The sequence below is a fragment of the Barbatula barbatula genome, assembly GCF_947034865.1.
Source record: "Barbatula barbatula genome assembly, chromosome: 1".
Lineage (NCBI taxonomy): Eukaryota > Metazoa > Chordata > Actinopteri > Cypriniformes > Nemacheilidae > Barbatula > Barbatula barbatula.
This window is the reverse complement of record NC_136766.1, coordinates 34,514,443-34,582,055: the sequence shown is the minus strand read 5'-3', so window position 1 is coordinate 34,582,055 and position 67,613 is coordinate 34,514,443. Positions and strand designations below refer to the sequence as shown.

Genomic DNA, 67,613 nt, shown 5'->3' with positions numbered 1-67,613 from the left:
CCTACAGCAGACACAGGTAATACTGCTTTCGATCAGAAGAGGTCGACAAAAATTTGATGATGCAATTGCTTATAGCTTTCATTTCTGTACCGGCGAAGTTTTTAACTGTGACATAACATTGGAAGATTCAGTTTTGCTCAGTTTGCCTTGGTCAGATTAGTCAAATAATTTGACTATAATATTGTATATTTTGATCTACACTGTAAAACATGATGTCATCAACAAGTCATGGCAGCTCATGTTTCATTCATCAAAATATGAAGTATTAAAGTAATAAGCAGGAATTCATCGCTAGTCAATTTGGTTATACTTGAAATGAAAAGTGCAGTAGCACGATTAATAAACTAAGATGGTTTGATAGGTTTGGTTATAGGGCTGAAATTGGGACATTTAGGTTTATAAATATATTCCTTTGCCTCTTTCAAACGCCTGCTTTTATTTTCATGAAATGCAACTGCAGTTTAAATCTCAATTTTTTAATGTGTGAGATCTCGAGGTTTATGTTTAAATGCTGAATGTGAGTTTAGTCTTCATCAGTCGCATCACAGGAAAGATGAAGAGTGTGTAAGGAGTTCTCAGTTTGTCTGTGTGTGTGTGTGTGTGTGTGTGTTTTACTGAGCATACTGGACGTGATGGTCAGTAAACTGCAGTAATTTAGTCATAATTAAGCACAGGCATGAGAGCACAGAGGACCTCTCAGTGTACCCACACACGTCTGCCCTGAATCAAGCGTCTGTGTGCAGTTCAGTGGACTTTTCACTGGATGAACAGGAATCCCTGTGCAAATACACAATCCAGGCAGAAATCCACTAACACTCTCTGTGTTCAGTAAAATATAAAGCCGCAGAGAAAATCGGAGACCACTTCAAAATCAGTTACATTTTTTTCCTATTTGACCATTTGTGGTGCTTATGATAAAGTGATAGTAAAGTTTTTGTTTGAACTACTAACAGTATTTGCAGAAAACTGGAGAAACAGGTGATAATAACAGAAAATATGCTCTGTATTTTTTCACAGCTCAAATACCTCACAGAAAATGCTTTCATATTCACCCTTAAGTCACATTTCATATATTTAGGGAAAGTCAAAAATATACATTGGATGACTTCATGTCATGTTTGATTTCCATAATGAACTACAAACTCATCATAGTCATTACTTGACTATTTCATATGCCAGTTTCTAGAACTCATTTAAAGCCGTTGAACTTCTTCACATCCTTTCTCTTTTGACGCACAATGAATCATCAAGAACTTATGGAAAAGCTCCAACACGAAGAAGAACTTTCTTGGAACCAAATTTTAACACTGGAAAAGAGTCGATCGGTTTACACTTCCCCGATTTATGGATTTAAGATCTGGTGGATGCTTTGTTACTGTTAAAGATACAAGGGTTCGGAGGAAAATGTTCAACTTAGTCTCATGTGTTTCTCCTAAAATTGCAGGAGATGAATGTTGTAGAAGTAAAATAATCTGGATTTGGTGAGAAGCGTTTGAGGTCATTTTGAGATCTTGACTTCTATTATTGACGCAACAAATCTGAGCTCAGTTTGAGACTTTGTGACATCTCTTCTGACACTCTAACAGACACATTTGTCTCCCTCAGGAGACGCAGATGAGACTTAAACAGAAGCTCAAAAATCAGTGCAATAGTTCAAGAAGCTGCTCAGTTGAGTAGGTCTTAGGTAACTTGGGGATGCAGAATCTCTCTCTCTCTTTCTCTCTCTCTCTCTCTCTCTCTCTCTCTCTCCTCTCCTCTCTCTCTCTCTCTCTCTCTCTCTCTCTCTCTCTCTCTTCCTGACAGGATGGGGGCTGTGATTTGGTGGTGAGCTGTATGAGACGGCGCTTGTATTCAGCGGGCCGGTAGAAAGGGAGGGTAGGCGGCAGTTACAAATGCTCCTCTTAGCTCTCTGACAGCCTCTGGCAGCACTCTAAGCGAGAGAGGCTGAGACGGATGGAGCAAGGAAAAAATCCTCCAAACACACAGGAGCGACTTGTTCAGCTGCGGACCTTTATCACGATGAACTGACCAGCGCCTTTTCCTTCTCGAATACTCTAGAAAGCAACCGCTTTACATCGAGACTGTCCCATAAGGAGCTCGCGGGCACTTCAGGAAGCCAACATGATCAGCTTTGGTGAGTGTTGTGTCTGATTCCTTCTCAATGGAATAGGAAACCATAACCTGAATTTAAACTGGTGTGCAGACTCCAAGCTTTAGGATACTTAACCACACAAAGTTTACAATGTCAGGTTCACTGGCATCAGACAAACCCAGAAAATTGCATGGCATGCAAACAAAACTGCAGCGTATCCAGGAGCTTGCGTACTTCGCACCAGACGCTGTTTGTCATTATTAGATCAGATGGAGACAGGAACATCTCTTATACATCTCTCATACAATCCTGTCAATGCATTAGTGGTGGATATCTGTGCTGATTCATACCGTGTCGTGTTGCACGTCTGTCTGGGGATAAGCTACAATTAATATCATCATTTTAGATGTTTTGCTTGTGAAAACGAACGCTTTGAAATGACCTAAAGTAATGTTTGTTGGGTTTGGTTCTAGTTATTGCGTAACATGGAAATATGTGATTAGAACAAACGGTTTTCATTAAAGGGAAAGTGTTTACACATTTATAAACAATGACTTGGTGATTATGGGATGCGTAATAAACAGAAAAAGGACAGAATAGAAACTGAAGAGGATACCAGCTCTTCAGTGATGTTGCACGCTTGTAAATCACGGACTAATAAACACAACATGAACATTTTATATTGCATTGTAAAAGAAAGTGTAAGTGGTGCATGCTAGTGCGACCCTATAGCAACCACCCTTTTAGTACCAAGAATCCACTTAGTAACACCCTAGCAACCAAATAGAAATATGTTAACGACCAGGGGAACACCCTAGCAACAAGATACATACACCGTTGTCATCAAAGACACATCACCTTAGCAACTAAGCATAGCTCCCTAGCAACCACAATTTGCTAATCCCTTGCAGAGATATAAATGTTTCTATATAATAGCATTAAATAATTTATAATAAATTCAACATTTATGTAGAATAATACATTTTAATAATATAATACATTCAAGAATACACGCTTTTCATATATTGAATAATATGAGCATTTGGTTCCAATATGTGGAAATCTATTATTTCATATATTGCATTATATTTTCCAGTATATTCCCATAAATCTTTGTTTTGTAAGGGCAAACTTTAGAAAAGGTAGATTACTATTGTTGTTAGGGATGAAACGTTTCACCTTGAGTCGGTTGAAAATCGATTATAAATACTATGTAGTAATTCAAGTTGGTTGAGACATTAAAATAATCGCAGTACCGTTGTTTTTCTGCAAACTTGGTAAACGTGGATATGCTGATATTTCTTAAAAAAGTAAAAGTCGGCAAAAGCACAGACAAAGTCTTAGCCTGTTTATATTAAAGCGGATGTAACACACACAGTTTCTGCCAATCTCACATTAATCTTGAGTACCTGTAGAGTAGTATTGCATACTTCTTATCTTCGAAGAGTCTTTAGTCTTCAGATACAGGTGTACGATTATATCCGAAAACAGACGACCCCCAGCACGCGTGCGGGGGTTTGGGGCGATCGAGTGGGAGAAACGCTCCGTCTTTCAGTTTTAGCAATCTCCAAATCCAGTTGATGCACGTCTGCGTGCTCTTTCATCTAGCTCTCGCTGGATGACGCGTGGGCGTGCTTTCTCTGAGAATTGTCCAATAAGGGACTAAGAAAAAATGTTACGAAACTAATTTTCATGTTTAAAAAAACTTTCTGAAATCTATACGAACGCTGGGGGAGTCATACATCATACTCGATTTTTGACAAGTTGACCATGTCAAGCATGAGAATACAACACATCCTACATGGTAAAGAAGTCAGAATGCATGAAACACTGTGGCACCCCAAGAGACGTTTGTATAATTTTTTATTTGATTTTGTTGTAAAACACCAATAGTTTTGTTATTCGTTAGTTTTGTTATTTTCATAAAAGATGCGCTACTTTTTTTCAATTTAAATGCGCAGCACATGAGAAATAATCAAAGTCGTGAATTAAATCGCATTGTGAGACCAGAATCCTGCATTGCATCGTCATCTGAGTGAATCCTTACATCCTTTTTATTGTTGTTTTTTGGCTGATTGATAACGATTTATACGAACTACAAATGTCATAGTTAAATGATGGTTATTGTACAGAGACAATAGTCAATTTGGGGTTTTGGTTTTACTATAGTAAAACTATGATTACTGTAGTTTAGTAGCATTAGTGAAAACCAACACATAATGTTTAATGCTTTTTAGTGCATCATTCACACACACAGGAAACATGAGGTTGTCAGAATGAACAGTATGACTGCTCTGTGCCATTACATCAATAACAGAGTCTACGCATTTCAATACCATACTGCTGCCTCTGAAATGACCACAAATTATGCTGACACGGCTGGAAAATCAATGACACAAAAATAGTTTGTGTACCAATAAAACAAAGAAACCTCTGTTAGTTTACTTCTGCCATCAATGAAACTTCAGTCAACCTCTTCGCCAATTTAAGTCAAGGAAGGTCTGTTTCAGTTCAAATCTGTTTTAACATGATATTAACCTGAACCCTTGACTTGGGTTTGAATGCCGATGTGTCTTTACATGGCCTCTTAAAGAGACAGTTCACCCCAAAACACCCACACGTCATTTTAAAGATGTATATCTGTGAAACATATGTGTGAAACATTAATGAAGATATTTTGACAAGGTTTTGTGTTCATACAACGGAAGTCAACGAGGGCCAATGTGGTTTGCTTAACAAACATCCTTGTAAATATCTTCTTTTGTGTTCTGAAGAAGAATGACAGGAGCAGGAGTAACAATTACTTTCAATAGCTTAACCAAAGATTCTCTTATTGGTCTTGCGATATACCCAATCAAGTCCTAAACACTTGAAGCAAAGAGCCAAAACATTGAGCCAGAGATATGAGCTAAGCGCTTGCAACAAATGTGGGCCGACAAGTTGCTTTAGCTTGTCTAAGAAGTGCAGGGCGGCGGTGATGTTTCATCATGAAGAACCTCACACATCTCAATAGTTTATTTTAGCTGATCCAGAAACCTTCAAACATACACTGTAGACTTTTATAGCTGCTAGTTTATGAGGTGACGGTGACGGATCCATATGAATTTGTACGAACTCATTTGGAACGATTCGCTTTTGCCCCGGTGTGGTTAGAGGTGGGGCTTCCTCATTGTTTTTAAAACGTTTTTGCACGATTCACATTAAGACCCCTTATAAAAGAGACACATTTCTTTGAGATCAGTATAGGCTACGCACCTGAAACAAGTCTTATCGTCCACTAAAAATAGGCTCTATAATGCTTTTTACAATTCGCATTGTATCAAATCAGGTTAAACAAACACACAATAAATGAATAAATACACAGAACAGGAAAATGCAAAACGCACAATTAATGGATAAAAGAGGCCATGTTTTATTTAAAATGAACCGTTTCTATCCTTGTGATATATATATGTGACATGTTTATGCATGTAATAACATGAACTTTCTTCTTGTTTTGTCTGCTATTTTGGATGTTTTTTTGAAGCTCTTCGCCATGCATTATGGGATTGACTTCTTGGCAAATCAACATGCTGTTGTGAATGTGACATATCATGCCAAAAGATGCATATAACATTTGAAACCATCTTATTGCCTTCAGTTCACTTGGTTTTGGTACAGAGTCTCTACTGTTCAACACCTTCAGTATGTTTGATGTGTACTGCTAACCAGACCGGGCAATGATCTCTCCATTGTCCTATCAGTAAGTGTTAAAACGCTTTCTGGACACTGGAGCCATTCATCAGGATTTGAGGTTTGGCCTTTTACAGCATCAGTGCCAGAACAAACACACGGGGATCTGGGTAATGCTGTGCTTAAGAGAGGGATCTGGGCCAATAAAGTTTTTCTTCGCGGAGGTCGTAATGTTTGCAGACTTTAAAAGTGAGAAACTCCCCCTTTAAATTCCCATGTGAACAATCTGAACGCGATTGAGTGTATCGGCCGTCCACATAAGAGATTCGTGTAAGGGGGCTCTGGATTGCATGTCAAATAAATCCTGGATATATGTGATGAGACAGATTGAGAAGGTCATGTGTCCCAGAACAGAACAAAAGTACATTTCACCCCAAAACCACAGCACTGTCAAATTGTAGAAAACATTTTATTAGGTTATTTATATAGGGTCCAGGTCAGACAAAAGAACCCTGAAAGTTTCTTCCAGGCGATAACACGAATGACTTCACTGTATACTTGAGAAGGTCAGACAACGCACATGATCAAACTCTTCATGGGTGCAGAAATGATCAATCTTGCCAGCAGCAGGTGACCATGACATCATTCTATTGAAACACTTTGTCCAGTAAGTACAGTGTGTTTTAGACACCAGCCGTCACAGTATATTCCCACATGTCATAGTGGATATGAGCTCATCTCGCATGTCTTCATTAATGTATGTGCAGATGCTCATTTATAATGCATGATCGCGAGATCCCTTCATGTCTGTGAGACAAAAAACACCATAAGGTTTATAATAAAGCTTGTAGTCCATCTATTAGCTTTTTACCTTTAAATGTTGACCAAATTGCAATAAAATTGGATCTTACAGTTTTATGAATGTAATCACATTTTTTCATTCGTGAACAATGATTCATTTCTGATCTGGAGTAATTTAATAGCGTTGTTTGTTGAACAGACATCAATTCAAGACATAATTATGACCACTAAAGCTTGTATGATTGATGTCCGGATTCAAGAACTCATGTTGATGTTATTGACCCATTCGACTTTGAAACTCAACTGGTTCTTGGATGTGTCGCAACTGAACATGATGTCCAAGCCATGATGGCTTCACTTTGCATAGTTTTAGGTCCCTTTAAGAAGCATTGTGAAGTTCCTCAAAAATTCTCCTATTCCGTAAAGAATGGCACACTTTTTGTTTGGGATGTACCTCTTTTAAGTATCCGCCATCTATTCCTGTTGTATATTTGTGCAATTCCCTGCCAAGTCATAGGGCATTGCTTTCCCTTTTTTCTCCCACCGTGGACCTCAGAAGAAGAGCGCTCTTATCTGCGCCTGCCGCGATTTCTGAGAACACTTAGGGCACAGGAGAACGGCAGGACCTAACTGAATTTTCTAATTGCTTTCTTCTGCAGAGCGGCCCCCTCCATTAGCAGTGATGCATCCTGGGAGAGAACCTCCCTCCGTGGCCATCATGCCTCTGAGAAACACCCACCACCAACAACTGCATCACAGGAGGAGAACCAAGAGGATGGAGAGGGGGAAACCTGGCTTACGCTCCAAGAAATTGGCCATACTGTCCCGATCGCTCATCATCTGCAGCTCCAGCACCAACGATGAGGCGTCCAGTCCGGAGGAGAGGAACCGAGAGGCATGGGATGAGGAGTACTACAGGGACCCGCCGGAAGGGTCGGTAAGAAACTCGGAAAAGTTCATCAGGAGGAGCGTCAGCGTGCAGACCCCCGTTCAAGCGTCTCAGAGGGGTCAAGAGGGCCCTAAAAGAGCAATGAGGAGGTCCTTCTCCATTAAGGTATGGGATGACATCACTGCTGCTGCAGGGTTCTCCTGTGTGTTGACATCTTTTCTTATTTTTCTTATTCTGTCTGCAAACAGTTTGTTTGCCAAATGAAGTGAGGGGCTTAAAACTAAAAAAACAATGTGATAACAAATCCTATTATATTGCACAATGTTCACATGTTCAATTATTCAACGTCACAAAGGTCCACCAAGTCCATTAGTCATTCCTTTATTTTTGCATTGGACGGCAAATCGTTTTTTACTCCGGTATATTGACTGCAGTTCAAAGTTCACATTTAAGTTGCTTCAAATGAAAAAATCTAAAAGTTAACTTTAAAGTGCGGTAGGAACATACAAAATAAAGAAATAAGTCTATGTACTGTCTAGAAAACATCTGGGCATACAAGTGTTAAAGGAATAGTTCACCTTCATGTCATTCCAGACCTGTATAAGATATTTTGAAGAAAGTGAATAACAAAACAACTCTGAACCCCATGACTTCTATTATATGAGCACAAAACCACGAAGACATTTCTCAAAAGATCTTCTGCTGTGTTTGTCTGAAGAAAGAGCCATATACATGTGAACAAATGATGAGAGAATTTATGCATAAACTATTCCTTTAAATAAAAGTTACCAAATAAAAAAAAACCATCGCATAAGCATTTAATATCAATTGCCATGCAACAAGTTGTGCTGTCTCTCACTACATAAGCCTGTGTACTGCATAAACAGTGTTGGGATGACAGATATGTATCTTCATGAATCATAATCACATGGCTGATGTGATGGGAGATTTTGTGGTCCTCCCAGCGCATTACATCAACACAAAAGAGGGCTTGTTATGATACAGAGACACAGAACAGACTCTCACACGAAAATCACACAGAACACTCGTCTAATGACATTTAGTCCCAAAGCACCACATTCTGAAAAAACACCCGGTGACCTTTACACAACATTTAAAAGGTGTTGTAACAATGTTTATTTTGAAATAGCCCTGCTCGGACAGGAATGAGATAAAGGCTTTCGGTTTGAATAGAATGCCAAAGCGCTGCAACCAGATATTTGCAGCTTAGTTTGACAAAGACAAGAAAATATCAACCTGATACTCAATCTGACTTCACAAGTTTTAAAAAATGTATGATTATTAGAAAAATCATAAACATAATAATGACAACAACACAAAAATCCCTAAACGTCTCTGTAATTGGAGGTCACCCGTTCATCCAACCACCAGAAGGTGCACTCTCCCGAGAATCATCCATAGACAATTCATTATCCACTTTCCAGTGTGAAAAGTTGCCGTCCTGCGTCCAATTACACAAATGTAAGCAAAAATAACGTAAAAAATAATGAATGAATGAATTATTTAATTGAAAGAAGAGCTGTATTTTGATGTGTGTGACAGTTATTGGCCACAATGTTGTCTAGGTAACAACGGCCACTTCCGCTTCTTGTATGTTCCAGTGTGTGCAATCTCTATTGCCATGCACTCAAAACTACCTTCTATTCCAACACACAAACTACTATTAGGGCAAGTATAAGTAGCCAAACTGGAACACAGGGTCAGTCTACTTGATGCACTAAGCAGTATTCCATTGCTGTTCCATGTTGTTTCCTTGACTGCTTGCTTGTTTGTGTGTGTGTGTGTGTGTGTTTGTTTTTTGTTTGTTTGCTTGCATGCTTGGATGTTTGTTTAATTGCTTGATTGTGTGTGTGTGTGTGTGTGTTTGCTTGCTTGCACGCTTGTTTGTTTGTTTGTTTGCTTGATTGTGTGTGTGTGTGTGTGTGTATGTTTGCTTGCTTGCACGCTTGTTTGTTTGTTTGCTTGATTTTGTGTGTGTGTGTTTGCTTGCTTGCTTGCACGCTTGTTTGTTTGTTTGCTTGCATGCTTGTTTTTTTTTTTTTGCTTGATTGTGTGTGTGTGTGTTTGTTTGTTTGCTTGCATGCTTGTTTTTTTTTTTTGCTTGATTGTGTGTGTGTGTGTGTGTGTTTGTTTGTTTGCTTGCATGCTTGTTTGTTTGTTTGTTTAATTGCTTGAATGTTTGATTTTTGCATGCCTGTTTGTTTGCTTGTGTGCTTGTTTTTGTATTTGCATGCTTGTTTGTTTGCTTGTGTGCTTGTTTGTTTGATTTTGTGTGTGTGTTTGCTTGCATGCTTGTTTGTTTGCTTGTGTGCTTGTTTGTTTGATTTTGTGTGTCTGTGTTTGCTTGCATGCTTGTTTGTTTGCTTGTGTACTTGTTTGTTTGATTTTGTGTGTGTGTTTGCTTGCATGCTTGTTTGTTTGCTTGTGTGCTTGTTTGTTTGATTTTGTGTGTCTGTGTTTGCTTGCATGCTTGTTTGTTTGCTTGTGTACTTGTTTGTTTGATTTTGTGTGTCTGTGTTTGCTTGCATGCTTGTTTGTTTGCTTGTGTACTTGTTTGTTTGATTTTGTGTGTCTGTGTTTGCTTGCATGCTTGTTTGTTTGCTTGTGTACTTGTTTGTTTGATTTTGTGTGTGTGTTTGCTTGCATGCTTGTTTGTTTAATTGCTTGCTTTCTTTTTTGCATTTTTGTTTTGTTTGTTAGCTTGCATGCTTGTTTGTTTAATTGCTTGCTTGCTTGTTTGTTTGTTTGTATTCACCCCTTTTTCCCCCTGCCTGCTTGTTTGTTTATTTAATTGCTTGAATGTTTGTTTTTTTGCATGCCTGTTTGTTTGCTTGTGTGCTTGTTTGTTTGATTGTGTCTTACTGTCACTCTCCATATAAATGCCTGCCTTTAAACGTTTATTAATAAATGTAATGAATAAAGTTTATTGTTTATTAGTCATTGTAGTCAAGCAGGCTAAAATAATGAATAATGGATGCGGATCATAGGGTGCGCGGCATCCAGATTCAGCTCCGGTCTAGATTATGGTCAAAACAAATGTAGTGCTGTTATTATGGTAACCTCTAACTGCACACATTAAGCGTGTAGCTTTGGGTTTTATCCAGTCCCGTCTCACTCGCAATACGACTACCAAATAAGTACAGTGGCAGCTCAAAGATGGCGGCGCCCACATTTACGCCAAAAATAAGGTGGATAAAAAGAGTCATTTTGCTTCCTGAACTCTTAATATAAATGAGCTCTTGTTATTGTATCCTCCCGGACTCTTGTAGATACTCATTTTGTCTTAACCAGCAGAACATTTAAGTTCTTTGTAGTGTGGTTCTTTATATAAGGTCACTAATGTGGTTCATGGTCTAATAAAACACAGTTATTATGAGCACATTGCCTGTCAAACCTTTAAGTTTGGATTTTGAAGTGTTCGTTTCTTAATGGGTCTTTTAAATGTGGGAATAGTGTTGCCCTTGTTTAACTCTTCTATTTTTTTAAACAGGACAGCAGTTTCTGGAGAATGTGTGTCGCTACTCGGGAGGAGGGGCTACACGTGGGCGAAAGCGACCTCCTGTCCGATGACAATGGCAGCACTGTTGGTGGAGATTTGCACAGGTAAAAATCACCCGGTTCTAATGAACGTCCTATTGGCGTGTTCCCATGAAAAATGCATGCTCTACATGTTACATTGTGAACGTAAGTGCCTTGTTTTCTGTCTCCAGGGACACTTATATCTACTTTGGAGACAGACTCGCCCCATTTAACGGACAGACTGTAAACGATCAAAGCAAACAGGAGCCTGATGTGGAGAAAAGGACTCTGTGTAGAACCACCAGTAGTGATGTAAGAAATGTAATGATTTCCTGAATACTGATCCAATAACGGGTTTATGGAGATTTCAAAATGAACACTTCTATGATCAAATTCTTTTAAATGTTTGACTTTTCTATTCACAAATGTTAAAGGAATTGTTCACTTTCAACATACATTTTCATGATAAATTATCCTGACCCTGTTGTCATCCAAGATGTTTATGTATTTCTTTTCTTTAGTCGAAGAGAAATTAAGGTTTTTGATGAAAACACAGGATTATTCTCCATGTAGTGGACTTCAATGGACTCCAAACGGTTGAAGATCAAAATTACAGTTTTGTATGCATGAACTTGCTAAATTAGTGTTCAAATATATTTCGCTCATTATATATTGAACTATTAAACTTATTCAAATTAAATTTACATTTAGTCATTTAGCAGACGCTGTTATCCAAAGCGAGTTCGGGGAGCAATAAGCGAAGAGCAATAGTACGATAGGTGCTAACAGAAAATAGATCAAAATTGAAATCTTTCATCTCCCATGGGTTATATTTCTTTAGCTCTATACTCTTACTGAACATTATGTTAACAATAGACTTACTTTAAAGGATTTTTGTAAACATATCTGAGACAGTAATGCAATGTTTTCCTCTAGGCATAGTTAGCACAGATGTCTATTCTTAGCGTACTTAAAATGTCAGACGGCCAAATAACTTATCTCCTACATTCTCTGCTATGCGTCTGACGTGGCTACAAAAACAGGCGCTGACAAAACATGTGTTGTTCTCATCAGATTGTGGTCCCGTCGAATGATTCTAATCAGCCTTGATACACAAACACTCGCTGTCAAACACACCGTAAAAATGACTTTACTTACAAGCAAATTCCTTAAAGTATGCAAGTCCAACTTACCTACTTTTTTATGTACTCTTTTATATTCTTATTCATTCATTTATTGTCTTTATATTAAAGGCTTGTCCTGTAAAGACAAATATTAGTGGACCTATGTCATGTCTGAGACTAACAATCAGGATAAGATCTGCAGTATCAGAACATTTATATTAAAACACATTTCAACTTCTTATGTAAATACGGTACATCATATTTATATGTGGAGTGTTTGGACGTTTTACTGGAAAACAAGACAAACGTGAATGGTTTTAGTCAAGAAAGTCACTGCGCAGATTTAGTAGAAACTAATCTGATCCAGGATGGAAAAAGGAACACAAAAGCGCACAATATGTCACAGCTTACAGTGTGATTCACTCACATTTTGGGGGAAATGATGTAAATGATTATAAAATAGATGATTTGTGTTAGTCAGTTGTTCTGTTGTGTTTTTGCTGCAGGATTTCTTTCCGAGTGAAAGCAGAAGTCTTTTCACAAAGGTCAATGAATCGGACAAGCTTGGCTACAGTAATGAAGAAACGGACACATTAGGAAACAACAATAATGTAAAGGTGAGAGTAATATCAGCTTTTTCCTTTTAGTTGGAAGTGTTTTTGAATATTGTATTTTTTTTATAAATGATTCAGGTCATTTGTTATTTAGTTGTCATCATATTCTTACATCCAATGACCCAATGAGTTCATCTCTAAATTTGAGTTGGATGATCAATGTTTGCAGTAAAGATGTGACTTTTTTGGGCACATGCAGTTTTTTCCATCACTTTTTTGTACCGTTAATCATTTCCAACCAATGATTCTACAACAAAGTTTGACATCACACAATGCACTCTCACGCCCACCAGCTTATTATTAAGATCATTTTCACATACTTAACACTTATTTGACCACCTGACAACAGATCAAGACTTTGTCTGTGTGTGTGTGTGTGTGTGTAGATGCCGGTAATAAAGGTGTCAGAAGACAACAGGAAGAGCTGTGAGGACGAGACGGATGATCTGAACTGTCAAGAGACGTCCTGCAAGAGATCTCGCTCCAACTCCACCAGTAAGACAAACTGACATGAACCACATGTGAACGAACAGGGGGCGGGGCAAGGGCGGATCATCAGGTTTTCACATTATAAGCCATTCTGTCAAGAACTTGTCCCAGTCATATTTTGACCTAAAATCAAACACAACAAAGGAAATTAAGATTTGTATTTTCATTGTGACACTTATTACATATGCCTTCCCATCAAAACTCTTTATTGCATGCAAAAATGTCATTGTAATAAAACATAGTATTCTAATAATTTATATGATAAATTCTGCCTCAAAACCTACGGAAAAGTAAAAAACTGTATTTTTCAATTAAGTTAAGTTGGGTATTTTTAAATAAAAAATTGCTTATTTTAATACTATTCTTGGTTAAAATGCCAAAACCCACAGACATGAAGGGTGACCAGGCGATAACAGAAAAAGTAAAAACAAAAATAATTTTCAATAAATTATATTTTTAAATTTTCTAAATAAATTATTTTTAAATAAATATTTTTTTAAATTTTGTTTATTATTTACAGCAAATGTATTAACTTAGCAGTAAATATTTATACATTTTAATGTATATACTGTATTATAAAAGTAGTTCTTAAATCTTAAATGACAGTGAATTAGTTTTATTTAAATATACAAATAAGACATATAAAGCATTGAAAATCTCACACATAATGCTACAAAATAATGAAAAATTCACTACAGGACACCAAGTCACCTCCCATAGTAGGCCTTGTTTTCTGTACACAAAATGAGTTTTTCTGGTGATGGTGAAATTTGACCCGGAGGTGGACACAGGTTTTGTATAGATCATCTGTACACACCATTTTTGTTACATAACTTCCTTAATTTCATTGAGAATATCTCCCCAGAAGAGGCAAACTTGTTTTTGTCCTCCTGAAAGTACACATATGGTGTTCACTTATGCTTCACGACAGTAAGCTGATTCATTCCCACACCGTCCAACTGCGCTCGCTGTCCAACATGTTGAGGACATTGTCTTACATAACTTCATAAGTCCACGTGGTTTTAGGCGTTCACCCGTACTGGATCGGAGACTTGGACACCATCATTATGAAGACGCCAGAACTGTTCCCGTGTCACGCCCACACCACCGCAGGCTTTTACGGCAACAGAAAGTCTCTCTCTCAACAGCTGGAGTTCCCTCATAGCATTCCACAGGTGAGGGAGACGGACCCGTACGTTTTCTAGACATTTCAGATTACAAAATGTGTCTAAACTGAAACTATTTTACGAGTAGCTTTTGAAAGGAGACACGTCATGGAAAAAAATATTATTTTGATTTCTCTTTTGAAATAAAGTGCTTCAATGTTGATATACTGTACATCACAAAGCTCACTTCACCATTTATTGAAATAAAAAATAGGCCAATCGGAAGTTGGGTCGGTCATGACATCACAATCAAAATGTCTGTCTGTCTACTTTTGCATATTAACATTACTTCAGAAGAAATTCAAGGTGTTATCCGATCATAGCAGAGATAATTTACAATACCTTCAGTGGTTCTTTTTACCATCTGACGTTGACGGCCAATCCAAATCTGTTTGAATTTAAAGGGCCGGAACATTTAAAATGCGAAACTGCAGTGCGCCTCAGAATAAATAACATTGTCGTCTATTGGTATGTGTGTGCTATAGTTGTGCTTATCTTTAGTTAAAGTTCTTGGTGTGAACAGGCCTTGACCTGGTTAATTGATAACCACAATAAACCTAATTACGACAAATTGGGCCCTATTTCACCGCGCAAGGTGCGTATCCGAGTCCACTTTTGCTAGTTTAAGGACGGAAAAATAGTTGTCGCACCAGGCCCATGGTCTAAAAGTGTTGTCCTTATTCCCTTAATGAGGCATGGGTGTGTTTTGGTCAAAACATGCAGTAAAGCAAGCATTCAGAGTCTCATCTCCCTTTAAGAGCCAGCTGTGCTCACGCCATGGCGGATCCGCTATATACACTGCAAAATTGGCAAGAGCAAAGACTGGATACTTCTCCAGAGAGGAAACGCATCTGCTTGTGCGGACGTGCAGACCATCAATTACAATCCATATTTTTAATCTTTATCTACACAATAATAATCTTTGAATTATTGCATTATTTTGTGCGGCTGTGCGGCCCTCTGTGTGTAATTAGCAGAATGTATGCGCGATGTGCACCCGCCTAAAGGCAAATTTTGCTAAATTGACCATTTATTTAGTTGGAGAATTAAGTAGAATACTCTTTAAATAAGTAAAAAAAGTATGCGTTTCAGTAAGTCAATGGCGTGGTCTATTTCAGTTGCCTCAAAATAGCAACGCACCAACAATGCACCTGAACACACCTCGTTCTCAGTCCTGCACGGCCATTGGCGCAAAGAAAAGGCCCAAATTAATTTGCTATATAAACAACGTGGTGCAGGACGGGAAAAGGAAAACTGCGTCAGGCTGAAACCAGCTAAATTCACCGTACTTGCTTCGCGCCTGGTGCTGCATCGCATCTGATGCTGCATTGCACGGAGTGTATGATAGGGCCCTAAAAGTGAATTCCACAGGGGAAAGTGCAAGTACTATTTAATGAATTCTGGCTCTTTGTCTTGTCTTGACTCTGGCCAGAATGGAACAAGTACCTTTCACGGTTGCAGATTGTATGAAAATGCCATAATTACATTGGTAATGAAATAAGTGCTCGTCCCAGTAAGTGCTCCAAGCATCTCTATTCCTCTAAAAGTGCGCGCTCCAAAGTGCTTTCCCGTTCTCATCAGCTAGTGGCCGTTTTAATAAATCTCATACTGCACAGAAAAAGAACCAGCATGTGTTCACATCCGCTGAATTCCATGAAAGGTAAACGTGTCATGTTGTCTTTGGTACTGAATGTTCCTATTAACCTGCTTAGCATAATATTTGGTTTGTGTTTATATTTGTTGTTTCTGTTTATGCAGGCTGTGGTCAGACCGTCTCGCTCTCTGAGCTCTGCACACTTGGTTCACTCCTGCAGCAGCGTACAAGCGTTCATAATTTCAAACATCGTCCTCATGAAGGGCCATGGCAAGGTAACAAAACATTTTTATACAGAAAAGTGAGATGTCTAAAGTTTCCAACGCAATGAAATATGTGATGCATTAAAACTCAGTAAGTTCTTTTACGGAAAAGTAGTACTTTATTTTCTTAAGCAAACTTCAAGTATACTTAATGTAAGTATTGATATCAAGTGTACTATTTCAATACTACTTGGGGCTAAATTGGTTCACTTTAAGTTTCGAGTGTAGCAGTAGTACACAACAAGTTTGAGAAAAACTTAATTGAATTTTGCACGTGTGTATTTCAGGGTCTGGGCTTCAGTATAGTCGGAGGCAGAGACAGCATGTACGGACCGATGGGGATTTATGTGAAGACCATCTTTCCCGGAGGGGCGGCCGCCGCTGATGGACGACTACAGGAAGGTGGACTTGTTACACACATCACACTGTAATTGATAACGGATGACTATTTCATGATCTATCCGGATAAGAAGCTCAAAATGATGCATTAGGCGGAAGCGGACGGGAATCTCATATTAGGTAACTGTATTAGTGTTTCTTCTTTACAGGAGATGAAATCCTGGAACTGAACGGTGAATCTCTGCACGGTTTGACCCACGAAGATGCCTTACACAAGTTCAAAGTGAGTCATTCTTTTTAATACAACATTTTAAATAAATGAACCGTGTCGATATTTACAGTACAAATGTTCAGACTAATAATCTGGTATCATCACAAACGTGTCACAGATGTTTACTCTCTATAAAATGTGTTTTGTGTGTGAAGCAAGTGAAGAAGGGTCTGTTAACTCTGGTGGTGAGGACCAGTCTGCGGGTGGGCGCTCTGCCGGGCAGTCACGGTCAGGTGTCTCAACTGTGTCGATCCAGATCTCTGAGCTCCAGTACAGGTATAAGCCTGGGAGAATATAACTGCCTCGGTAACCCTACAAAACTTCAGGACAGGGTCATGATGGAGATCACGCTACAGAAGGGTCAGTATCAAAGTCCAACAACGGGCTGAAAAGTTCAATAATGGAAAAATGCATTACAGAAGAGCCAGAATTCAAATTTATATATATATATATATCTTACTACATAGTGTATACTTGCAAATACACTTTAACTTTTCTAAAAGGGGACTCACCCTCAAGTTGTTCCAAACCTGTACAAATGTCTTTGTTCGGTTAAACAAAAACAAAGCTTTTTGGAAGGATGTTAGCAACTGAGATTTCCGGAGCACCATTGACTACCATAGTTTTTTGTTGTGTTGAACACAAAATGGGATATTTTGAAGAATTTAGGAACGCCTGACTACCATTTAAATGTTTCCTACTATGGTAGTCAATGATGTCAACATTTAATTAATATCTTTTTTGCGTTCAACTCGAGTGTGAGTAAATGAAGACAGAATTGTCATGTTTGGGTGGACTATCCCTTGAAGTTTACCCAAGAAAACAAATTTGAACTATATACAGTATATACTTTAAAGCTCATGTACAAAAATACCACATATTGTGATCATAAAGTAAATGTGTGTGTTTTGTATTTTCTCAGAGTTTGGTGTAGGTTTAGGAATTGGTCTGTGCTGCGTACCTTCAGCCGGTTGCTGTCCAGGAATCTACATTCATACGTTGTCGCCGGGTTCAGTGGCTCACATGGATGGACGTTTAAGGTATAGATCATCCAAACCCGATGTCATGTTCCTTTCAGCATGACATTGTTTCACACATTTGACCTTCTGTGTCCATATGTCTGTCAGATGTGGCGATGAGATCATGGAGATTAATGACACGGTGGTTTGTAGCATGTCACTGAATGACGTCTACACGGTTCTGAGTCAGTGCAGTCCGGGTCCGGTTCAGGTCATCATCAGTCGACACCCCGACCCGAAAGTAGGCCTTCATTCCTCTCGGTAGTGTAACAAGATTGTGTCGGAAGTCACGTGTTTTGCGTATCATGAATTGAGTTGTCGTGTGTGTTTGAAGGTTTCTGAACAGCAGTTAAATGAAGCCATCGCTCAGGCAGTGGAGCACAGTAAACTCAAGAGAGACAGGAGTCAGTGGAGTATGGACGGATGTAACAGCAGTACGTTATCCGACTTATGTAACTGATTTATTTTTCTGTCCTGAGCACAAATAAAAGTAGTTATCTTGATTCAGTCATGTCTGTATGTGATGTCAGGTCTGAGGAGATCCGACGGCTGTTCTCACAGCAGACAGAAGTGCGTCCGCTGTCTGGACCGGGGCTCGAATCAGTTGACCTGCAGACGAGCGCAGAAGCCCATGATCCGCTCCTGCAGCGAAGGAGCTTACAATCATCGCTGTATCCCAGAGAGCGTCAGCACTCAGTCCTTCCTACAGCCGGATCACGTCACCAGAGTACACAGCATGGACGTCTCCTTAACCACCAACAGCGACACATCCCTCAATAACAGACTGTCTCCATCCTCGTACACGGACGATGATTATAACATTCCCTATAAGTGTCCGGTGAATCTCATAAAACAGCAGCCGGTGGATGTGGCTGCAGGTGTGGGACCAGCCACCCGGCAACAGGGATGCTGCAGACGACAAGACGTTAGCGGACGGGAAACACTTTCAAGGGACTCCAGTCAAGGTTCACCAGTCGGAGAGAAAGATCTACTGGCATCACAAAGCAACTGTCAGGTAGGTCCTTTTGACAAAATACTGTATATATATATACACACAGTATTATGGCCATATAGTGTATGCATATGTTCATAAATGAATTGCACTTTTGGTTTTCTGAAGGAATCGTTTGCACCACACGTTTTCGAAATGTATCATCGGTGTGAAAATTTCCCATTTGTTAAGATTGAAATAACGGGAATTCCGAGTGTGAATCTTAGTGAGATTGTATTTTTAAAATGTGTTTTAAAGCTGCAATCCGTTACTGTTAGTCAGTTACTGAAAAATAAAGAATTGTGAAGAACTGTTGGCTTACCTTGGCTAATACACAACGGTAAGCTTATAATAATATGTTTTTTGTGGGGAACATTCGTTTGACGTCATTTGACTTCAACCCACGTAAAGACAAGTACGTGAAGTATTTGTTTCTTTGTATTTCATTTTTATAGTATTTATTGATGTGTTTGTTTTTCTTTTTATGTGTTTATTTCTAATGTCAGTTAAATGTTAAAACCTTGTATATGTAGTTCTTTATTCCTGGCTTTTGTTTCTTTTCTCTTTATTCTATTTGTTTTGTTTTTGTTATTTTTGTATTTATCGCTTGCATTGGTTGTATACACTGTAAAGCATGAAAGTAAACTGCAATTTTATGATTCAAACAAAGATGGCGCAAAAAAGGCAACAGTGACATATTGCAGCATTAAAAGATTTAAGGTTTTATTTCAATAAAATAAAATAAAAATATATATCTTAGATATTTACATATCAGATCACAAAATATGAATCCTGAACTAAAGAGCGTTTACATTTAATGCCAAGTAGGCGGATGTCGCTTTAAGGCCACTTCATTGCCCATAAATGGTAGTTGCGTAAGTCAGAGCGTGATTGGCTGAAGTGTGGTCCTTTGCTCTTTTATTGTCAGCCTCTTTGTGAGTTTTGCAACATCATTGATATCATCACAACACATCTACAGGAAACTACAAACAGTTTGACACACTTGGGCTGTGCAGTGAAATATTGACAATATAATATATGTTTTGCGTCATTCAAAGCGTTCATTGCCTCATGCACCTGTCTTTGGTCTCTCCACATGCATCTAGTTTTTCTGCAGTCTGTACAGGGCTTTGAGAAAGATATCAAGGGTTCTGTTTAAGAGTGTACGTAGAAATTCATACTTCCCCTTTCTGGACTGGTTTGTGTTAGTGTTTGAATATTTCTTATTATTCTATGTTTCTTATTCGTGCGCTTCTTGTTCAAATTTGATTTGCCACATTTTGTATTTTTTTGTCATTTCTTTTGGGTTGATTCTGGTGTTCGTGACGTGATATTTGAGAGTTTTGCATGGGGCATGACTCCTTGTCAGTGTTTGCAGTTCTGCATTGTGAAATAATGGCAGGTTTTTTGCACTTAAAATCATCAAGCAACGTTTTCCTGTTTTGGTGACAGGAAGTGGTTGAACGCTCAGAAGTCGGAACTAAAGTATCGGTCTGTATCTCTGAGTATAAACCTGCAGTGGCAAGTGAGACAACACACAGAAAAGGCAGAGAACACAGAGGTATGTCAGATATAAATCCTTGTTTATAAATACTAATGTTGATATATATATATATTTGTTTGCATAATAAAATGTTAAATGTATGTTATGTCGGTTGAGGTTTCATTCGTGTTTTTCTTTTGGAGTTTAAGAATTGAACAGAAACATACTTCCTATGCTGAGGCTATTCACTTCCTGACTTTAAGTTTTCAAAAGTAAACTGTACTTATATACTGTATATATATATATTTGCATTTAAAACTGTTAGATTGATTAATGCATACATGTTTTTTTACAGTTATTATATGTTAGAGTCTGTCCACACAAAGAGGTTTTCACATTGCACTTCTCTGTTTGGCAGCTCACTAACAGGAAATACATGTGAATTCCATTGTATAATCTTACAGGTTCCGATTCCTCTTCCCCCGTGTGCAGTCCGAGCAAACGGTTCGGTCTGAGACGCCAGGCTCGTGTGGAGGTCACTACAGATCAAAAACTTGACCCTTGGGTAAAGCTGACAGATAGTCCGGAGAACCAGTCGTACTGTTTCAAAACCATGAGTGACCATGATGGGGATAATGAAGTTAACGGCACAACTTTGGAAGCCACAAACGTCGCCTCGGACTTGCATTCCGAACAGTCACCCAGTCTTAAAAAAGGACCCCCGGTGGCGCCGAAGTCTGCATGGGTACGTCAAAGCTTAAAACACATTAAGGCTGGAAAACCAAGAGAGGCTTTGAAACTGGACAGCAGGAACCAGGATACTGGCAGAACCTTTGGGATCGGTTTGAGAGCTGCTTCATCAGGAGCCAATTTGTCCATCAGGCAGAAGATCAGCTCATTTGAGACCTTCTCAAGCGCAGAGGTCTCAGAAAGGCCAAGCAAGCGACTTGCCCCAACAACGTCCCTTCCTCTAATAGAGAATACTGCTAAAACACAGACTGTAGACTACAGCCATGCAGGGAAAACCAAGCCTGTGATGTGCAATTTAGAAATCAACGATAATTACCAGTCTCTACCAACTATTCCAACTTCCACACAGCCTTCAGTGGAAGAAAAAACATCAGCTTCCCCCAGTTCGAATATCGTTTCAGACCCCCATTCTGTGGAGGAAGATAAGAATTCAACTTCTCTAGGTTCAAATATCATTTCAGAGCCCTGCGAGCCAATCCCTGTTGAGGAACCCACTTCAGACTCCGTGCACATCCCGAAAGAGCTTCCACCTGTACCTGAGGCCGAGCAAGAATCTTTACCTTCCCCAGAACCTTCAACACACGTCCCACGGAGATCAAGCAGTTCAAAAGAGGCCACTGCAGAAAAGCCATCTGAAGGTGCTGGAAGTCACACAGTGAGTTTGAGAACTAGAAGTCTGCCCCTCGGTTCCTCTGAAGCCCCCAATCTTGGCTTGGAAGGGGACAGTCTGGGAATCATCCTGTCTTTTAGCAACCAGGTGTCCAGTGCTCTGATGCGGTCCATGCAGTCTCTGCCTCAGTCCCCTTGTGGAAGATTTGGAAACCCTTGGAGTGCCCCACCAGGTTCCTCTCTGCATAATCCCATAGAAGAGGACTCGTCAACTGAAAAACCCACACCTTCCCAGACCCTTGAGAACAACGAAAGGGGTTTCTCTGTTAGGTATGTGTCTTTTCCAATTTTATTATCTGTGAAAAGACGTAGGATAAATGCACTTGCCAGATTTTAGCTTTTGGGTATAATTGCGTTTGGAAACAATCACAGGGACAAGAGCCAACGATGGCAGCTTCTTTCATGTTGAAAGCTGGCTGTACGATAAAGCCATTGCAAAGCTTTGAATCATTTAGGAGTCTGTTTTTAAATGAAACAAGAAGAGGACATGCAGCCTGGTTGCATAAGTCACACACAACACACCCATTCATAGTACAATCCTGTTAGTAGATAACCTCATAATTTCTTATCACTTCACGGGAGGAACTAAAGAGACACGTTTGACCCAAAACAGCCGGCAGATATGTGCAAATGACACATAAATGAGCTTGTAGTTCTAGAAAGTGTAGACTTAAGTCTTCACATGCTGCAAACCCACATCCTCTTGGCAGCATCCCAACTGAGTTTGAGTGGTTTGAAACTAGGCAGTTTCAATCAACGCACTTATTTTTTTCTGCTCTACAGCCTGGCCGAACTGAGAGAACGCACTATTGAGAGAGGGGGAGAGTGTGAGAAGGAAGATGAGACCCCCGAAAGATCCCTCACTTCAGCCTCAGCAGTCTGCGCCCAATCCATGATCTCAGCCCTTCCGCCAGAGGAGATCCAGCAGATGATTCAGGAAGTCAAGGATCTGGATGAAGACACGCTAAGGGTGAGTGGCTTTCTGGTTCCGTAAGCGATACCACAATGTACGTGTTGTCGGCTATTGTCTGCTTTTCATTACTTCCACATCCTGCTCACAAACTTGAATGTGTATGAGAGGTGTGACTTAGCAACAATCAGTTCTTTGTGAAGTAGTGCTTGAAAAGTCAATGGACTATTAAGTTTCCATATAATATAAATAAATGCATTCATAAAATAGAATATAAACCTAAATAAAACATTTTACCATAATATTCCCTGGCTGAATGAGGGATATGCCATTAGGAATTTGAATTTTATCTGCTTTGTGTACGCTATAAGCAAAAAGCCAAATAAATATCTTTCTGAAATCCCTTAAGAGCATCCCAGATTGTTTCTGAAGGCCGTGTAAAATAGCATTCCTCTATTGTAGTGGCAAGACGTAAGCGACATGGTTGTATAGACCGGGCCACATGGTCTTACTGCCCTTGAACCTCAAAGTGTCATGGGGCCCGAGACACACATCTGAGGCTCAACGCTGGAGTCTTACTGAATACAGCTTTAGCTGGTTGGCCTTTAGTCAATATAGCACAATTTCTCTCTCATTGAATATGGTATATGATTTGGTATTAGAGTACTATTTGAAAATATTCAAATATTACAGCAAACCCCCACGTTTGATTGTGTCTAATAGCCTAATAAATTATTTGAACCCAATCATTCTCAGTTGACAGCGGCCTCTTGGGACCAAGAGTCTACCCTGGTCAGCAGCACACAGACAAAAGAGCACCTGGAAACCATTTAAGAGGCAGCTGGTCTTTATAAAGCAATAAACCTGCGTTGCTAAACTCTGATCACTTTCTAACATGTTATATAATGACTGCTATTCTAAATGGATTAGAGAATGGATATTCTGTTTACGTTATATATTTGGAAAAGCCACACTACAAAGTGTGTTCAAACCCACTGACCACAAACTACTTGAGAAACAAGACTGAATTGGTTTTCTTAACTTCCATTAGCAATTGGAAGACATCCATGTTGTGATTCTGCATAAAGAAGAAGGAGCTGGCTTGGGTTTCAGCATCGCTGGAGGTATCGATCTAGAGAACAAGGCGACTACGGTGAGCGATGCCTCCACTTCTTCTTTAATGTGCTTCACTTTTCAACAGGAGATAGACGCTACTTAAAGATTAGCAAATGATGATCTGCAGGATGTTTGGAAATGCATGAGCCTTGCGATGTCACTCCGATAACTTAAAACAAACTACACACACATTTACAATATTGAACATATTTTATATACTGTATTTCTTTAAATCCATCTCTCCTCAGGTCCACAGGGTTTTCCCCAATGGTCTGGCTGCTCAGGAGGGCACCATTGAGCGAGGCGATGAGGTTTTGTCCATCAACGGGCAAACGCTCAAAAACATCACGCACGCCGATGCCACGGCCATACTCAGGCAAGCTCGCAGCATGAAGCAGGCGGTGGTGGTGGTGTGCAAAAATAAAGATGCGGAAGGGAAAGGAAGCGCTAAAGCTAATGAGTTTAGCTTAAGCAGTGGGGCAGAAAGCAGCTTCACAGGTGGGCTGCGTATTGAGAAAGTTAATCCCGTCTTAATAAGGCTTATATGCACTTCATGGACTAAATATAACAATATATCCTTGTTAATTCAGATGATTAATAATGTTTCTCCCAGGAGATGATGGAGATGAAGCTGTCACTCTGGAGCTGGAGAAGAACGCAGGGGGCATTGGATTTAGTCTTGAGGGTGGAAAAGGCTCCATCTCAGGAGACAGACCACTGACTATCAACAGAGTTTTTACAGGTCAGGAGATTACAGGAATATGTCAGTCGTGTAGACGTTTGACTGTGTCCTCTCGTACAGATATTAGGGCAGATGTCATGTAAAATTTGACATGTGCTACTCTGTTGTGCACTTTTTCGATCATTTGGCTAGCGGAAATTTTTCCCCTTAGACCAAGGCTGTGAAAATTGTATTTCTACAACACTTTTTCAAAATTGGGAATTGTTGCGAAGCAGCTTTACGGAAATATTTTAAAATATCTTGCGATGATGTAATTAGCGTTGGTTATTGTTATCGTTATTGTGACAGTCCTGTGGTGACAAACATTGGTCAATACAGCATAGAAATAGTTATTATTAATTATTGAAAACTGGAGAATTTTAAATGAGGTAATTATGATAAATAACAGAACACGGAGAAAAAGTTGACCCATTACATGAAAACTGTCCATATTGACCTTTGTCTTTATTTGTTTATTGTTTACTATTCGATGTTATTGTGAACTAAAAGGTGTAAAGGTTAAAGGGATTTCTAAATGGCAAAGTGCACTAGGCTGTGGGCAGTCAAGGACTATCCTTCTGAAACAGTACGGCCATTTACTCACCCTCATGTCATTTCAAACCTGTATGACGTTCTTTCTTCCTCAGAACTCATTTACATTTAGTCATTTAGCAGACGCTGTTATCCAAAGCGACTTACAAAGAGTTCAGGGAGCAATAAGCGATATGTCATAAGAGAGCAATAGTACAATAGGGGCTATAACAAAGTTACTAGTTTCAACAAAAGCTTTTTTATTACTTATTTTTGTATAAAAGAAGATATTTTGAAGAATGTTGGTAACCGGCACCCATTGACTTGCATTGGTTTTGTGTCAATGTAGTAGAATTGAATGGGTCCCAGCACTGTTTGGTTATGAACATTTTTGAAAATATCTTAGTTTGAAACGACCAGAGGGCAAGTAAATGATGACAGAATTTCCATGTTTGAGTGAACTATCCCCTTAAATCGGTCAAACTGTTTTAAAGGGATAGCCCTTGATAGCCAAGCGAACTTAGATCACTTTAAGTACACTACCTCGATAAACTCGACATCTATACCTAATATCTCTGTTTCATATTAGAATGAACTGAGGACTGTTTTTGAATTTGTAACCTGTGTTTTTTTTCCGGCAGGGAGTGATGCTGAGCAAAAGGGTCTGAAGTCTGGTGATGAGGTTCTGCAGATTGAGGATTCGTCTTTGCAGGGACTAACACGGTTCGAAGCCTGGACGTTCATCAAGGGTCTCAATGAAGGACCGTTTAAACTCATCATTAAGAAAAAGAGATGTGAGGAGAGCTAAACCGCTGTTTAATCTGGAATCCGGCAATGCAAAGTACACCTTTTAAAGCCTTATGGAAGATGACTTCACTTGCTAAATCGTTAATCCAGTACCTCAGAGATGACTATTTTTGTAGGCTAACCCGGAAGTAGGTGGCGCGCTGGTTCCCTCGACCGAAAGATCCCATAGACTTTTGGAAGATCGCAAGAAGTATACTCTGTGGTTAACAAAGGTTTATGATGTGTAAATCTTTACAAATGAACACATTTTGAATCACCAGAAGTAAAAAGCAAACACGATGCTATAAGCACTTAATGTTGCTCGATATCATCGTCACCACCGCTAAGCCTCCGACAACTCCTTCAAACTTTATTCAAATGTGTTCCCTGGTAGGTAACTACTCCGTGAATGAATCCGCTTCTACATTTTAAGAGATCTGTGCATTATTTGTGAGCTTTATATGCGCGATGACGTCTAACGTGCCCGCCAAAGAAAGTAGTTGCTTTTAGCACACTTTATTGTGTTTAAGACAAAAGAAGGTTTAAAGAATCACAAGCGGGTTATAACTGGTGCTTTTATGTCATAGAATAAAACGTGAAAATGTTTAGAGGTTTTGTTTACCACAGACCTGATTTCGGGCGATTTACCAAGAACCCTTTAGCAAACCCATAGACTTTGGAGCGATGGAAGCCGAAGTCCGAAAATGCTGACTCGCTTCCGGGGTCTCCATACAAAAATACGTCATCTCTGAGCCTCTCTATGCATAAAGTATATTCAAATCTTTACTTGAAGAAACAAATCACCCAAAATAAAGTTTCATCATCATTTACTCAAACCCATGTTGTTGTTAACATGTTAATTTAAAAAGGTGGATATTTGAAGATTTTGTGCTTGGACACATGTAAGTATTATAAATATAAAATAGCTGAATAATTCTCTTTTAGCATAATACCAAACAAGTGTCCAACAACATGTGTCGAAAGTTCTTATTTGTATGTAGGATATTCTTCCAAAATTGATCTGTTATTTACCCAGAAAAGTCAAGCAGGCGTACGAGTAAATTGTCATTTTCTTTTTTGTTTGTCTCCTGTCAGTGTGTTATATTCTACTATGTGATCAGGAAAATTAGCTTTCGTTGTCTAGCACATGATCAGGGATTGAAAAACATGATTCTTGTCAAGTCGCCCTGTTTGAAGATACGATTTGCACAACCCTGTAAATAAATATTTTAGCTGTATGGCATACTACCAAAGAGGAACGTGAAGAACACACTCGCCTTGCTTGTGTTTGCTACGAAACCTTCTCAAGTGACAAACACGTTATACAGTATTCATTCAAATATTTCAAAATGATCTTAGTTTTTTTCAAACGACTGTCCTCAAAGAACATTTTTAGTTTTTAATTTAAAATATAGCTAACACCAATATTACAGTTCAGTAACAACTACTGTGCCAAACATTGCTACCGTAGCTCCGATTTTCATCCAGTGGACTTGGACTCCGTTGGGCACTCAGGACCCGTAAATGGAAAATTGCATTTCTACGTTTCCAGAAAAGCCTTTATGTGTGAAAGGGACTGCTTCCCTAAAAGAAGTCTTAATATATTGAAATGGAGTGGGAACAAAACCATTGTAGTAACATGTTAAGTATTTTTAATGTTTAAATAAACTTTAGTGGCAAAACATTGCGTGTGGGAAGTTTGCATGTTGTTCATTTTTGCATATTATATCATATTGTGTGTGTGTGTGTGCGCGAAAGGAAATCCAATTACAAGCAGATGATCATTAATAGTTTTAATATCAATACAGCAAAAATCAGCATCTAGAAGGAGAATCATTGAACAGGTTTAACAATTGTGCAATGTCCTAGTTTACTTCCCATAGTTGCAATCGATGTCGCATGGACAAAAACGAATTGCACCGAACAAAGAACAGGCAAAAACATTAAAATGAATGTAAAAATTAAACCCCTTTCCCACAACCACCCGAGTCACTACCAACACTACACTTTCTTGCATGTATCTTTTTCTTCAAAATGATCCATAATGTTTGATATAGAGGCAAATCAAAATCTCAAATCAACTTACGGAAAGTAAAATCATGAATTATTAAGAGGTTTTGGCATTAACGGAATGCCTTGGCTATAACCAGAGCAAAAGCGAGCACACGAAACACACATACGCATACATAAGATCTCTTACGTAATTCAAAATGGTTGCATTATAGAGCACATGACTCTTTTATATCAAAAATAAAACCGAACATATCTCAAGGCCCTGGACATGCATTCACATTTTCACGAAATGACAAACAGGCATTAAAATACTGTACACACAGTACAGAATGTTTAACACGCGTGTGACCGGATGGCAAACGGTTATCAGAGATCACAGTCAGCACGTGAGACGGTTCATTTACTGAGGTATAAACAGGTCCTTTTGTCCTTGTGCACTGTAGACTGATTACAAGACTAATGGCTGACATACACTATTTGTTTCATACACTTGCAGACTTTCTGAAGGTTTCAGGTCAAATGGCACAGACTTTCTGCAACAAGTCCAGAATGAAAATCTGGGCAGAAGTCCTGTAGTGTATTTAAGCCTTAAGGCGGAAATGTAGGGGCATTTGACTCGTCTAGATGTATGAGAATGTCACTGTATTCCAGTTTGAGTGCTTCTGGAATGTTCTAAAATGGACGCACAAATGTGAATATTTTGCCTTTTAAAAGAGAGTGAAATGTTTTGTAACATCGCACAATGTGATGTCAATTTAGATTTGTTTTTGTTCAACTTTCGACATATTAATGTTAAAATGTAATTTAATTCAACTTCGCTGCTTGGAATGTAGTTTTTAAGCAGTGATCTCTGATTCAAATGTCATTTAGATTATGATTCTGGTTACGAATTACAATTCAAGTCAAGTTCAGGAGTTTGACGTTATTTATTCCCTTCTTCATTTCCAAAGGACTGTTTTAGCCTATTTGGTCAGTCTTTAAGTATACGGTACATAAAATCGGTTGCGTCAACTAAAACTGCGCATCTAACAAGACGTTTTGATCTTTAAGGACTTCCAAGAATGTAACTGAAATTCTAGAAGCTGCACTAGAAATACTGGCTCTTTGCAAAGAAATAGTGTGCCGCCTATATAGTCAGCATCACAGGCACACTTCTGGTGCAAAAGCTGTTATCACTACACGGGTCTGAATTATGACATCTTTAAGGATTGCAAACCCCTAGAATAAATATGTTTCATATGTTCAAGTTTTTTCATGATTCACGTTAAACGGCATGTTGAACTGTCCAGGTATGTTTGGTCACACATGTAGGCTACTGGAAGAATCAAGAATATATCTACAGGTCCTTTCTCCTCTTACCATAGCATGATTAAGTGCATTACATGTTTGTGATAAAAGGAGAATCATCTCTCCGTTGGTGTTATTTGAGCGATTTTGTCGCTTTGCTCAGGTTGTTGTAAAAGTCCACCATACTGGTGGGGAAAAATGAATCGACAACTGAGCGAGGGAGCAGACCTCCGAGGTCCGTCTGAAAGAAACTGAACAGCTGCGTTTTACCAGGTTCCCTAAAAAACAGAAAGAGGGAGAGTAAACATCGCAATGAATCATTCTGAAATGTATTTGCTGCCATCTGCTGTATGATATTTTAGTTACAGCAACCAAAGTTAAACCGACCCGGGAACTGGAACACAGAAACAGCCACACGGGTGATTGAAGCCCCTGACGTAGCCTGGCTGCGGAGCACAGTTGGGATGGCTGACGTTGGTAGCTGTCAAACAGTAAAACATGATAACTTCACTTGAGATCATTTGTGACAGATCTGAGCTCAGTTTGAGACGTTCTTGTAGAGATGTAGAGGAAAAGCTTCCACTTGCTCTCCGTTCAATTTCATCGGTGTCTAGAAATGATTTCATTTTTCTTTCCTGCGGGTGGGCCCAGATTTCATTTTTCTCTGTAATGACATCATCCGTGCTAATCCAATCGGATGATTACGTATTTGAAATGGAACAAAAGTACATTTTCAGAAACAAATTCTAATAATGACCCGATGAGCACATGTTAACAGACATCGAATGTGCTCATCTTTATGGACACACACATCCTTTTTTTACGTGACATGGCTGGAAATAAAGTTTGGCCATCTTTATAAACCAAAGCAGCATCATAATAAAAGCAAATGTTGTTTTTCTCAGCTCGTACATACCGTTTGATGACACGGTGCCATCTTCATAGTGCTTTATGGAAACAACATCGACAAAATCTCGAGGTGATATAATACCCATGGCGGCCGACGGCGTGACTGTTCGGCAGATCATAACGTCCTAGAAAATGATCAAAGGAGAAAAATCAAGCATTCTGTGTGCCCTAAATGAGTAAATCACCACAATTCAATCAAAAATACTGCGATAGGGACTGGAAACCAGATTTTTTACCATGTACAAAGAATCTAAACTCTAAAGTAAGAATCATACAGAAGAATGACGTGAATGCATTCATACGAAGCGTGTGTCGTTCTTACCGCAGACACCTTCTCAATCAGCTCAAACTTTTTTAGATTCGTGTCCCATTTGACTCGAAATCCATTGATTTCAGGTTTCAAACAGTCCCATACTTTCTCCGGACTGGCATTGACAAGACCCTCCCCCTTATACCTGTAAGACCCACAGAAACGTGCAGGACAAAGGTTAACGTCCACAGTGTGTCAATAAAACTTCATCTAAATTGAACCTAAAACACAGTTTCGCATCGTAAATTACGCATAGCGATGCATGTAATAATGTAAATGCACAAATAATGGCAGTTATATAAAGCAATTATAATGCACAAACATGTAATAACGTGCATGTATGATCACGTTATAAACAATGGCATGTAGTGCAAGTAAGATTTTCGTTCATCATTTTGATAGTAAATAACATTAAAGTAAAAAAAAAACTGAAAAAAGTATGTATATATTATATTTAGAAGTAGTATAAATATAGTTGATGACGGGTCGCTGATATATAAGCACATTTATAAACATATTTATAAACATATACTTACACGTATCCGGAAAATTCACAAGAAGGTCTCCAAGACACCACAACATCATTCTGAAATAAACATGATCACATAACTATAAATATCGTGAATGCGTCGAAATTATTTTGAAAAAAAAGACTGTTTAATACTTACATTTTTCTTACATATTTTCCATCCGGATTCGTCTTTTCTGTAGCTCAACAGACGATCTTCGACTGATCTGGCTGTATTTATATAATCCATGACAGCTGCAATAATAATTGTGTTTTATTCGACCCCTACCAAGCGCATGCACTCTTTAATCTCTATAAGCTTTAAATGATACCGCGGAGACCGACTGCGGGTAAATGTACGATACGATTCCGCCACGGTATTTGCGCAAATACGTTCATTTACATAAACTAACCGTGTTTAATAGTTTGCGGTGGTTGGAGTGTCCGTGTCATTCATCAGTTAACGATGATGACCATTCATCCCGACGTAACGTTACCGGCTGCGGCAGCGATAATCGATGCAGTTATTCGCGACGCTTGGATTGTATACGCGCGATCACAACGGACTTAAAAAAGATAGAAAACGTGTCGTCTGGTGCTGGAAAAAACAATAAAAATGAGTAAAAGGCCACTTCCTTACTGTGCATGTGTAACGTGTCAGGGGACTGTTGCATTCTGGGACATGTAGTTTTCTGGGATACTCCCTACACTACAGCATCACGCGTTTTTAAAGTGGATAACATATGTTGATATAATAAAATATGACGAAATATTATTAAAGAAACTCGTTTTTTCTTTCCGTCACAGTAATACAATGACGTGAACATGATTATTTAAAAACATTTAAGTGGCCGTTTTTTGTGCTAGACGATGAAAATGTGTCAGTTTCACATTGATACGGCTATCAAAATGGGTACCAATTTATCATAAGCAATGTGGGTCGAAAGGCCTCTTTCACAATATGGCGGCGGCGACCGGATGTCGTGTAGTGAGCTGAGCTCCAGCATTGACCTGTCAAGCATTTACCCTACTTCCGCTGTGAAAGAGGCCTATTTGGGCTTTTACTGTTTCACTTATAGGTTTCAGTTGAATGTCCAAACTCATTTATCTTTATTTTGGATTTAATAGAATACATGCAAAGTACACTTGTGCAATTTGGTAATTTCTGTGCGCGTTATACTATTATACTATAAATTTATATTATATACATTTACGAATTATTGGCTGTGTTCCACAATGTGCTGCCTTCATCCTGAAACAACCTTCTAAGTGAATTTTGAACACACTACATCGCCGGCAAAATGCGTCGTACTCCTTACATTTCAATAAATACATAAACAGATGTTGACATGTTGCTGAAATAAAGGCAGGATCATCTTATATTTTAGGATAAAATACATAGGGCACACAAACATTTGTTAAAATACAGTTTCACTTGGTGCATCGCAATGCATTTTGGGATTGCACTCTCATAAATGATGGTATATTTGACCAAACAATGATTTTAGAAGGCAGCGTAACTTTGCAACCTATAGTGCCTGAAAATACTGCCTACCTAGGCCTAGGCATCACCTTATGGAACAAAGCCATAATCTATATATAGTTCAAACATTTGAGCAGACGAGATCATTGGAAGCAGACACATTCAGTTTAACGCTCTTCTTGGATTTCTTTTTGGTCAGCTTGGTGCTGGGTTTCAGGTACTTCTCTTTATTGTGAATGATCTGGATGTACTGGTCCGTGCTGCTGTTTTGCTGGTCGCTGCTGGACGCCAGCGACGCCGAATCCGATTCGGTTAGCGAGGGCTCTACTTTATGCTTGCTCTTGGACTTGACGTGCGGTTCCCCGTATCTGTGCGTTGACTCTGGGATGTTTGTTTGAGAGCAAAGGTGAGAGCTGTCGTTTACCCAGTCCTCGTCCTGATCGTCGTCTTCTTCATCACCGCACAAACCTTGCTCGATTGACACCTGACTGTCCACCGTATCACCGATGTAGAACCTTGCGGTTTGGTGGAGGTCTGACAGAGAGCGTGGACGTTGGCACTGTCTGATCGATCCCCTCCTGGTGCTGCTCTTAGGGTCTCCTTCCTCTTCCTCTTCCTCACTGAGGTGTGGCTGGTGGCTCCGGTGAGGGGTGCGAGGAATGTAACACTTAACGTTACGCGGGTACAGCTCAACGATCTCCGCAGGTTCATCCGCTAGGCGGTAATGTCTCGGCAGGCGCACGGTGGAGCGCATCTTCTTTCGAGCTTCATGTTCGTTGACGATGACGTAGCGTGTGGTGTGAGCCCGGCGGCCCGCGTAGCTTTGGGCCATGATTACGCCGGGCTCCGTGTGCATGGGTCGGAGGGTCTTCCGAAACAGCGGATCTGAGTGGATGCTCTCGGCGTACCTTGTGCTAGGGTTGTAGGCCATGTGGTGGTAGGATTTTGAGCGACTGGAACCGCCGCTGCCACCCAAGTATCCAGAGTGCCTAGATCGAAGAAAACATGTTTATACATATTTACTCTTATACTATTATAAACTTAAGAAACTAAACATTTTGGAAGCTTTTTGTTAATTTTTTGCAATGATGTGCACTGCAGTTAATGAAATGAAGTGAGGTCAAAATGAAGTGAAATTTTTTCTCAAAATGTAAGCGTTGTTCCTTTTCCACGTCTGAGATTTTGAAATGACAGTAAATAGAATTTACTGCAATACATAATTTTTGGACATGCACATTTAGCAGGTACATAAACAAAGCATCAGTGTTTAAAAGTGTTTCTCAAAGCCCAGTGTTTTCCGTGATGCTGCATATGCGGATGGAATCGCAGAATCCAAGCGGTAAAACATTTTAATTATTTTCTTTTTAAAAATACGACTTAAAATTGAATACATATATTTAAGTAGATTGAAAAGGAAATGATACATTTACATTTTACATTTATGCATTTGGCAGACGCTTTTATCCAAAGCAACCTACATTGCATTATACTACTAATTTGTTTCTAAGTAGGAACCGAAGACCTTGGCACCACTCAAACAGAGATGGCGATAGGGAGTCAAAAGCTACAGCTTCTAGAAAAGATTCTTTGCATATTCCAGGTCGGATCACGTAGGCTATAACATATCCGCACTTTGTTCTCAGTTAAACAAATATTTCTCTTCAAAATCTTTTACCAAAATGTACAAATTTGCTCTGCATCAGAAATGATGTTAAACTCAACCACCTGGCTCCATTTACGCCGATTTTTAATTAATCCGGTCTATTCCAGATGGCTGATTCCTACTGAGGATTTTATTGATATTACGAAATTATTGGTTGTGGATGGTGCTTTTATGTTGACTTGAATGTCTTATTTTAACCCAAATTTAGTGCTTTTCAAAGGATCAAATACCAAACCTGATGGGTATGTACTCCACCCGCCGCACTTGTCTTTGTGGAACTGAGGGGCTGCTGTACATTCTGTAAGCACTACACAGGCAAAAATGAAGGGCAGTGAAGCATCATGAACTGCAGATGTGGGTAACAGCCAGCAGCAATGAACTGAAACAAACTTTTATACCGGCCGGCAGCACAGACCTATTGGGAAGTTGCTCCGCTTTGTGTTTCTGTCGCACTGGGGCAGCTGGGCTCCGTGCCGCCCCCGCAGCCCTGGAGACGTCTGCCCGCGATGCCGACTGGGTGATGGTCCTGATGCTGTTGCCGTGGCGAACGGGAGATTCGAAGTTGACGACGCTGCCGTTGGGGCGCGTGGGGGATGTGGACCGGGCAGAGGACTCCATGCTCGTGATGTCACTTTCCTGTTCTGGCTTTTTATCGGCGCCTTCGGGCGCCTGCAGACGCGCTGTAAATCACACAGAAAACAATCAGGAACCTGGTGACAAGCTCATATTGCCTTGTGACGTTATATATAGTGAGCCAAAACTTTAGCCATTCGTGTTTGGCAACTAGTGGATAAAGTACCTGCAGCGAGCTGAAAAACTTTCTTCTTGTCGTCCGTGCGCTCCTAAAACAAAGACAAATAAATAAGAAAACGGATATGGAAATTAGATAAGTGCGATGAAATTCTATCATCTAATCCGGTTTCTCCTTGGTTGCTTATAACTAACCGATCTGTTATCTATCATAATGAGATTCATTGATTTTAACGTACAGTCTGGAGCTGAAGTCTCAGCTGGCTGTTGGTGACTTTGAGGGATCTAGCGATGGACTGAAGGTAGTAGATCAGCATGCTGAATCAAACACAAGGTGGAGAACAATAAAAGAATCAATCAATCCAACTGTTTTTCTAACAAACTTTCTTTTCTTCATGTTTTCAGGCCAATGTGCCGCCGACTGATAGAAGCACTTACAACAGCAGAAGCAATGCAGGCAGGACCACCACAGGACTGGTGATGTAGCTCATCACATTACTGAACCACAGAGGAAAGTCATTGGCAAAGGTCTCGGAGATGATGTCGTAAATCTTCTCCTGACCACTACAGAGCAGCAAAGAAGAAACGTAAAGAAGTGCTGGCGGTGATCAACGACATATTTTCTTATATAGTAGTTCATTCAGTTTCTAGTCTGAGATCTATAAAAGAAGATATCCATTCACGTTTGCTTTGAGTATACTTCCCTAAACAAAAAAGAAGATTTTACACGTTCAGTCTACCTTTTACAGTTTGTACTAATCCAAAATGTTCTTTATATGACACTTAAGTATGCATGACTTAAACTGACAGAAATGTACATTTGTCGTTGTACTCAATTTTATCAAGTACGACCATTATCAGGCTAAAATGTATCCAGAGAGTTGTCAAAACCGAATTTAACTTAATAGAAAGCTCTTTGGAATACTTGATTATGATTGGTTAAAATACTAAGTTGTCAAATATTTTAAATAGTTAATTAAACTATAAAATTGACGGTGGTCACAGGACAGTTTAGTCTTTGGCTCTAAGCTCTCATTCTGCTCACATAAATAATCGATTGAAACTTAAGAAATACTTCATGTCTACGAATGTATTTATTTGGAAAGAGCCTTGCAATGAGTAGCATTATATGCATTCAGCTGGATTATCATAAAAAAATGCGTGAAATAAATCCCTTAAGCATTATACGAGACCGCTCTGCTTTGCATTGGGGGTCCTGATCGCCCTGTCAAGATTTATTTAGCTAAAATGACCGTTAAAAAATCTTATAACATTAAAAGCAGTGCATAAAACTTCAAATTGTTTCCTGGTCTGAAGTAGCCCTCAGCAAACTGGAGAATCATTTCGAGAAAGTAAAAGGGATTTCCAAACATTTATTCAGTGATGACTGTAAATGTGAACGTTTCATCACAAATGACAAAACTTGAAAGTCTGTTTCCATTACACAAACTATTAAAATAAAAAAATAAAAAAGACGCATTCAGATGGTCACACTTACTCCCCATATTCACATTTGACATTTGTTTGTATTTATTTTCGTATTTACCTGAAAGGTCCGCAGTACTGCGACGGCCTGTACCTCACGATGGCAAAGATGGTGGGCAGCATGCACAGAAAGAGCATGAAGAGAAGCATCGTCAGGTAGAAATTATTCGATCTGTGGAGTGAAACGAAATTCGATTTAAAACGGTCCCGCGAAAAAGAGATTTAATATTTGCGCAGAATCTGATATTATGATAGTATTATGATCATAGTTGGCTACGTTACTCTGAAAAAGTAATGAGATACTAGTTACATATTCAATAGTGTAATTAGATTACTGTACAAATGATTTCTCCAAAAAGTATTGAATTACTTATTACTAATTACATTCTATATCCTATATCGACCCTGATTAGAATTTATTCAAGGATAGACATGAAACGGCTTATTTAATTCATTCAAATAAATAATGAATAACTACATAAATTGTGTTGTAATCAAAGTTTACAAATGTGAGAATGATACATTAAAGCAAACGTCATTTCCACTATTGAATATATTACACAGTATTTAGTTCAATTACATCAGAAGTAACTGTAATTAAATTACAGAAAAATAAAGTAATCCTTTCTATTACAGTAACTTATTACTTAGTAACTAGCTAAACCCGACACTGGTTATAACCAACCTCCAGCGTTGTGGAGTGTTCATTTCATCCTACAAAAGCCTGCATTGTGGCTGAATGTGAATTATGTTCGGATTACATTAAGTAACGTTTCCCCTGACACCTGCGAGAGACTGATAAACCCAAAGCACTCCGAAAGAGAGACCGACCCATTCAAGTGTCTATTGTTATCTCTGTATTCACCGCGCCGGAAAATGAGAGCGATTCAGATTCAATGATGCAGGGAGCGCCTGCGCTGCTCTTCAATTATTCTCACGGCTCATTTAGAATTCAATTGAGTCTCACGGGAATTTACACTCCACACGTTTAGATCTTCGCAAATGTTGTTCTTCAGCTGAGCAAACGTGGGGGAATGGGTTGGCGAGGTTTCAGAAGCGCTTGTAACTTCAGAATGGGTCGGCGTGATGGCAGATAATCAGAGTCCGAGGTCACATTCTCACGGTGAACCCGAACATGACATCGCTACTGCAGCTGTGCCGATCTCAGATCAGCAGTTAATGAACGACCTCCAATGACCTCATTCTGCCCGACTGACCTGGAGGCCCTGAAGACCTGCTGATGAGGAACGTTACAGGTCAGCACGGCCCAGCTGCGCAGGTACATCAAACCGATGAGCTTCAGGACGTTAAAGGCGGGCAGACAGGGTGAAAAGAACGCTCCCATCCTACAGGCGGAGAGAAGAGATTTATTTCTACGGACAAGTTATCATCGTAGGATTATAAAGCTGGAGGCCAATGGAGCATTGAATACCGAGGCGATTCATTGCAAGACGATATATAATAATATAGTACACATCATAATAATATATATCATGTATGAAATCTTTTCATTATCAGAATCCATGTTAGTCACACAAGTCATGTAAGATTAGTTGCAATAAACCCGTATAGACAATAATGTTACTTATATGTAGATGTTAATCTAACAAAAAAAGAGAAAACACAAAATAAATACAAAAAACTACTTTTAATCATATTTATTTATTTTTGGGGCACAATTGTGAAAATACGACAGTAACAGCCCTAATGTCTTCTCTCTTTATGAATTCTTATAATGATATTTACATTGCATACAAAGGACTGATAAATAGATCATGTCTCACTTACCATATCATTCCTTGGTTGTATATCAGATGAAGAACATTTTCGGCTATTTTAAATTCACCATATTCAGGCTGAAAAGAAAAAAGATTACACTTTTTGGTCGTCATTGTTTGGTACAGAAACAGATCAAACATTTATAAACACAATATATAGTGAGTAGATGCTGTTATGTGGTTGCTAAGGAACATCTGAGTGGCTTTACTGGGATGCTGGATGGTTGCTATGATGGTGTGTGTGGTTTCTTACTGGTCTCAATCAAAATCAAACTTTAATATACTCGCGCCGGAATTACAAAACTGTAGAAAATATAAGATTGTTCTTAAGATAAATTATAGGAAGTATTCCTTAAGAAGTTCTCAAATATATTCTCAAGATCATTATTTTTTCATAAGAACAAAATGACATATTTTTTATAAATCAATCTTGACAAAACCGTCTTAAGACGTTTTTTCAGGAATACAAAACATTCCAAACATTTTTCCTGAATTAGAATTTGGCGAAAAAAATGTAATCATCTACAAATCCTTAAATCAAGATACATTTACTTGAGAAGCGAAATTACTTTACATATTTTTCCTTTTTAAAAAATCAATAAAATAGGTACAAGAGAAAATATATATATTTAACACATATCAAATAATCCTGCATTGTTGTGTGATTCGCGTTGTATGAATTTATACAAATTAGCTTCCTCATAAAATAGAACTTGAGACTTACAAACTTGCTCTCCAAGTCCCAACAGCAGCAGTCACTTAAATATCGCACCACCAGCCCTCTGATGAAATCGATGAGCAGGATACTCGCCACCGTGAAGATCATATCAATGATGGAGAGCTTCAACATCTCCTGTGATAAAGACAAACAATCCTCCCGTGTGTAGAACTCAGTTTTACTTCATTAGCATCTTAAAACCGTTTGGCCTGAAACCAAGAGGCCTGATGCCCTGACAGCGCTTTCATTAAATAAACTGTGTATTTCAACCTATGTATCCAATCCATATTTCAGGATATCCTTACAGGAACATGGGACAGCTTTTCTCTTTGAGAAATGAACAATTATTTGACAATAATGCCCACAATAAATAACTGCGGGGTGAGGTCGCTGCTGAGAGAATCAGACACTAGGTGGCACAAAGGCCATATTGTGGTGTACGTGACGCTAAGCTGCTATCTTAAATCTTTGTCTAATATTTTACCATCAGGGGAATATACTGTTAAACTCTTGCTGGTATCTGAAAGAGTTTTGAAGCAGAAATAAACGATGAGGCACGAAGGCATACCTGACCGACATATGTTTCCCAGCAGGGGTCTTGTTGTGATCTGCTGTTGTACTGGTAGACGACGGTCTGGTTCAGCAGAGACTGCATTCTCATTGGCTGTGCGTAGGACGCGGTGCTTTTGATAGTGGTAACGCTGTTGTTAAGATCCAAAAGCATCATGTTAAGAGTGCTGTTCTCACGCTCGGCGATATCTGGGACGATGGTGGACAGGTTGTCCTCGGTGGGTTGGGAGATAGTCGCTAGGTATGATGTTGAAGACACATTTCCTGGAGCCACAGGAATCTACGGTGTGTTATGTGAGATCAATAAAACCTTTGAATATCTGCACATTTCCAACAAAATTTCCTTCGTATGTTTTTGCATGGTCTGCTTTTGCCAGTGATGGTTATTTCACTTCTGGTGACGAGAAATAACACGAAATGACTGACTGATCGCAAACGTGTGTTCAAATCTTTCAACGATCCAATCAGTTCTCGATGGATGAAATCAAGTCCCGCCCTACGTTTTTTCTAATATCAGAAGTTGTTTCACTCAGGTATACGTCAGGATACGAGACGTATACAATCGCTACTTCCGTTTCATGCCGACTTTAAAATAGGGCTGTCAAACGATTATTCGCGATTAATCGCATCAAGAATAAAAGTTTGTGTTTACATCATACATGTGTGTACTGTGACTATTAATTTGGTATTTATTAACACATACATGTATACAAGTTTAGGAAATATTTAGATGTATTTATTTATATTAACAAATAATTGTTATAATTTTACATAAATGTAGTTTTTATATATCTATATTATTATATATCTAATCTTAAATATATGCATGTATGTGTATGTGTTTTTAAATGCTAAATTAATATGCACAGCACCCAGACGTTTATTATGTAAACACAAACTTATATTGTGGACGCGATTAATCGCGATTAATCGTTTTTTGACAGCCCCACTTCAAATGTCTTCATCTGTAAAAGGTTTTTTTGCCAACATTGATCTTAAATAATTTGAGCTGTCGGGTCAAAGTAAAGTAACCTGTAATAAAAGAGGAACAGAAATATGACTTACAGCCATGCTCATGCTGTTGACCTTGTCCAAAAGTGCAATAATCAAACTGTACAGGTTTCCAAGATACAACACCAGTACCCTAAACACACACACAAAACAGCACAATATTATTCATAAAACACAGCAAAAGAAACAACCAAAGCATCTCGGCAAAGAAGTTAGTTTTCAAACCTGGCGAGCTGGAAGCGGAGGCTTGTTCTGGGGTGGTACATCTCCAGCTGTGCCACCAGCTCGAAGGCTGAAGGTGCGATCATTGTGATGAGAGACACAACCACACTGACCTGATGTGCATAAAACCATACTCTTCATGAATTTGACCAATTGCCTACCCTGCAATATAAGCTTCTATCTGCATTTTGAGCAGTTTTGATAGATCGTGCTTCAAAGTTTACGCATTCCCTTTGACTATGTAGATAGAACCTTATTGTTTTCTAAAATAAAAGTCCCAAAATGTACACAACGTAAAAGAAAAGAACATCACATATGTAAATAGCTAGTTGAAGAATAAAAATGTGCGGAACCTACTACTGAAATGAAATAAAAGTCAAATCCAACCTCATTCTTCTCCCACAGCGTTAACTCTGGTTTCTCCTGCTCCAGTTTCTGAGAGCGATCCACCACAAAGTAAATGATGTAAATGCTGCCAGCCAAAGACAAGAGGACCAAAATGTTTGCCAGGATCCTCAGACTGATCAGTACGGCTCTGTCGGGATGTAAGAAAAACGTGTGAAATTGTAAATCCAGTCCGATCTATTCTTGCAATATTTTCTCTTTGTGCTGTTGTTTGTTTTGTTGTGAAAGATTTTTCACATGACAGTTCATTTATCGAATGAGTTATTATACATTGTTCTCGGTATACCAACTGGCTTTAAATGATATCAAGTATCTATTATGCAAACGATGTGTGCCATATTGTATTTTTATGATGTGGTGACGGGTTTGATTCACTTTGCTCGGCGTATTTATGACTGAACAGAATGATGCAGACAACACCAACACCAACAGATTGCTTTGGTTGTAGCCAAAGTCTGTATATAAGTCAATCGAAGATGTTTTGATTGAAAATAGCGTATCATACTACAAACTCTGGCGCAATTAAAAGAACAATTATACGCAAGATTTGCATATATGACGACGTATAGAAAATCCATATCTTGAAAAACAAATAGCAGCATAAGCGAGTGTGCCTGTGTGTGTGTGTGTGGTGTTTTCCCACCGCATATTAATCTGCCTTAATGTGTGTGCGATTTAGACACACTCATCTGTCTGCGGTAAAAGGACGTTTGCATAAAATACGACAGCACGCTTCGTCGTTTCGCATGTTCTGCTGCGATTGCATTGGATAAATCACTTCGGCCCGTGGAAGCGCTACAGGCGGCGTGACACGGCTCCAGATCGAGAGCAACAACACATCGCTGTAATTCACTTAGTGATACAATCATTCCTTCCCTCAAAAGCCAGAAAGGCGGCAGTTTTGTTAAACCTGCACTTCTGAGAGACTGGGGAAAGAGCGCACTCAGCACTTCAGGTGATAACAGCGACACACAAATAAAGAGAAACACTTGCAGGCTTGTGTCTTTCTTCTTCTCCTGCTCTTCTACGATGGCTTCCTTGAAAAAAAAACACAAAAGAAAAACTATCAGAATATAAAACCCTTAACGGTTGCCATGGAAACCTACACTTTTTGTTACCATACAACACAATCTCATTGTCAAAAATACGATTCGCTTTCGTTCCAGTGACGGTCAGGTTCAGATGTGGTCCTGGTTCATGAAAATCCTTTAAAAAGTAAAAAAAGTTGTACGTATATTTTGATCACTGTCTCAATAATGTAAAAATACTGGCAAATGAATCACTATTTTAACTATGGTTACGCAAGCACAGACATTTGGGTATTCACTGTGATCGATATTCCAATGGAACAAATGGTCATATTTTATTTGCTCGACACTGATGAGAGTTTAATAACATTTTCCACTAAAAGTGGAACGTGAACTTCTCTCATAGACGATGTTTTACTGGGTTATAACTGCACGATCATTGAGAATTGAATCATAGATGACAAGGCCAAGGTCATTGGGTTGATCCCAGGGGGTTGCACATAGTCAGAAACAAATGTTTAATACAATGCAATGTAAGTCGCTTTGGATACAAGCGTCTGCCAAATGCATAAATGTAAACTGGAACGCTCACCCTGATGCTGTTGATTATAGCTGCTCCTTTGCTCTCCGCCGCTTCTAGATTTCCGATCAGATAGTCCCACGCGCAGAAGACCCGCCAGCAGAAGGTGAAGTTCTCATCAGAAGCTCCCGCTAAACTCATGCGGGAGTTTTTAGCCATTCTGATGCATAAAGACACACACAGAGCTGAATTTTAACGCTTTAGATGAACCCAAATCCAGATTATTTAACCTCTTATCTACATTTATTCTTCATGTATGTATTTCAACAATTACTGTCTAATTCTTTTTTTATTAGGAAAATTTGGGAGAAACATCTAATGCTGTGTTCACACCAAATGCGAAGCATCGCGTTCCTCGCTCTTTGTGACTCGCGGAAACAGGCGAGTGACGCCAAAAACATTGCGCAATGTGTCTTCACGCGTCCGGACGATGCACACTTATCAATTATGCCGCCCGATTTGCATCATGCGCGTCGCCCGGCGTGAGTTTGCGTCAATTTGCATCTTTGCTTTGACTTCGTATGTAATTCACTAGCGCAAATCGCTTTCAAGTTTGGTGTGAACGCAGCATAACATACTTCAAACACAACTAAGAATCAAATCTCCCGAGCTATGAAAGATCAGACAAAATTCGTGGCTTTGTTGGTCTAGAAATGGGAATTAGCCTAAAACCAGCCAGCCTTTTCATCAGGTAAATACAGCAAATCTCAAGCAAAGTGTCTTTCGGTGATTACTTTCTTAACAAAGTGATGAAACTGTAGGCAAAAACTGCCATTCCAACCAGAAAATAGGCCAACGGTAGTCTGTAGCCAGCACTGCCGATTTTACGCACGTTGCCGTAGTAGCCGTAGAAAAGTACAGAGTACTGTAGATAGCCCTAAAAACAGACAGAAAACAAAACTCTAGTGGCAAATTAGCACGGTTAAACGCGGCACACGCGTGTCACTTAGGAAAAACAGTAGAGAGGGAAGATGATGGCCTTGCCCCCAATGACCAGATGGTGTCCAGGTCCTGTGCAGAAGTGAGGTGCTCTTTGGGAATGGTCTTGCTGCGAATGGTGCCGAATGGAGCGCCGGCCAGAAGCTGATTGGACGACACAGATCACAGAGAGAGCAATGAAGGTCGACGGATGATATGTGAGCAGAAATTGCTTTGTGTCTTTGCTTCGGGGTGTGAAATAAATCAAAGCATATTTTCAGAAAGCTCTATTTTCATTATTTAACATCTTTTATTCAAATCCAACAAGGGCAGAGATGGCTTTGGGTTTAAGGAAATGTGTTTTTCGACAAACAAACGCATTCATCATGACATTTTTGTATGTAATGTGCATTTGAACTTTTAGGTCCTACATGCAAATTTTCAAATGCTCATGTTTGAATTATATTATAATCGCCCACCAACCTCAGGCAGTACAATAAAGGCTCCGGTCAAAATAGTGAGAACGATATTGATGCCAAACAGCCATCGGAGGAATATGAAGTAAGAGGCCACACCTGATCCAAAGTGACCTTTGATAACAACATATACAGTTAAGACAAAACACCGTGCAGTTGAAACTTATACATTATAACAACACTTTTTAACCAGATTGACAAAAAAATTTGATATTTTGCCAAAAAATTTATAGCAATAACGTTGAGGCACCAACATTATTAAATGAAAGAAATTATAAGGCAAAACTGAACTAATTTAAAATCAGGGGTGTAACAATGTATCAAATATCGTATATCGCAATACAACAAACTTAAGAAATGTCTCGTTGAGCTATTAAGTTCTGTATTGTAAAGATGAATTTTATATTTTTATGTCAAACTTCTGATTATTTTCAGTCACAGATATTTTCAGGTTTTTTGTTTACATAAAAGGCTTAATTTAGTAATAAATGTCCCTAAAAATCATTAATGTTTTGGGGAAAATCTTTGAATTGATAAACTCAGTATCGTATTAAATCGCGATCTGAGCGTATCGTTACACCCCTATTTAAAATATTAAAACAATATTAAAAATGACTAAAACTAAAAATATAAAAAAACGCAAAATGTCAATAAACTTACAAAAAAAAACTACAGAAAATAACTGGCTAAAACATATCACAGTGTAATACTAGTTAGACATAATAGGTAACCATAATTTTGTTATGCTTCTCATTTATTCACAAGACAAACATATTAATAGCAACATTTGCAGATAAATTTCCAGTATAACAGTCACTGAATGGACTTAAGTCTGGTTCTTACTTTCAATCTTTTTAATCCTCATCTCCCACGGTATGAAGAGAACAACAACGTTATAGAGAACTCTTGAAATCTTCTTCAGCAACTGGAAATGCGACAAATATGAAATCCAACGTGTAAAAAGTGAATTGAACAGCTAATTTTTCCTCAAGGATATTTTACAGACAGATGAATTCACAAATAAGTCGATTCCAGGGAGCGTTTCATAAGAGCCGTGTTAAGGAATTCGAGAGCATAAATCTGATAAATCAATGTGTACGGGAATCTGATTTTCAATCTGCCACGAAAGCCATAATCAGAATTAATAATTCACCATCAAATCCACTTGCTAAAAAGTCAATTAATTTTAATGGTGCTTGGGCAGCCTCGGCGAATGGCATTGGACATTTTAATTAAAGCAGCCTATAACAACAGGCCATAAATTTGAGAGCAACGTCTGAGAGCAGATGAGGAGTGCCGTTGAGGCGGAGAGATGCGGGACCTGAATATCTCATAAATACAAAGCTGTTAAAATAAAGGAAAAGAGGAAAACGGGAAGGCAACACAAAAAATACCAGAATGGGTGGATGGATGGATAAATGGGTGGCACAAAATCGTATGGCAAAAGTCGCATAAACTCGCAAACTCTTCAGACGGATCGACAAATAAATAGAAAACTGTTTCGATTGAGAGGAGGCAAAACTCTTTGAGGGCTTGCCGGGTGGTTGCTATGCAGTTGCTAAGGTGAATGATGGGTAGTGGGTTGGTAGGTGAATGGATGGACACAGAAAGATACATGGATAGGCGAATGGTTGGATTGATGGATGGAAGACTCACATCCACTCTGCTAAATTGTTTGCCGGCTGGTTGCTATGCAGCTGCTAAGGTGAAGAAGGGGCGGGTGAGTTGGTGGATATATTCTATAATATGAAACATTCCCTGCGTCCGAAATTGCCTACTTTCATACTATATAGTAGGCGAAAATAAGTATGATGACTAGCATGTCTAAATCCTCAGTTTGCACAAAATGATGTTTTATTAACAAGGATCAGGGGTGAGCACGTGTACATTATTAACTCGGCTGGCTTTCGATTAACAATCACAGCAATTAAATAGTCAAGCCGATTTACCTCCATTCTCTCTAATGTCTCGCAACATCCCTACTCCACCCCACTAGCCCGTTTTCACCTGAGCACTGTGGGTATGCTCCGGGTTCAGGCACACACCCCCGGTCAAGGGCCGGGGGCTCCGAGTTCGGGGAGACTGACCGAGCTCGGAGCCCTCGCCCCGGGGATGCATGCCAAATGCGCATACTTTCCCACTTTATTATCTGCGAGGCGAATTCAGTAGGCGTGAAAAAATACCCGGACGGTCTACCGCTTCCGCCACAATTTGTGAGCGTGCATCGGATGGACACTTCTCTATCCCATGATGCCACGGGAGCTGAGCAATGCTCAAATTTCCATATTGAATCGTATAAAAATACAGGGAAACATCAAAGCAGGTGTCCGGTTTATAAACGTAAGTACAGATTAATGAATAGATGATGTTTGTACCGACACCTAGATATTAATACGTCAGAGATCATACGGGTCACATGACAATAAAAACGTCCGAAATCTATTCATACTACCCCCACACATTATATATAGAACGTACTGTTTTAACCGTCGTTATGTATTTCATTTAAATCAGTACGCACTGTCATAGTATGCGATTTCGGATGCAGCGATTGTTTTTGAAGTTAGATGTAAGCACATTTTGTGACCCGACAAAGCATTTGTTCAACTTACATCAGCCCCGGCCGCCTGGTAACCTCGTGTCCTGGTCAGTCTGCCTTCAAACTTCAGGACAATCTCTCTAGCTTGCCTGAAACCAATACAGACCAACTTCAGTCATCTGGACCATTTCACACAATTTTCTGCTATGGATGTGGCAGATAATATCAGTAATAATGGTAGACCATCATCAAACCGGTAAAAAAACCAGCTGGACCAATGTCTATATCTTCTAATGAACACAAACGGCGACATTATAAAAAACGAGGTGCCCGGCATCATTTATATATAGTAATAACAATCTAACGTCAACCTAATAGAGAAATCAAACAAATAGAGATTGAAAATAGATTTTTTTTCCAAAGGTGGGTGTATGTAATCACGGGCGGTCACCCGGAGATTATGGGAATGCTCGTAAAATGTAGCGTGAGCCATCTTTGATGCACCATCGCACATAACCTCGTAAATAAATGTGCTAATAAAAGCATTAGTCGGGCCGCCGTCTTCTCTGCACATTATGATGCGAACATTCACGTGCGAAAGTCGACGTGACCTGATGATCTTTACGTTTAAAACACTGAAGCAACCTCATCTTCTGTGCGTTTGCTTTGAAAACATCACCTAAAATAATCAAGGCTTCTCGAGGCACTGTGGATAGATCTTTGACACCCGGGGGTGTGAAAAAAAGCAGAGTCGAATGGCACCCAGCGAAATGAGAAAGAGCCGGTCAGGCTAATGAAATAATTACTCAGCTAATTTAGTTTGCTCTCCAGGCGTTGTGTTGTAAACACGGTGGCCGGTTTTAAGCACTGAATATAAATTGTTATGTACACGATGGGTTTAATGCCTGGATGCTCTCCTCCATTATCATCATTTCTCAAAGCTTTTTTTCTAGGCACGATCATTTCGGTAATGGAGTTGAATTATCACGATATAAAGAAATAATGCTCAGATTGATCTATCTATTCTTTTCTATCTGAAATGCTGAATTGGCCTCAGCTCAAAAATGCTTCACTGGTGTATTATAAATACGACCACATTCTGGCCTCATACGTTTATGAATCTTAGAAACGTATCAACTTATTCCGCCGGCTATTTTAGTCAGCGTGTTAGTGCTCGTGAAATTCTGTTGACATTGTCTTAAAACGTAGACTCGGCTGGTTCCTACTTCAGCACTTTCAGCTTGCGTCGTATCGGCCAGGGTTTGGTTCGGATGTTGGCGATGATCTCCTTCTGAAGCTGAATGTTCTGGAACATCTCCTCTGGATCATTACTGTCCACCCGCTCTCCATCTTTATCCTCATCATCGGACGGTCTGAAAAACAATAAAAGACATCAAACATCGCTTCACTGTAAATCTTATGCAGTATCAACATGTGTGGATTTTCATTTGCATATCAAGATGCTCTACAAAGATTTGATGGAAAAATTGTATTATGCAATTACTGCAAATGTTGCTAATTGTGTAAATACAGACGGCAGATGGTAATCTGTATCTCATATGCTGTCTGTCTGTTTATGAAAATGACAAATTCAAAATTATAACTTGCCTTGCCTTTTAAAAAAAAGCCAGTGTGAGATTTAATGCATAAAAAGGAAATATACACTGTACATGCCAAACAACTGATGCATTTAAAGAGATCATAAGCAGTATATGTACATAATACACATGCACGTCATTCAAAGTCATTTTGCGACAAGAACGTGACTCAAAATGTATTAAGAAGAAGTTTCGTACACCAAAGATTTAGTTTTCAACGTGTGCCAAAAATGCAACGTTCCTTTTCTGCTGCCCAAAAACTGGATGCTCACTAGATGCAGCACGTCATAAATATTCCTCATAAAAATGTCCAAAAACACCAAAGGCTTTGAGAGTCGGGTGAGGAATCTGTCAATTTCTCTTTAGTATTAAAACAAGCAGTCTTCTGTACGAGTTGTTGGAAAATCAAACTCACCCGTTATCATCCTGGTACGGGGAATAAATCCTTCTGGAATTCTTCCTTATGCTTTTGTGGCGTTTGGAGGATATCAGGGGTTTGGTTATAGTGGCCGGTTCGGCCATGTCACTCATATCCAGCTGTGAAAGTTTCAGCTGTGTTTAGCAGAAGTTCCTCTGTGATGCTGAGGAGGGAAGAGGGGTCTGATCCTGAATGAATCCTGCACTGAATGTGCACTGAGCCCCTCCACCGGCTCCCAAAGATGAACTGGACTCTTAAAGGAACAGCGTCGAAGAGCTGCAACCTGGAACAACAGGGGACGAACGCACACGCTTCTGTACAAAGTGGCTCTGAAGTGAGAGAATATATCTAAATATAAAACAAGTTTCGCAACAGGTTTTCAAAATTCAACCAAATATATATGATCCGTACATTTAATGTACAATCATATGTATAAGAAAATGATATTTAGCAGATGTTTGAGAGAGGTTAGTAAATCTGTTTTCCTCATGCTTTCCAGGTCATACGCTCATCAACAGACAGCCCGATCGCGTAACTTTTTTTAAAGACGTAGCTAATTTTAACACATTTGTACAGCGTGAATCTTAGTAAAAAAGCAACAATGAAGTGCAGACCTTAACTGCGATGGGTGCAAAAGTAGATCGTAATAAAAACGCTTGAAAGAGATCATACAAATTAGCAAATGCGTAAAATTATTCTAATAAGGTTTCTAATGTGTATCATTTCTCCAAAACGTACACATGCAAAAATGTTGTGCAATTCAAGTTGACTTTATAAAGTAAACCCAGAGGGCTATTGTATGAAATTTAACAGCATCTAGCGTCGAGGTTGTGAACTGTAACCCTACCTTTTGAAGCATTACGGTGGCTGACACAGGACTAGGATGTCGTCAAGTTTTCGCTATTTACTCGAACGATATAACGTCTTTGCGGAACGCAGTTTGTCTATTTAGGGCTACTGCACAAACAATATGGTGAATTCATGGTGGGGGACCCGCAGTGTTCGTAGATCCAGCTCATTCTATGGTGATAAAAATATAACTTTATACACCTCACCGTTTTAAAAATGTATACTAAAGTACAGTACCTTCATATTTTATAACCATTACAGTAATCATAATCCACTGTTACAGTATGACGAAGATGAAGCGGACATTCTGACTGACCTCTTAGGCCGTGTTCACATCTGACTTCTTTTTGACAAGAAAAGGTTGACAATAGCACTTTTTTAGTTAAGAAAAGCTTGCAGCGTTGTAGTTACAAATGGCAGCCGGCAACGTTCAGAAGCAGCATTTGCGCACGAAGGCAGCTCAGAGAGATTCATAGCTTCATTGGTTGCCTACGAAAAAGGTGCTTGGCACAAAGGCGTTTTTTTTTCAGAAAAGTTGAACTTTTTTCAGCTTCAAAAAACGTTTTTCTCCATAGGATTGTAATATAAAACAGACGCTAACAGCTTCAGAAAAGAAGTCAAATGTGAACACTGCCTTATGCTGCTGAACTGTTTCTGTACACTTTCTCCGCAATCCCTCATACACGACTGTCACTTCTTTGGACAGTAGCTGACGTTCTTGAATCAATCATTTTAATGCACTCTTAAATCTTAAGATTTTGTCTAAACGGTAATAAAAAGACCGATAATATACCCGATAACAACGTCTGGTGAATTTTAAGTAGGTATATGTGGGCAAATTTCCATTTGTCGCCAAAACTGGGGCTCAGGGTGCATTAAACCTACAGGACATTGTCACGTACAAAAAAATAAATGTTCCCACGTGAAAACGAAAAAGAGGCCAGAGCGATTCGGTATAATAATGTGCCAGATGTAACACTATGCCATCTCTGGAAATAAAGCAGACGGTCCATAGAGACAAATGGCACCAGATTGAATTCAATGAACAGAAGTCTAATTTAATCTCATTTATTTGACATTTCAGAAAAACCTGTGCCAGCCTAAAGCGATTTACATACATAAAAAGCAAAAGCGTTTCAATGATTAAAATTGAAAACTTACAACTAATAGGCCACTTTATTCCCAGCATGTCTAGAGCTCATCGTATACCTCAGAAAGCCATGCGAGTCCAGGGAAAAGTAATTATTTGAGAAATCTTACAGCACAAAACGCCCTTCAGACCTCTACAGAGAGCCGATTTTATTAGCACATTAAAAGTTGGCCAATGTCTCGCATTGCGCACACGCCTTAACCCAAAAGGTGTCAATCCTTTTGTTCAAACAGACATTAAATAAATGAAAGGCAATGGCTCAGTCCTTTGAGTACAGTTTTAATAGGCCTCTGTTAATGATCTCTCATTCTATACGCTTCAAAACGGTCTGGACGTTTCAGAACACAACGCACAGAGATTTACAGTAAGTCCCAAAATACCTCTAAAACTGTTCCTTTATCCGATTCACATTTACAGCCATTTTGTTTATTTGTTGCAATAGAGTGTCTATCTTGAGCCATGAAACGTACGACGAAAATATTCCCGGGTTTCAATCGAACGTTTAACCCAATAAAATGAAATCAATGGGGCCTATCGATTGCATTAGAGCTTTCCTGAAACAGACATGTAACATGATTTGATCCAAAACATTGCATCAGTCATCATTACCATCTTGTTACAATATCAGTTATCGTACCAAGAAATGCAAACAACATCCTTTACTAAATGAATCATTATAGACAGACGTATAAAATTATTCAATTTTCAACCTTCTTCTATGAACTCAGTTATGATATAAATACTATTACTGTAAAATGCTTTTGTCCATGTCAAAAGATCCCATTCTACACAATTTTGTTCCACAGACAGGCACGCAACAATTGTTCAATTCTTTGCACAGAATGCCAATGTAGTTTTACGAGGGAGCAGTATTTACAAGACACGGTGAGAACAAACAAGACCTCTGCAGCTCTGAGAATCAATCAGTCCTGGTCAAACCTAGTTCAATGCAAAAAGTAATTGCATGCTCCTTCAGTTTATCTGGACTACAAGTACATTATATCACCTGCAGAAAGACCTTGCGATGCACAGAGAGGCACGCTGCTGAGGTCAGTATATATGTTGTAATGCTGCTCGAGAGATCTGTGAAGAAAGCTTTAGGCGCATCTAAACCCATGCCGAAAATGCGAGCCGCACTGCTTTCTTCATTTTTTATCAAAGAGCCCAGGAGTTTGCGCTCTCCATCTGTCTGTCGTTGCTAAGCAACCACGGGCCACGCAAGCCATTAGGATATATGGGTTAGAGAGGGTTTCAAAGTGACAACATAAACAAGCGTTAATGCGCATGCACGCATTCGTGGACTTCCCTTAACTTCCGGTACACATTCGCAAACCAGTAGTTTACTGGTTAACATAGTAGCAAACCAGAGTGCCAGTAGATTATTTCTGATAACAACCAAAAGAAACCAAGAAGAACCGATATTTGGCTAAACTTGTCTCTCCAGTATTTTCAATTTAGGCTGCGATACCTGGCTCAACTACTAGATGGCAATGTCCATATGGCTTCTTTACATTTAGTCATTTAGCGGACGCTTTTATCCAAAGCTACTTACAAAGTAGGTGAAAACAATAGAAGCAATGTGTGCAACAAAAAGCAACAATGCATACGTGCAGTAACTGGTCTCAGTTAGCCTACCACAGTATACAAAGCTTAGAATTTCTCTTTTATGGGGGGATAGGAAAGTAGAAAATTAGTAAAAGACTGCAGTAATGGATCAGATGTTGACGGAAGAGATGTATTTTTAGCTGACTTAAGGACAACTACAGAATCCGCTGATCTTGTGGCAATAGGATTCAGGGAGCAATAAGCGACATGTCATACAAATGAACTATTGCAAACTATTGCTTGACACTTATAGAACAGAGAGACATTCGAGAGAGAGAGAGAGACGCACCGGCGTAGGTTCGAGGCCTGCTCGGAGCGGAGCGAGTTGGTCTAAATACAAATAGTTGTACTTTCCATAGTTTCATATGTTATGGTCGTTTTTAGTAGAACTACTCATGTTTCCGGCACACCTCACGGTGCAAAACAATCTCACCATCCAGCTTGACAATTTCACTATCACTCCCTCCGAATCAGCCAGGAACCTCGGAGTCATATTGGATGAACAGCTGTCCTTCAATGTCCACATTGCCAAGACAACACGATCATGCAGATATGCCTTATTCAACATTCGCAAGGTTAGACCCTACCTCACTGAGCATGCGGCACAACTCCTTGTCCAGGCCCTGGTCATCACAAGGTTGGACTACTGCAATGCTCTCCTTGCTGCACTCCTACACCCCATCAAGAACCTTCACACCCTACTACACTTATACACCATCAAGAACCTTCACACCCTACTACACTCCTACACCCCATCAAGAACCTTCACACCCTACTACACTCCTATACCCCATCAAAACCTTCACACCCTACTACACTCCTACACCCCATCAAGAACCTTCACACCCTACTACACTTATACACCATCAAGAACCTTCACACCCTACTACACTTCTACACCCCATCAAAACCTTCACACCCTACTACACTTATACACCATCAAGAACCTTCACACCCTACTACACTCCTACACCCCATCAAGAACCTTCACACCCTACTACACTCCTATACCCCATCAAAACCTTCACACCCTACTACACTCCTACACCCCATCAAGAACCTTCACACCCTACTGCACTCCTACACCCCATCAAGAACCTTCACACCCTACTACACTCCTACACCCCATCAAGAACCTTCACACCCTACTACACTCCTACCACCCCATCAAGAACCTTCACACCCCCCTACACTCCTACACCCCATCAAGAACCTTCACACCCTACTACACTCCTACAACCCATCAAAACCTTCACACCCTACTACACTCCTACACCCCATCAAGAACCTTCACACCCCACTACACTCCTACACCCCATCAAGAACCTTCACACCCTACTACACTCCTACACCCCATCAAGAACCTTCACACCCTACTACACTCCTACACCCCATCAAGAACCTTCACACCCTACTACACTCCTACACCCCATCAAGAACCTTCACACCCTACTACACTCCTACACCCCATCAAGAACCTTCACACCCCACTACACTCCTACACCCCATCAAGAACCTTCACACCCTACTACACTCCTACACCCCATCAAGAACCTTCACACCCTACTACACTCCTACACCCCATCAAGAACCTTCACACCCTACTACACTCCTACACCCCATCAAGAACCTTCACACCCCACTACACTCCTACACCCCATCAAGAACCTTCACACCCTACAACACTCCTACACCCCATCAAGAACCTTCACACCCCACTACACTCCTACACCCCATCAAGAACCTTCACACCCTACTGCACTCCTACCACCCCATCAAGAACCTTCACACCCCACTACACTCCTACACCCCATCAAGAACCTTCACACCCTACAACACTCCTACACCCCATCAAGAACCTTCACACCCTACTACACTCCTACACCCCATCAAAAACCTTCACATCCTACTACACTCCTACAACCCGTCAAGAACCTTCACACCCCACTACACTCCTACACCCCATCAAGAACCTTCACACCCCACTACACTCCTACACCCCATCAAGAACCTTCACACCCCACTAAACTCCTACACCCCATCAAGAACCTTCACACCCCACTACACTCCTACACCCCATCAAGAACCTTCACACCCCACTACACTCCTACACCCCATCAAGAACCTTCACGCCCTACTACACTCCTACACCCCATCAAGAACCTTCACACCCTACTACACTCCTACACCCCATCAAGAACCTTCACACCCTACTACACTCCTACACCCCATCTAGAACCTTCACACCGCACTACACTCCTACACCCCATCAAGAACCTTCACACCCTACTACACTGCAAAAAAAATCCACTAACCCTCTCTCTTCTCTCAACAGGTAGTGGTCGAGCTCTTGTTGAAACTAGTAACTTTGTATGACATATCGCTTATTGCTCCTCGAACTCTTTGTAAGTCGCTTTGGGAAAAAGCGTCTTCTAAATGACTAAATGTAAATATGATGGTTCAGCACAGTTTTCCATTTGCTTTGGTGCTTTTTCTTTCCTCCTGATGAATAAGTTGAGGTAAAATGTGCTTGTTGTCATCTTGAAGACAAATGTCAACAGATAAGTTTACTGTGGGTGCAGAGTTAAGAAAAGCTCATTTGACCATCCAGAATTGGGTAGAGATTGAGAAGCTGAATGATGCCTGTTGCAGTGCTGACCCCTAGTGGACAGAACAAATTCTCCAGAAAGAGTTTGGGCTCACTTAATCCTTTTATTAAACCCAATTCTAAACATTTAACAACTATGGAATATATCTAATGGACCTATGAGAATTAAACGTTGATATTATTGTGTTATCTTCAGCGCATGAACCTTCGTATATAACTGCTGTCAGCTTCTTGAGATGATTTTTAAACAATATTTAGTTTTTCTTCACAGCTTTGTCATAGTCATACATATATTTTGTACGATTCATGTTTATTTAGTTTTGTAATGAAATAAACAAATTTGTTGGCACAATTATTACTCACCTAACCCGTTTACATTGTGCATAAATAAATAAATATATATATATATATATATATATATATGAATAAAATGTGTTTAATTCATTTCATACTTAAGGATGGTTTTAAGTATGTTTTTTTTAGTATTCAGCTTTATTGTTTCAGTAGCTTAAAAAATATGCTTTTAAATGCTTCATCATTGTGTGCTTTCCTAGGTGAGATCATGCCAAAACACAAACCATTTTTACAAATGAATAGTGCTGTACAGAAGCTCAACAAACGTCACAGTACATGTGCATTTGTAGTGGATTTGTAGGTTCATCTATGCACAAACATGATATATTTAAGATAAATATGACAAGTGTGCATCTATGAGGATCCCAAGCCCTCATTGTCTACATCAGCAGAAGGTTCATCCTTTTAAAGGGACCTTATAAATACTTTTTCTTAATTTCGTATGTTAATCGCATCGGTCACCAAACGAGTAGGATGAATTTTATCAAATTTATACAGATGTTAGAAAGCCATTGTTGGTTGACTGTGCCTTGAGCTCTCTGAAATGGAGGCGTATATTCCTGGCTGCCGAGGCTCTTTTGCATGCTTCAAACATCTGAGTAAACAAGGGGATCTGCCACTAATCTGGAATTATATACTGAACCCATTATAAATCAAAAACCTGGCCGCTGTGATGCTCAACCTGAGTGACCCGACCTGAAACAGTCGAAAGTGAAAAATAGATGTTTGGAAACACAGCCCGTGGTGTTAGTGATGCATATATTCGATTGGCATGAATGTAGATTGTGAACTGTGGGTTCAATCATTTCATTTGGGTCAATTTGAGGAGAAATGTTCATATTGACTCACTTGAAAGATCTGAGCTCGGTTCAGGACGTTGTTGAGATCTCTTCTGAAACTCTAATGGCATTTGTGAGATGTCTGACTACTTTTCTGATGAGACATAAACGTGTTTATTTCTATATTTATTTCACATTGCACAAATTCATTGTAAAACAGTTAGTTGAAATGAAGAAGTGAATAGAAATAAAGTTCAATATTTTAAATCTAATGCAGTAATTTATTTTTGCTATTAATATATGAATAATTCATCAATACATCCGATTTATCGAAGAGAAGTGTATTACTGTAAATAATAAACATTTTAAAATAATATATTACATCAAAAAATATCTTTTCTGTAAAATGACACCTTTTCCCTGTTTTGCTTGTACATTTGCAGTCTTTCCCCCTGTAATTTGACGGACAGTAAGATTGCGTTTCTCAGTGAATGCAATACGGCATGACCATCATTGGACAATACATATGTCTCTATTACATTGATGGAAGCATGTACAACATGTGTATAGCGTACTAAGATTTCTCAGTGATAGTCAAGCTACTAAAAGGCACAGCACGAGATCTTTAATAGACTTTGCTAAATCGATGTTGTGTAGACTTAAAGATGAATTGTGCACTGTAACAGCGACTAAGCCACAACATCTGCAAGACGTGTTCGCCACCCTGACCTCAGCTCCCTTGGTACATAATAATAACAGTCGGAGCCTCTGTGATTTGAAATCTCCCTGCCCCTGTAAACCTGCCCCACCCATCCGCAGAACCCACACGCAGACCCCCAAAACAAGGGGTCTCTGTGTCAAAAAGCCCCAGGTTTTTACCCACCCCAGGCTGGGCTTCTCTTCCACCGCTTCCACGCAGACGCACAATATGAGCCTGTGTGCTCCACGTTTGAATGATGACACACATGTTATTCTCCCCTATAATGACCAAGACCTCTAAACGTCAAGCAGATTCTTTAAAACCATTCATTTTCTTTTGGCCTTTTACCTTATAATGGCTCATGTGTGTATATTGTTTTAAGTGTGCTTGAATAAACTAATCTGTGACCCTCAAATAAATAAAAAATGATCTTTGAGAGCCATTAGTGGGGTTGATTTCTGATTGTTTTATCAAGTTTTTTGGATGTCCTTCATATTACTTTAAAGAAACGTATGCTTGGGAAACAAAGTGAAAAAAAGTTTTCCCAGCAAAGCTTTCGATGTTTATTCACCGTAAGCATGTAATGCACGATCCGGCCACTTGGGGGCAGTCTATAAGTACAGCTTTTAGATTTCTTTCTGGTCCTTTGTTGGGTCTCTCATTCCTAATACTGTATTTCCTCCGTCTTGACATCTCCATCCTCCGTACGACACCCACTTTCATGTTCATTCAAAGAGACGGAAAAATCAATTGGGAGCTAAATGACTGTCGCACGGCAACAAGCACGCATTAATATTTCAAGAAATATGCAAATAACTCATTAAAACATTTCTTGACTATTTACTGTTGCCTACAAAACGTAAAAAACAAGTGTCTGCATGTGCCCACACATCATTTCGGGCGGTTATTTATGACAAAGCCTCGGCCCACCTGCTTCAGGTCTGATTCACGAAAAGCGTTGCATAAGCATCCGCCGGCGTGTTATGAATGATTGCTGTTCGTTATGCTGTAGGGAAACCAAACCACCACCCTGAAATAGACAGCTCGCCTGTAATTCAGAATAACAGTCGGCCTTCAACAGCAGACCCTGATTCATGCCGAAATACTGGAGATGGTGAAGCGATTCCTGTAATTGTTTCATAATAACGCTGAGTTAACAGAGCCTGGATCAAAGAGCATTATTGATGATGGTTCTTCTCACCTCGCCAAGTCTGTGCCGTAATGAGGCCGCAGATTCATAAAGATCCTGTAGGATGGCATTGAGCCGCACGCGGTGTCCCAAAGAGAGGTGCATGATGTTTAAAGAGGAATGTCTTTAGGATAGTTATTGTACATCGGAGGCTTTGTTCTTCCTTTCAAACGTTCAATTCATAGCTCAGATTAGACTGTAAAGGTGACGATGAGATCGTTGTTTGACTCTTGGCTTTTATTTTTATGTTTGAAAACACAATTGCCTGTATTATAGTGAAAAGATTGTTTGCATATTTAAGATCATTAAAGATGCATCTTATGGAAACAACTTGGACCCTCGTATAACTTTCTTTTGTCCCTTCTGAGACCCCGGCAAAATCTATTCCATTGAGCTTTCTAGTGGACAGACACTGTTCTATCTAAAGGTTCTGTGTCTTGACAACATTTCTTGTAGGACTCAACAACGTCTCACCAATGCAATATACATGCTATTGTATTGGTGTTCACTAAATATTTTCACCTTAAGCCTCTACAATCTACATTTATGTGTAATTGTGTTTCTGTATAATATTTCGCTTTATTGGATGGGTTACTAGTCAAAAGGCGTAACTGTCTACTTTAAAGATAAAAATGTGTTGTTGTTGGGTTATAAATGCTGTGACTTTGTAAAACTCAATTCAAACTTGGAGGATTTACGTGAGATATAATACAGGATATCTTTAAGCTCTGGAGACGTTTCCAATGAGGGGAAAGTTGATAAAATTGCGGCAGATGTTTTCCTTATGTTTTTTAAACGGTTTGCATGGCTTTGAATCGAATCAAATTGTCATTTACATCAGCGAAGGTTAAAGTATAATTCCCACAATTTGATATAAAATATGTATTGTGCGGCACAATACCGGCCAACAGGAGGGTGCTCTGTTTTATTTAACAACCAAAGCCAATTTTGTCGAGGTTTGGATCGGGTTTTGGTTCAGTGGCCTATTACCCACTGCAGTACCCAAAATCAACATAAAACATTTTGACATACTGTTTATTTACAGTGAAACAAGATATTCAACGATTCAGGAATTGATCGGGTAAGAGGGATTTATGACGTCAACGACGTAAGAATCATGACTGAAGCTGCAGAAATATTCTGTAAAAAATAAATCCTTTAAAATGACACTTTCACGCTTTTTTGTGGCCTTTTTCTGTCATTTGACGGGTTTGATCAAATTTCAAAGTAGGCGGTAAAACGTGAAAAAAAATTACATGTCATGGAAATATACTGTAAAATAGCCTTTTTCTTTGTTAATTGGCACACTTTTTTACTGCAATGTGACGTTTTTAAAACTGTGAAATGGCAACTTTTATTAAATTATATTTTAAGTGATGTTTTACATTTTATTAAGTCGTAATGAATCATGCATCTGATTTTATGTTGACTTTAACACGCTTATCAGTTCTTGTAACTTTAAGGTCTTTTTCTGTAATTTGACGTTTTTTAGCTTATTTCAAAAGTAGATCAATTTCCCGGCAGCTGGAGCGCCAGAAATATACGGTAAAATATGTTTTTCCTGTAAAGGTACATGTTTTTCCATCGTAAATGTGCAGTCTTTTTGCTTGTAATTTTAAGGGTTTCGGCTGTATTTCCAAAATATATACGAAATATCTGTGATGTTTGAGAGGCAGAGCAAGTTGTTCTATTTTGATAAAATATGTATTTCATTGGCATACATCATGTATCTGATTTCATGTTGACTGTTGGCTTATGATGATTGTCTAGCTTTCAATTCCCAGCAGCATCTCCTCTTTCTTCTCCCAACCCTATGCCCCTCTCTCTCTCTCTCTCTCTCTCTCTCTCTCTTCCATGCTCGCTTTATAGTCGAAAACAGGAACAAAAGATAAACCGAAACAAAGGGGAGCCGTGGAAGCCCTGCGAGCATGTTGCGGTTCACCTCTCCCCCCTCACCGTCAGGAATACGGCACTCCGTAAATACACAAACCAGTCGAGATGACAAACACCTCTGCTCATCAGCATCACATAAAAGCGCTCTGCGTTTCAATGAACTGAAGCAAAGAGCGCTTTAATTGTCTTTTGGTCGCACAGACTCCTTGTCTAGACTCGGCTCAATACCAGCCGCATGACATTGACACAGGGTTGGTAATTTTTTGACACGGGGTTGGTGAGAGTCTTAATATTTAGAGATTTACCAAGCAATAACAAATCGAAAGTGCACGAGTTGAATTGAGGTTAATATGGTAGATTTTTCTATTGGTTAGTTAGGAATCAGATATCTGTGAGGATAAAACATCCGATTTCAAAGGTATTTTGGCAGGGTTTCAGTCTTTTAGAATTGAAAACATGTGAAACGCAAACACAATCTGCTGTTAAATGACATCAGATGGTCGAAATCCAGACCCCCTCCTACCCATTACGTGTATGTTCTTCTAATGTTTCGTCTCGTACCATTATTCATTGACGCCTGCTTTTAACGTTCTTGTTGCATTTACCTCTGTGTTTCTTTTAATTCCCAGCGTGCAACGTTATTGACATGTACGTGACAAGATGGCAGTGATTTGAGGATGATGATGTCCTACACGGAAAGGGTGAAAACACTGTCTGATAAGTGCATAAAAAAGCATCAAATCTAAAATCGATACCTGCAGACTCTGCAATAACATCAACGGCTGGGTCGAGGTGGACCACACTCACAGGAGACGAATCAGACTCGCCGAGTGGGAAATTACGGTGGAGGCGGCGTTCATCCGGCGCCCCACTGTCTCCCATTTTCTCCCTGGAAATACATTTGCATTTCCCTCGCTTTTTTAAAATTCCACTCTCTGGTGAATTCCTTCTCTGGGCTCAATATGAGATTACCGCTGTCCGACTCCTCCTGACCATGGAAATGCATCCTATCTGAATCTATACGTGATATTCGAACCATGAGAATTGCACTCCAGTCAGCGTTCAATTCGGGTCACAAAGAGCATAAAATGAGTCAGTAAGAAGTTGTGTTTGTATGTAAACAGGGGCGGGATAAATGGACAGTAGTCTCACCGCTTGTTGAAGTTCTGGGAGATGAATTGTATACGTGCGTATCAGACAGTGGCGCCCGAGAAATAAACCAGGAACAAGAGGACCACAAGTAATAAGTCTGTTCGAGTTGCATCTATCGACCAAGAAGTTGGGCAAAACTTCTGATGAGCTTTTAATGACATGTTTCTACACTGAAAGGAATGAAATATTGTGGAAAATAGGCCGTGGTTACACTGCATTACACTGGCAGTTACTCTGATGGTACTTTTTAGTTTTTTGTACCCATACGATGGAGTACAAAGCAAATCTTTGCACACGAAACAGCAAAAGTAATATCAGAAGGGGTTCGTTTTCAGGGAAATTAAGTGTACTAATATGAATGATAACAAACGACCTGTAGAAGAGGTCATTAGCGTATAGTATTTCTACAGTTACAGTAAAGTTGGACTGTGTGACCGACTCATAGGGTCAAACTACTAACCGTGTCAGGGATCATTCTAATCATTCTAAATTCACACAAATTCAAATTCACATCTTTAGTTTATCTAGAAAACAGAAGCACAGTGCGCATGACCCAACGTGCTCTAGGACCCTGGGGAATCTCTGGGCGAAATAGGACACTTGTAAATAAATTAAATATAGTTAAATAACAAAAATAGGGTAACAAAAGTAGTCCTCAAACGCAACGTTTGTTATTTAAAGCAAGAAAGACATGAATTCGATCTGAAAGTTTTAATTAGTAGACGTCATTAGTCCTATTGTTTGAACTAGATTGCTGAACCAACTTGGTTCAAACAATTGATCTACGACTGAGTAACTACGGTTCTGGGAAACAGTCGTAACTACAATTACGTTAGTTTTCCCAACGATGGATCGCACTACGGCGGTTAACCAGCGGGTTATGTCGTTATTGAGGGAAACGCACCCTCTAAAACTGGTCGTTTTTATAGTTTTGTAGCACAGGCCAAAAAGAATAGGAATGTAACTGACAATAGGACCATATTATTTTTTTATTTTTTGTTTACCTAAATTTGTTTTAATTTCTTTAAGTTCTGTGTTTTTCACTTTCTTTACTACACAATAGTGGTATATTTGTCCACATAAACTACTGTAGTATACTATAGTATTTACTATGGATAACTGCAGTCAAATTCCTAGATACTACAGTGTTTTTGAACCTTATTATTGTATACTACAGTGTTTACAACAGTTTATCAATTTACTACAAGGGTAGGCTACTACAATTTTCTGTAGCAAACAGCCTACCATAGTACACTACAGTATTTTTCATATAAATGTCTGAGATAAAACTCTCAGTATATCATGACGCACTGTACAACCCTGCTGTTGATAATTGGGGTGAGGAGACTGTAATGATTTGAATATGCTTACCCACCAAAAGATACGTTTGCATTACGTTTACGTAACATTTAAAGCTTTAATAAAATAACGTCTTTATTAAATTTGTGTCTTTGCTGTTTGTAAAGGAAGTTAGACACCCAAATGCCATTGTATATATTAGCAATGTGGCAAACTTTCACATACTTAATTGCTTCATTTAACTATAGTTTCATTTAGTTTTACAACCTTAACGAATGAAACATGAAATAAAATACAGCCTATTTAATTTCTTACAAAATGTCTTAATGTTAGTCTTGATGTACATAAAATGTTTTTCACAATCTTTCTTTAAAATTTAACAATTTATAATCGAAGCTAAATTTAGTCTGTAAAACATTAAAACCAAATTTATGTAAATATCTTATTTTAATCTTAGTAAAGTTGCTTTATTTGTATTTGACAGAGGAGCAGCAATGCCACACACCCATGTTTGGTGCATTATACCCGTAGCGCACGCTTATGCAAACATTCCATTGCAACGTTATGAAAGTTTTGGGATGTAAGTCTGAACAAATCTTTCACCTAAATGGCTTCTCCCACTGAATACACTAGACGTAATCCAAACAGGACACATTCATCTGCGTGGCAGTAACCTGCAATTAATCCACCTCTCCTTCCTAATATATATTTATTCAATTCATCTGGTTTTGATTTAAGAGCATCAGTAACATGCCATGTTAAAGCCTACTCTTGCCAAGAAACACTTTTGCTGCTCGTTTTACTTCCGTGAGCAAACATCAAGACTTCAGGCATCAAGAGGAAAAAGAAGGAAGAAAGGATGAAGGGAGAGACCCGGAGAAAACCCGGTGACCGTGAGTGCTGCCTTTCGTAAACTGCTGATGTTAAACGGGCCGGGACGAGGGCACCTGGTTTCGATTTCGGCCTGGATGTCATCAAGGATGCTCTGATGAGCTCAACACATCTCCAGCAGTACTCGATTGAACGGAAACAAATCAAAGACACTAACCTGCTCGCTTTTTTATCTGTAGTTCTGTCTGTTTTCTCATGAGATTATTGTGTTTTTCGCTCACCGAAGGACGAGTAAAGACTGCCAGGAAAAATAAAGCAGCCGGCTGAATTTGGAATGTTGGAAATGAGTCTGCTGAAGCGCCTGTGATGATGGGATGAACTTTGTGCCGATCACCTAAATGGCCTCAGACTCCAGAAGGGCCTTACACGGTTCAATGGCACCTGTCATGTATGGAATCCTACAGCTCTTACTGTGTACGATAACACGACCTTGAGAACATCATGGTGGGGTGGAAGCTTTTGATCAGATGACTTGTTTAATTTGTTGTGGAAAAACTGGAGCAGTGGGATTTCTTTGAGAAAATGCGCCTTTCCACAGATTTCAAGAGTTGTGAGACTTAAAGTGCCTGTGAACTGTTTTTACTTCCATATTTTTAAGCATTTCCGAGTGAAAATGAAATTTGAATTAGAAACATAGTGGGCGTGGCTTTTGTCTTTTTTTGCGATTTTGATTGGATGTATCAAAACAGCATTTGTATTGGTACTGGCAGCAGACTGACATTTGAAGGGGAGGAGTTAACGGATGCTCCGCCCATGCCGCTAATATATCTTTTAAGATGGACAGTCATTACAGGGCAGAAGTGCATTATCCGTTTTTAACTGAAGATTATGAGGGCAAATGAATCTTAAAAAGAGAATGACCCACATTGATACGCTATTTACAATAAGAGATACAATATTTCATGGAAAAATAAACATTGTAATTTTTCATTTCACTGGGACTTTAAATGTGATTTAGATATATGCAAAGTATGCGAATGGTAATAAGAAAGAAGAAAACTTTGTTCACACTTACGTCACATATACTGTAACTCCAATTTGGATACCAAATACATGATTGTAACACATTTCTTGCAAGTGATGAAATCCCATCCGTTCGTTTCAGACCGTGACGTGTAGTCATACCAGAACACCTACTAATGCAATAACTGAGCTGTCAGTGCAAAATATATTTTGCATAACACAATGGGGCTGAACTCACAGATTTGACGCATTCATGCATACATTATAATGTGTCCAAACAGCCGACTCAGTTTCACATCCGCTATTTACGTCATCGTGAACATCACAGTTTACAAAGAGGTATGAGCCTAACCATTTGAAAACCATTTTGACTTTTCAGACGGAGACTTTTATCGTGTATGAGGTTTGTAAGTATGTAATATCATTGGTAATAATAATGTAAAAAACATGCACTAGTAGGCTACTCTAAGAATAGTAAAATATAGGCCAAAAAAGTAACCTGACACACTAATACAAAAAAATATGTTTTACCTTGTATTTTCTCTTTTTTTCCAAAACAAATGTCTAAAAAACTGTTTTTAGATACAATAAACATGAATCAACTTCTCTCAAATCTAAATAGATTTTAATCAACATATTTTTTGCCTGGTCTCACAGACAAGGCTAAAAGGACCATTGTGTATTTTAGCGGCACCAAGGGGTGATGTCAAGAATTGCAACCAACGGCTCACTCCACCTCTCCCTTTCGAAGCATCACGGATGCTGACACAGGACTGAGATGTCGTCACGTTTTCACTTCTTTCCTAAATGAGATCATATATTTACGAAACGCATATCTTAAAATATGTCTGCGCAGTTGTTTTGTCTTTAGATTTAGATTTTTTTCTAAGGTATTTTTTAACAATCCGACTAAACCCTGTCTGTGAAACCAGGCCATAGTTGCAGCTTGTGTCGACTAAGCCTGAAATATATGACACAATAAACCATAAGCTATTGTTTTGTAGGATAGCTATACATATGTTGACAGTATAAAAACATTTTGTATAAGCAAGCAATTTGGCAGACTTGCAGTCCTATTAATGGATTTATGGTCGCTGAGAATGGCGTTATAGGTTGAGTTACAGGATACTAATGAACATGTTAAAATATGTAAATTTATTTAAGGTTTATAGGAGAATTATGTGAACTGGAGTAAACATTTTTGTATTTTTGTTGTGATTGTGTAGTTTCCATTTTATTTAAAGATCGAAGCTACATTGAGCTTAACAAAGAGCTTTTTACACGTTTTTATTTCACAAATATATCGACAGAAACAAGTGAAGTACATTTAAATGCTGTTGATTAGGGTTACCTGTGATGCAAGAAAGAGGAAAGAATGGAGTAAACGTGTGATGAGAAAAAACGTGTTTACTGGAATAAAGCTTTATTCAAATTTAAAAGAGAATAATACGCCAGATTGTACAACAAATGTGATAAATTACAGTAATTTAGTAGGAAGTCATTTCCTATGTTCGGCCAAAGTATTGTTATCCGTTATTGTGCCTATGCTGCATTTGTTTGTTGTTCGAAAGCACCCTTGAGAAGAAGATACGATCATGATGACTCATGCCTTATTAAAAATGAACACTTTGGCCTAATGTTTAATACCTGCTACGTTCATATTTAATAGGACAAAAATACGCAATTTTGCAAATGTAACTATAGTGTCATGTTAACTTGTTTAGCCGTGTTTCAATAAAACGCGTGTGTATTGTAATCCTCTACGATGTGTATCTGACATGTTTGAACTCGTCTAGTAGAGCAAGTCCTCGTAGACACGATGCATAAATTAAAACATATTACTTTTGTGCCCTACCGTCACTACAATTATTGAGTCTGTTTTTGTGCAAATGGAGTCTTATACGGACAAACCTGGTTCTTTAGCATGCATGCAGCTGAATTCTGTGTTTTTCAGGCCCTGTGGGGGGAAGCAGTTAATGAAGGTGGATCATAATTACACCTGCTCCAAGAAACCAGACCGAGATTTCTCCAATCCTATCAGCTTCAAATTGCCAGCCGCAGCAGACTCTTGCCCAATTAGGAGACACAATTTCGATAGAAGCAGGTGTCTGGAAAGAAGCCCCAAATGCGGTTCCTGTTGTACGCTGGAAAAATGACATCATCTCACGGCTGACGCTGGTGACTCGATAGAAACGGAGGAGACGTTTACCTGGCAACACAGAGGACACACTATGCAACAGCTTTTTACGCACACACAGAAAAATCCAAGAATATAGTTTTATTATACAGCTTTCCTGGTAAGAGCATTGTGTTAACAACGCAAGGTTGTGGGTTGGATCCCAGGGGATTGCACTTACCTGTGTGTAGGGTAATGCAATGTAAGTCGCTTTGGATAAAAGCGTCTGCCAAATGTGTAAATGTAAATGTAAGATTACAATCTGCTTGTATTATGATAAGACCGATGGTCATACATAGTCTTAAAATGACTTACTGAAATATCAAAACAACTTTGCATGGAGTTATGGTGTATTTTTATTTACCAAAGCATGTATTGAATCAAACAGCATCCAAATGATGGGAATACATTCAAGTCCCCTTGAGAATAAAGCAGCGGCATTACAAGGATAGAGTTTGTAATAACGAAAAAAATGAGTGTAGAATATAAAATGTGGCGCGAAACCACATCAAGGATTCACCTCCATTACTATGTTCATTAAAAAGGTGTCGAGGGCGCGTGAGATGCAAGAGAGGCGTGAGATGTTCGGCATAATCAAACAAATGATGCGAAAAAATATTAAAACTGTGAATATAAATATACAGAGCTGTATGTGCCCTCTGTTAATGTGTTGTTTTTGGTCTCTAAACAAGCAGAAGAGAAAATCACACAGACCAAACAAACACTGAACCAAACTAAATACAAAGTTACAGTACTAAGAATATTGACGATTTGATCGGACGTATGCGTCTGGTCTAAAGTTAACAATCGCTCTGTGTCTGGTTATAATTTAACAATTTATTTGACATAAAAATGTACATTTTGTCGTTTATTAATTTTAATCAATGAAAGTAAAACTATTCAAGTTATTGATTCTTTGCAGAGGTTTATCGCAAGTTAAGTTTGCGCCACATAACGTTTGTTTATGTTGTTTGTCGTCTATAAGAACGAAATATACGCAACACTGATGCTCCAGTAGAACAATGTTGTCTTTGTTGTCACATCCTGCACTAAAATCGAAACATGACATGAATTTTATGCATTGAAAATAAAGCCAGCGTACTGTAATGTTATTATTGTAATGCCATGACTGTGTTCACATCATTTAGATTTTTCTCAAAATATAAATTTTTTGTTCCCAAAGTGCATCATATTTATTAAACCGATTTGGATTTGTTCTTGTTCCACGACGTTTTTTGTGCCACTAAACACTGTGTATAATCACAATTTGGCTTAAAAACGGCAGGAGCCCAAAGTTGAGCATTTTTCAACTCTGGGCTCCCGGTTGAACACTGGCGCTGATCATGAGAACGGAAAAAATACGTCAACTGATTGGCTTTTTTAAAGCGCGGCATTTACGTTGAAAATCAATTGAAAAAACATGTCGGCAGCAGGCGTAAAATGCTTCGGTGGACACAGCCCTTTACTCCTTAACTACCTACAGGTAGTCACTTCCGAAAGTCGCTC

At 39.1% G+C, this 67,613-nt stretch overlaps 3 protein-coding genes across 3 annotated transcripts; 1 reads left to right on the top strand and 2 right to left on the bottom strand.

Moving 5' to 3' along the window:
• The first annotated feature begins 7,230 nt into the window (after positions 1-7,230).
• Positions 7,231-27,512, top strand: il16 (interleukin 16). The gene is made up of 21 exons (XM_079457703.1): positions 7,231-7,619; positions 10,966-11,078; positions 11,186-11,306; positions 12,625-12,735; positions 13,119-13,227; positions 14,248-14,396; positions 16,146-16,256; positions 16,532-16,646; positions 16,793-16,866; positions 17,010-17,214; positions 17,777-17,894; positions 17,982-18,114; positions 18,208-18,307; positions 18,404-18,888; positions 20,317-20,425; positions 20,812-22,036; positions 22,550-22,736; positions 23,728-23,829; positions 24,041-24,290; positions 24,406-24,534; positions 25,686-27,512. Exons 1-21 carry the CDS (start codon positions 7,248-7,250, stop codon positions 25,850-25,852), a joined length of 4,485 nt encoding a protein of 1,494 aa, XP_079313829.1. The 5' UTR covers positions 7,231-7,247; the 3' UTR covers positions 25,853-27,512.
• Positions 27,513-27,609: 97 nt separating this feature from the next.
• stard5 (StAR related lipid transfer domain containing 5) lies at positions 27,610-31,524 on the bottom strand. The gene is made up of 6 exons (XM_079467768.1): positions 31,018-31,524; positions 30,886-30,935; positions 30,362-30,494; positions 30,047-30,164; positions 29,518-29,611; positions 27,610-29,408 (listed from the first exon to the last, which is right to left on the bottom strand). Exons 1-6 carry the CDS (start codon positions 31,105-31,107, stop codon positions 29,264-29,266), a joined length of 630 nt encoding a protein of 209 aa, XP_079323894.1. The 5' UTR covers positions 31,108-31,524; the 3' UTR covers positions 27,610-29,263.
• A 937-nt stretch (positions 31,525-32,461) lies between these two features.
• On the bottom strand, positions 32,462-48,612 carry tmc3 (transmembrane channel like 3; the record flags this gene model as incomplete). The annotated part of the gene is made up of 23 exons (XM_079469782.1): positions 32,462-33,329; positions 34,239-34,310; positions 34,419-34,683; positions 34,788-34,845; positions 34,993-35,071; positions 35,192-35,317; positions 36,300-36,410; positions 37,456-37,584; positions 38,027-38,094; positions 38,741-38,869; positions 39,303-39,584; positions 40,370-40,448; positions 40,541-40,650; positions 40,925-41,072; positions 41,930-41,979; positions 42,563-42,710; positions 43,285-43,427; positions 43,535-43,633; positions 43,952-44,058; positions 44,788-44,869; positions 46,557-46,632; positions 47,710-47,856; positions 48,497-48,612. The coding sequence occupies 23 exons, from the start codon at positions 48,610-48,612 to the stop codon at positions 32,462-32,464; spliced, it is 3,492 nt and encodes a 1,163-aa protein (XP_079325908.1).
• Positions 48,613-67,613: the final 19,001 nt, after the last annotated feature.

Coding starts and splice junctions, on each gene's coding strand:
- il16 (XM_079457703.1), top strand. CDS start 7,248: ATGCATCCTGGGAGAGAACCTCCCTCCGTGGCCATCATGCCTCTGAGA. Junction 13,228..14,247: donor ATCTCGCTCCAACTCCACCA/GTAAGACAAACT, acceptor ACGTGGTTTTAG/GCGTTCACCCGTACTGGATC. Junction 24,291..24,405: donor GGCAGAAAGCAGCTTCACAG/GTGGGCTGCGTA, acceptor TGTTTCTCCCAG/GAGATGATGGAGATGAAGCT.
- stard5 (XM_079467768.1), bottom strand. CDS start 31,107: ATGGATTATATAAATACAGCCAGATCAGTCGAAGATCGTCTGTTGAGC. Junction 30,495..30,885: donor TGTGAATTTTCCGGATACGT/GTAAGTATATGT, acceptor TGGGTCTTACAG/GTATAAGGGGGAGGGTCTTG. Junction 29,612..30,046: donor TGGCACCGTGTCATCAAACG/GTATGTACGAGC, acceptor ACTGTTTGACAG/CTACCAACGTCAGCCATCCC.